Source organism: Zingiber officinale, chromosome 8A, assembly GCF_018446385.1.
Source record: "Zingiber officinale cultivar Zhangliang chromosome 8A, Zo_v1.1, whole genome shotgun sequence".
NCBI classification, from domain to species: Eukaryota; Viridiplantae; Streptophyta; class Magnoliopsida; order Zingiberales; family Zingiberaceae; genus Zingiber; species Zingiber officinale.
In genome coordinates this window covers 74,358,889-74,430,977 of record NC_056000.1, presented here as the reverse complement: position 1 = coordinate 74,430,977, position 72,089 = coordinate 74,358,889, and the positions used below count along the sequence as shown (strand labels likewise).

At 42.6% G+C, this 72,089-nt stretch overlaps 1 protein-coding gene and 3 long non-coding RNA genes across 4 annotated transcripts; all 4 read right to left on the bottom strand.

The window, feature by feature from the left end:
* Positions 1–39,410: 39,410 nt before the first annotated feature.
* On the bottom strand, positions 39,411–41,161 carry LOC122009558 (F-box/kelch-repeat protein At1g55270-like). Its single transcript, XM_042565759.1, has 2 exons — positions 40,964–41,161; positions 39,411–40,860 (listed from the first exon to the last, which is right to left on the bottom strand). Exons 1-2 carry the CDS (start codon positions 41,027–41,029, stop codon positions 39,598–39,600), a joined length of 1,329 nt encoding a protein of 442 aa, XP_042421693.1. The 5' UTR covers positions 41,030–41,161; the 3' UTR covers positions 39,411–39,597.
* Positions 41,162–47,823: 6,662 nt separating this feature from the next.
* Positions 47,824–48,622, bottom strand: LOC122011690. The gene is made up of 3 exons (XR_006120010.1): positions 48,455–48,622; positions 48,280–48,351; positions 47,824–47,862 (listed from the first exon to the last, which is right to left on the bottom strand). It is a non-coding gene; the product is annotated as an uncharacterized LOC122011690 (long non-coding RNA).
* A 5,981-nt stretch (positions 48,623–54,603) lies between these two features.
* Positions 54,604–55,402, bottom strand: LOC122011756. Its single transcript, XR_006120026.1, has 3 exons — positions 55,235–55,402; positions 55,060–55,131; positions 54,604–54,642 (listed from the first exon to the last, which is right to left on the bottom strand). It is a non-coding gene; the product is annotated as an uncharacterized LOC122011756 (long non-coding RNA).
* A 4,187-nt stretch (positions 55,403–59,589) lies between these two features.
* On the bottom strand, positions 59,590–60,174 carry LOC122012227. Its single transcript, XR_006120164.1, has 3 exons — positions 60,128–60,174; positions 59,855–59,900; positions 59,590–59,762 (listed from the first exon to the last, which is right to left on the bottom strand). It is a non-coding gene; the product is annotated as an uncharacterized LOC122012227 (long non-coding RNA).
* Between the last annotated feature and the right edge of the window lie 11,915 nt (positions 60,175–72,089).

Genomic DNA, 72,089 nt, shown 5'->3' with positions numbered 1-72,089 from the left:
CCGAAGCGACAGGTGTTGATGTGACGTTTGGCGGTTTGAATTCTACGACTGGATCTGTGCTCCGGTTCCCGTGACCTAGATCGGACGGCTCCGGTCAGCCGAGCCCGAAGTTTATAAAGCCACAGCGCCGACTTCCTTTTCTCACTCTACTTTCTTCTGTGAAGGCTGCTGGCAACTTCTTGCGCAATTTGTGCTTCGCTGATCTTCTATATCTCATTGGACGACGAGGGAAACCGAGCTCCAGGGCCAACTCTTTGATAATGACGCAACACTGAAGCTGACCCAAGATGAGATAGAGAAGGTGAAGGCCGAGCTGGAAGGCTCCCGGGAGGCGATGAAGATTTATCAGGACGCCAAACCGAGCCGATTTACAACATTGAGACAGAACTACATCCGTTCGGACGCGTTTAATGATAAAGTCGTTGCTCGGTATCTTCGGCTCTGTAACCAGCTCAAGGCGGGTGGCCACCTTCCCGAGGCCTTCAAGGATAGCGTCATCAGTTGGGATAAGATGACTGAGTCACTGTTCGACGGCGCTCTTGATTATCTTGAGTGAGGTTGATCGTTGTATATTTTTTGGTGTCCTAATGCAGGCTCGCCCGTTCGACAAAGCTTTTGTTTTTATCTTGCAACTGTGATCTCGCAATGTAATCTTAAGTATTTCGGTTTTAATATACGCGTGCCCACTTGGCGAACCATTTCCTCTCACAACTTTTCTTCTTTGCCTATAAATGCCCTTGATCTCGTATCTGCGACTAGTCGCTTGACCGTAGGGGCAGACTCGGATTTAAGGTCGCCGCTCGACCGTCGATGGAGATATGGATTTAACGTCACCGCTCGACGATTTGACGAATTCATGTGTTTAAGGTCACCGCTCGACCGTTGATGGAGACATAGGTTTAACGTCACCGCTCGACGATTTGACGAAGTCATGGGTTTAAGGTCGCCGTTCGACTGTCGATAGAGACATAGATTTAACGTCGCCGCTCGACAATTTAACGAAGTCATGAGTTTAAGGTCGCCGCTCGACCGTGGATAGAGACACGGGTTTAACGTCGCCGCTCGACGATTTGATGAAGTCATGGGTTTAAAATCACCGCTCGACCGTCGATGGAGACATGGATTTAACGTCGTCGCTCGATGATTTGACGAAGTTATGGGTTTAAGGTCGCCGCTCAACCGTCGATGGACACACGGGTTTAACGTCGTCGCTCGACGATTTGACGAAGTCATGAGTTTAAGGTCGCCGCTCGACCGTCGATGGAGACATGAGTTTAACATCGCCGCTCGACGATTTGACAAAGTCATGGGTTTAAGGTCGCCGCTCGACCGTCGATGGAGACATGGGTTTAACGTCACTGCTCGACAATTTGACGAAGTCATGGGTTTAAGGTCGCCACTCGACCGTCGATGGAGACATGGGTTTAACATTGACGCTCAACGATTTGACGAAGTCATGAGTTTAAGGTCACCACTCGACCGTCCATGGAGACACGGGTTTAACATCGCCGCTTGACGATTTGACGAAGTCATGGGTTTAAGGTCGTCGCTTGACCGTCGGTGGAGACACGGGTTTAACGTCGTCGTTCGATGATTTGACGAAGTCATGGGTATAAGGTCGCCGCTCAACCGTCGGTGGAGACACGGGTTTAACGTCGTCGCTCGACGATTTGACGAAGTCTTGGGTTTAAGGTCGCCGCTCGACAGTCGATAAAGACATGAGTTTAACGTCGCCGCTCGACGATTTGACGAAGTCATGGATTTAAGGTCGCCGCTCGACCGTCGATGGAGACATGGGTTAACGTCGCCGCTCGACAATTTAGTGCGTCGTTCGACACATAACTTGGCAATCCTTGTTCTTATTTTTGTCCTGCATTCAAAAAGTACAAGGATGCAAAGACATTAATTATTACATCAGCGTACCTCTCATCTAGCTCGATAAGGCTGGAGATGGTTCGCGCTTCACGGCCTTTCCAGTTGTCGTACGCCCCCATCCTCCAAGTAGTAGGAGCCCAAGCGGAGCTTTTCTACGACCTTGAAGGGTCTCGACCACGGGGCCTCTAACTTGGTGACATCGCCGATCGACTTCACCTTCTTCCATACCAGGTCGCTGACCTGGAACAATCTTGGGATCACCCTTCGATTGTAGCTTTGCTTCATCCTCTGTCGGTATACCATCAACTGGACGACGACTTTTGCGTGCGCGCTTCGCCACTAAGTCTTGATCCAGAAGCCTCCGCTCGGTGTTATCCTCGTTGTAGTGTTGTATCCGATCGGATTCAACTCTGATTTTGACGGGGACGACTGCTTCACCACGATACACCAGGTTGAAAGGAGTGGCCCCGGTCCTTTCTTTAGGAGTTGTGTGGATCGCCCATAGCACGCTGAGGAGTTCATCTACCCAACTTCCTCTAACATGGTCGAGCCATGCGCGTAGGATTCGCAAGATCTCCCGATTGACGACTTCGGCTTGCTTGTTGCTCTAAGGATAAGCACAGAGGTGAAAGCTTGCTGGATGTCATATCTTCCACACAATTCTTTGAGTTTTTGATCGGCGAATTATCTTCCGTTATCTGAGACGAGCCAACACGGGATGCCGAACCAGCAGATGATGTGTTTCCAGATGAACTTCATGACCATCTGTTCGGTTATTCTTGCCTGCGGCTTGACTTCGACCCATTTGGAGAAGTAATCCACTATGACGAGCAGGAACCTCCGCTGACCTGTTGCCATGGGGAATGATCCAATAATGTCTATGCCCCACTAGTCGAACGGGCAAGAGTCTGTGGACGTCTTCATTTCTTCGGTCGATCAGTGCAAAAGGTTATGATATTTCTGGCAAGACAAACAGGTAGCCACCGTCCGAGCGGCATCCTCCTGGAGGGTTGGCCAGAAGTATCCGGCCAGTAGAATTTTCCTTGCTATGAGCGGTCGCCCGGGTGTCCTCCATAGGACCCTTGATGTACCTTCCGTAGTATGTAGTCGGCGTCCTCCGATCTGATGCATTTAAGTAGAGGCTTAGAGAAGGTCTTCTTGTAGAGTTGATCCCCAATCAGGGTAAATCATCCAACCCTTTTCCTTAGCAAGCGAGCCTCCTCCTGATCGAACGGGGTAGCTCCCGACTTCAAAAATTTCATCAAAGCAGTCCTCCAATCGTTTGGGAAGGTAAGCCCCTCCATCCAGTCAATATGAGCCACTAGAGATACCTGCTCGATCGGTTGTGATATGGAAATCGACGATAATAAGCTGGCTAATTTGGCCAACTCGTCTACAGCCTGGTTCTCTGACAAGGGGATCTTTTATATGTCGACCTCTAGAAAGTGGGCCTTCAGCTTCTCGAAGGCTTCGACGTAGAGCTTGAGTCGGGTGTTACTTATCTCGAACGTCCTAGTCAGCTGCTGAGCGGTCAATTGGGAGTCCGAGTGGATGAAGACTTTGATGGCTTCGACATGTCGGACGGCTTGTAAGTCAGCTATTAGCTCCTCGTACTCGGCTTCATTGTTTGTTGCCCTATAGTCCAGCCGAACGGACAGTTGAATCCACTCTTCTTGGGGGGAGATGAGTAATACGCCGATCCCGCTCCCCTGTCGAGTAGATGAATCATCCACATATATCCTCCAAACAGCTTCTGACTCAGGATTTTGTACCTCAGTGACGAAATCCGCTAAAGATTGTGCTTTGATGACCGTTCGGGGGCTGGTACTGGATGTCAAACTTGCTAAGCCCCGTCATCCATTTGATCAGCCATCCGGACGCCTTTGGATTGAGGAGCACTCTTCCCAAGGGACTATTGGTCATCACGATGATGGAGTGAGAGAGAAAGTACGGGCAAAGCCTCCAAGCGGCAAGTACCAACGCATAAGTCAACTTCTCGAGACCAATGTAGCAGGACTCAGCGTCTTTCAATATATGACTTAGGAAATACACCAACTATTCCTCGCTGTTTTGCTTAACTAGGGTCGAGCCGACCACATGCTTGGTCGACGACAGGTAAATTCGGAGGGGCTCGCCGACAAGTGGCTTAGCTAGTACAGGCAGAGAATTGAGATATGCCTTGAGTTCGTCGAATGCCCAGCCGCACTCCTTGTCCCATCGGAATTTGGTGGCTCGGCATAGTATCTTAAAGAATGGCGAGTTCCGGTCGGATGATTTGGAGATGAACCGAGACAGTGTTGTTATCCGACCGGTGAGACGCTGTGCTTCCTTCAAATTTCTAGGCGGCAGCATGTCTTGTAGTACTTTTACTTTGCCGGGGTTTGCCTCGATGCCCCGCTCAGTGATGATGTAGCCCAAGAATCGCCCGCTTTTTACGCGCGAATAGACACTTGTTTGGATTCAGCTCCTCAATCCCCCGTATGTTCTGAGTGTCTGGCACGTTTCCTTGATATCTGCACACAGGTCAACAGCTCGGTGGGATTTGATTAATATGTCGTCGACATATACCTCTATATTACGGCCGATCTGCCATCGAAACATTTTATTCATCAGCCTCTGATAAGTAACTTCGGCGTTCTTCAGTCTGAACGGCATAATATTGTAACAGTACGTTCCGTCGGCCGTAATGAAGCTAACCTTTTCTTGATCTGTCCGGGCAAGCGACACTTGGTGGTACCCTTGATATGCGTCCAACATGCATATCAGCTCGCACCCCGCAGTGGAGTCTACCATATGATCTATCTGAGGTAGCGGGTAGAAGTCCTTCGAGCATGCTTTATTGAGGTCTCGAAAGTCGATACAGACTCACCACTTGTTGCCCAGCTTGAAGACCAGCACGATATTTGCGAGCCAGCTTGGGAATTGAACTTCCCATATATGGCCGGCCTCCAGCAGCTTCTCTATTTCTACCAGGATGATTAGGTTTTGTTCGGTGCTGAAGTCTCTCTTTCTCTACTTTACTGATCGAGCATCCGGTCGGACGTGAAGTTCGTGTTGCACGATGCTCGGGGAAATCTCGGGAAGCTCGTGCGTTGACCACGCAAATACATCGTGGTTTTGCTATAGACAGACAATCAGCTCTGCCTTCTGCTCGACTTCCAGATCGGACGCTATGAAAGTTGTTACCTCCGCTTGATGGGGATGGATTTGGACTTCCTCCTTTTCTTTGTAGACTAGGTAGGCGGTTTTTCGATGATGGTGCTTACATCTAACCGGGGAGTTTTTTAAGCCAACTTGGCCTCGGTCTTGACGATCTCGACATAGCAGCGTCGGGCGGCCAACTGGTCACCTTTGACTTCCTCGATCCGGTCGTCTACCGAAAATTTGATCTTTTGACAGTAGGTTGAAATTACTGTCCGGAACTCATTAAGGACCAGTCAGCCCAGGATGACGTTGTAAGCTGAGGGGGCGTCCACAATGAAGTTTGTGGTCTTGGTCCTCCTGAGTGGCTCCTCTCCAAGCGATATGGCCAACTTGGTTTGGCCAATCGACAAAACCTCGTTACCCATGAACCCGTACAGTGGGGTCGTCATTGGCAGTAGCTCACCTTGGTTGATCTAAAATTGATCGAAAGCCTTATTGAAGATTATGTTTACCGAGCTCCCTGTGCCAACAAAAATTTGGTGAATGGTATAATTTGTGATTACCGCTCGGATGATGAGGGCGTCATCGTGAGGGACTTCTACTCCCTCTAGGTCCTGAGGTCCGAAGATGATTTCGGGTCTGCTCGCTTTCTCTCGGTTGCAGCATACTGCATGGATCTCCAGCTGTTGAGCGTATGACTTCCTGGTTCGATTAGAGTCACCGCTAGTCGGTCCGCCGGCGATGATGTTTATTTCTCCCCGAGCGGTATTACTTCTATTTTCCTCCTCCCGAGTGGATGACCTATTTTGCTCGCAAAAGGCTCGGGGATGATCAACACTTTCCATTCGCTGATGATGTTGTTGTCGTTCGGGTGATCTTCTTGCATCTTCCCGTCGCGCGGCGGGTTGATGCCCGTGTCGCCGGTCGGGAGAGGGCGATCAGCGACGATAGCCTCTTGGAGCTAGTCTGGTGATCGACATCAGACTGCGACAGTCGCGTGTGTTGTGCGACGTCGACTGGTGGAAGAAACAGAACATAGGTGTCCATACCTTGCCCTTTGACACCTTTTACTAGTCGGAAGCCACATGTTGCACTGCATGCACCCTCACCTCCTGGTGTGGCCGCACTCCTTCGGCTCTTGGTCCCCTTGGCGGCTGGTGGCTACTCGGCGATCGACGTTCGGCGTTCGATCGACGTCGAGGGTTCAGCTGGTGCCTCCTTCCTTCTCGCTGCCTGGGTTTCTTCCACATTTATGTACTCATTAGCTTTCTTGAGCATGTGGTCATAGTCCCGTGACGACTTCCTAATGAACGACCGGAAGAAGTCTCCCTCGACAAGCCCCTGGGTGAATGCATTCTGTTGGACCCCGTAGTTGTTTTGATGTGATCAACCAAGTTAGGTTAGGTCCTGTTTGTTATTGATCCCTGTGTCTAAGTGTGCAGGAGCTTAGGAGCGCAGGAAGTCAAGTAGAAGATGCAGCTAACAAGAAAGACGACACGGGAAGGGAGTCGACGGGCTTAGTGCGTCCAAAGGACGAAAGAGCTGCAGAAGAGTACACCAATGGACGAGAAGAATGTGCGTGACGTTCGAGGGATGAGAAACCGGGGCGGAAGCCTGCTAGAGGAAAAAGCCAGAAATTGGGTTAAGGTGAGCCCTATTTCGGTTGGCCAAAATCACCCAAGCGATCGGAACTTTGGGAAAAGAAAAGGAGTCAAAAGGAGCTGGAAAAGTAAGCTGGAGGCACCCCCAACGCAGTTGATACGGTGCATGTTTGTGGGGTCACTAAGATGATGTGGTTAGGAGTCAAGACCACAGGATAGTCAGAAGTCAAGCCTCCATGGCTGGTCAGAAGTCAAGCTTATGTGGAGGTCAGAAGTCAAGCTTACGTGGAGGTCAGAAGTCAAGCTTACGTGGAGGTCAGAAGGCCAGCCTCCGTGGCTGGTCAGAAGTTAGGTTTACGTGGAGGTTAGAAGTCCAGCCTCCGTGGCTGGTCAGAAGTCAAGCTTATATGGTCAGGGTCCAAGTCTCAGCTAATGAGCCGGTCAAAGGATGGAAGTATAAGTCAGACAAGGGCCAGCCCTGATAGCGGTCAAGGACAGGGCCCACGAGCCAGGTACAACTGAGGACTGAGCCCACAAGCCAAGTAAAGGTAAAGGAAAAAAGGCCCTTGCCGCAGAATAAACTGGGTGTACAGGCCGGAACGTACAGACCGTGGATAATAGCGGATAGATGTAGGTCGAGAAACAGACCTGGCGTACAGGTCGGGACGTACAAGCCATGGATAACAATAGGTAAGCGCAGGTCGGGAAACAAACCTGGCGTACAGGTCGGGACGTACAAGCTATGAATAACAGTAGGAGAACGCAGATCAGGATGCAGATCGGGATACAGATCGGTCATACAGGTCGGGACATACAAGCCATCGATAACAATAGGTGAGCGCAGGTCGGGAAACAGACATGGCGTACAGGTCGGGACGTACAAGCCATGGATAACAGTAGGCAGAAGCTGGTCGGGATATAGCTCTAGCATACAGGTCGGGACGTACAAGTCATGGATAACAGTAGGCAGAAGCAGGTCGGGACATAACTCTAGCGTACAGGTCGGGACGTACAAGCCATGGATAACAGTAAATAGAAGCAGGTCGGGACACAGCTCTAGCGTACAAGTCGGGACGTACAAGCCATGGATAACAGTAGGCAGAAGCAGGTCGGGACATAGCTCTAGCGTATATGTCGGGACGTACAAGCCATGTATAATAGTAAACAGAAGCAGGTCGGGACACAGCTCTAGCATACAGGTCAGGACGTACAAGCCATGGATAATGGTAAATAGCAGGTTGGGACACAGACCTAGCGTACAGGTCTGGACGTACAAGCCATGGATAACAGTAAACAGAAGCAGGTCTGGACACAGCTCTAGCGTACAAGTCGGGATGTACAAGCCATGGATAATAGTAAATAGAAGCAGGTCGGAACACAGACCTAGCGTATAGGTCGGGACGTATAAACCATGGATAACAGTAAACAGAAGTAGGTCGGGACACAGACTTAGCGTACAGGTCGGAACGTACAAACCATGGATAACAGTAAACAGAAGCAGGTCTGGACACAACTCTAGCATACATGTCGAGACGTCCAAGTCATGGATAACAGTAAACAGAAGCAGGTCTGGACACAACTCTACCGTACAGGTCGAGACGTACAAGTCATGGATAATAGTAGACAGAAGCAGGTCGGGACATACCTCTAACGTACAGGTCGGGACGTACAAGCCATGGATAACAGCTGACAAAGGTAGATCGGGATACAAGCCTAACGCACAGATCGGGACATACGAATTACGGATAACAGCATACAGAAGCAAGTCGGGGTACATATCTCGGAATACAGACCCAGCATCCAGGCACTACAGGACAAACAGGCCAAGGAATTGTAACCTCTTGTCAGAGAGGGTCAGAGAATAATCAATGTGTCAGGGAATATGCTAACAATCGAGGCTCACTACGCCTTTGGTTTTGCCGCCGGCCTATTAGGAAGAGCCACGTGTCAATCACTGCCAAACAAAGCCTGACAGCCGACATTTCCTGACACTCGCCAGATCCCAGAAACATCCGTTGCAGTATAAAAAGGGATGCTCTATCCCTTATGCAGGTACGCTCACTCGTCATTTCTCACCAGTCTTTACTTTTCGTCCTTTCTCTGTATTTTCTGAGGAAAAAGGACCTGACTTGAGCGTTGGAGGGCCTGGCCCGGGGACTTTTCCCCTAGTTTCTGGTCTCTAACGCCTCGTGGGCTCATCTAAGTGTGCACAGAGCAGCAGTGTCATCGTCCTGGTCATCTTCCTTTGTCAACCACCCGTGCGAACCTTTCAGAGGGGTGCCAGGTGTTGGGGTTGCAAGGTTGCAAACATAGTCCCATATTGGAAACACATGGGAAAGATCATGGGTTTATAAGAGAAAAGATATCTTCATTGGCATGAGGCATTTTGGGGAGAGCCCAAGAGCAAAACCATGAGGGCTTAGGCCCAAAGTGGACAATATTATGCTATTGTGGAGATATCTAAATTCTTTTCGATCCAACAATTGGTATCAGAGCTAGGGTTTTGCCTCTGTGTATTTGGTATTAGTTTAATTATGCACATGTCATACATAATTTAGGCAGTTAATAGTAGGATGTGCAAACTTTGTGGATGCAGGATTCAACTATTATGGCTTATAGTTATTATGTGTGTGATTGGACCCTTGGACATGTCAAGGGCATTTATTATGTGTCATGATTGTATTATAAAATACAGCAGGAGCTGTATTTAGTTTTATTAGGATTTTATTTTTTGATCTAGATACATGTACATTCCTTTTATGGAATATAGGATCGATGGATGTAAATTTTATTTTATGTTTGATCTAGTTTACATGTACATTCCTTCGAGGAATATAGGATCGAAAAATATAAAATTCTATTTATGTCGCGGATCGAATCTTGCAAGGCATGGAACCTTTTGAGGATCAGAGTGGCACAGCGGAACAAGGAGCAAGATGGATGCGACAACTAGACTCGGTGGCGGTGGCCAAAGATGGCAGCAGCTAGGGATGACGACACACGGAGGACAACAATAGATAAAAGCCATAATAGTTGAAAATTAGTTTTTCTATTTATTGTTTTTATATTGTGCTGTGTGTGAATGTTAGTGTACATATTTAGTAGGCTAGCATCATCAAAATTCCTCACTTTAAATAACTAAGTGGGAGAGGGATTTGTTTTAGTGAATTTCACGGTCTCCATTACTGGTTTGTAAGTGATGCAAACAAACTTGCGCGTTGGCTCTGAGTGCCTTCCTCCATATCGGATGAGTTTATTTGCGGATCACTAGACCAAACTTCCATTTTGGATGACTATAGGAAATTAATTAAGAGCGTGTGATCTTCCCCATCGAAAGGGGCACAATCTTATTAATGGACTTAGTGTCAAGTAATGATATACACTTAGGCACGTCTAATAGTATCCTCCCCATCGGAGTCACTGCTATTATTTGTGTGACCGAAGGAAACCAACTATTAATTTTATTTTTCAAAAAGTTAGGTTGACAAGATAATAAAATTAATGGGATATACTCTTCTTTTACAAATGTTAAATTTGTATACGTCCACACTATCGTGGCATACAAAATTCACGGTGTTTTAAGGTATTGGTTAATTTAAAATAGTATTGTTTGAGGAATCAATATTATTCTAAATTTAGAGTTCTGACCAAAATTTATTTTGTGATTCTTAGGAAGACTTTCAACCCACTGGCCATTATTCTAAAAGAAAACAGACTTACTGGTCCCAACTATATAGATTGGAAAAGAAACCTGGACATTATTTTAACTGCTGAGGGCTATAAGTTTGTACTGTCAGAGGAATACCCAGAAACACCTAGCAATGATTCTACCCCAGAGGAGATTCAGTATCATAGTAAATGGGTAAAAGCTGATGAGATGGCGCGGTGTTACATCTTGGCTTCGATGTCAAATGTATTGCAACATCAACATCAGGACTTACCAACAGCCTATGATATAATGAACAATCTCAAGGAACTCTTCGGACATCAGAAGCGGGCTGCTAGGCAAGAGGCAATGAGAAAACTGATGACAGCCACCATGACTGAGGGGACTCCCGTGAGGGATCATATTCTCAAGATGATGGCTTACTTAAACGAAATACAAGTTCTTGGAGGAGAAATTGATGGGGAAACCCAGGTCGATATCATCCTCCAAACGCTGCCCAGAAGTTTTGAGCATTTTCGCCTGAACTATAATATGAATAAAAGAATGTATTCATTGGCGGAACTTCTGACAGAACTTCAGGCAGCCGAAGGGTTGTTTCGTCAACATTCTCAAATTCACTATGCTGAAAATGGTTCTACTTCTAAGTCGAAAGGCAAGAAGAAGAAGAAACAAAATGGCTCAGCAAAAAAGGTGAATAAACCTCAAGGTGCAGGACAAAAAGCTGGAATAAAGAAGCCGAAGGGCAAGTACTTTATTTGCAAGCAGACTGGACATTGGAAGGCGGACTGTCCTCGTAGGAAACAGAACAATAAAGGTATATCTCATACTCTAGTAGTCGAAACATGTTTAGCGGTGTTATCTACTAGCACCTGGTGTGTAGATACGGGAGCCACTGATCATGTCTGCAATTCTTTGCAGGGGTTCCAGGAAACCCGGCGACTATTTGATAGAGAGATAACTGTCTACATGGGCAATGCTACTAAGGTGGTGGCTGTTGCAGTGGGAGACGTCTACTTATCATTTGATAGGAATAGGAAATTGGTTTTAAGGAATTGTCTTTATGTACCCAGTTTTAGAAAGAATTTAATTTCAATTTCTAAACTGTATTTGGATGGATATTCAGTTTCCTTTAGTAACAATGTGGTTATAAAGAGAAATAAAGTGATTATATGTTCTGGTGCATTGGTTGGCAATTTATATACGTTAAATCCAATTTCTCCTACAAAGTAAAATATGGAAATTAATAACACATCTTCTAACTTTAATAAGAGAAAAGAACCTTCGGAAATGAACTAAACACATCTTTGGCATCTAAGGCTTGGTCATATTAACTTAAATAGGATTCAAAGGCTTGTAGCCGATGGACTCTTGGGTCCATTAGAGTTGGAAAACTTTCCAACGTGTGAATCCTGCTTGGAAGGTAAGATGACCAAGAGACCTTTTAAGGCCAAGGGGTATAGAGCCAAAGAAGCGTTAGAATTGGTTCATTCTGATTTGTGTGGTCCTATGTCTATCCAGGCTAGAGGTGGCTTTAAATATTTTATCTCTTTTATAGACGATTATTCAAGATATGGATACATTTACCTAATGCACCGCAAGTCTGAGTGCTTTGATAAGTTCAAAGAGTACAAGGCTGATGTGGAGAAATGTCTAGGTAAAAGTATCAAGATACTACGGTCTGATCGTGGTGGCGAATACCTCTTAGGAGAGTTTAGGAATTACTTATCAGAGGCCGGGATTCAATCCCAATTGTCCGCACCTGGTACACCCCAACAGAATGGTGTGGCAGAACGAAGGAATAGGACTCTTATAGAGATGGTTAGATCGATGATGAGTTATTCAGAATTACCAAATTCGTTTTGGGGATACACTCTAGAAACAGCAGTGTACATTCTGAACTTAGTACCTTCTAAATCAGTTTCTTCTACTCTCACAGAATTATGGAATGGACGAAAGCTCAGTCTAAGACATATTCAGATTTGGGATAGTCCAGCACATGTGCTGAAACCAGATGCTGATAAGTTAGAATCTCGTACAGAAGTTCGCATATTTGTGGGGTATCCCAGAGGAACGAAAGGTGGTTTATTTTATAGTCCTAAAGACCAGAAGGTCATTGTTAGCACCAATGTCCAGTTTTTAGAAGAAGACTATATAATGGATCACAAGCCCAGTAGTAAAATTATTCTAGAAGAACTTAGAGAGGACACGTCTACTTCAGTACCAACAGTACAAGATGAAGTACCACAAGAGACTGCAACACGTGTCACACATGATACACAACCACAGACGGTGCCTCGTAGTAGTGGGAGGGTTGTAAGGTAGCCCAAGAGATTCATATTTTTGGGTGAGTCTTCGGACTTGATCCCAGGCAAACATGAACCAGATCCCCGGACATATGATGAAGCACTCCAAGATATAGATGCAGTATCTTGGCAAAAGGCAATGAATTCTGAATTAGAATCTATGTATTCTAATAAGGTCTGGGAGCTTGTAGAATCACTTGATGGTATAAAAGCCATTGGATGCAAGTGGATCTATAAAAGGAAAAGAGGGACAAATGGGAAGGTAGAAACCTTCAAAGCAAGGCTTGTTGCGAAGGAGTACACTCAGAAAGAGGGAATCGATTATGAGGAGACCTTTAAACCGGTAGTCATGCTTAAGTCTATCCGAATACTCTTATCCATTGCTGCTCATATGGATTATGAGATTTGGCAAATGGATGTCAAGACAGCTTTCCTTAATGGAAGTCTTGAAGAGAACATCCATATGAAACAACCAGAAGGGTTTATTGAAAAAGGCAAATAACATCTAGTGTGCAAGCTCGATCGGTCCATTTATGGACTGAAGTAAGCTTCTGTTGGTTGCTACTCGAAAAACCTAATGGTTCCACTGTACAAAAATTTTATACAAAGGTCTGAACCTTTTCCTAGCTACCATGTGTTCTTTTAAATTAAATTTTGGATCGCCTGCGGAACTTAACACGTTTGATCCAAAACTTAATCTATTTGTTCTTTTAGGTTTAGACTTGGATCTCCTGCGGAACTTAACAAGTTCGATCCAAATCACCTAAGTTATTAATTCCATTAAATATTAATTTCCATAATTGGTTCCCAGTACTGACGTGGCGAGGCACATGACCTTCTTGGATATGGGAACAACCACCACCGACTAGACAAAACCTTTTAAGGAAAGCTAATATTTAATTTCCTAAAATAACTTTAGGTTAACCAAAAGGAACAATCAAATCACAAGGAAAAGAAGAAAACATAAGAACACTACATCGAAAATAAATTCGAAATACTAGAATCGTAAGCCTCTTGTATTGGTATTATTTCCAAAAATAACTAGTATGATGCGGAAAGGAAAAATTACTAGTTATACCATTTAGAAAGACCTCTTGATCTTCTACCGTATTCCTCTTCTAACCTCGGACGTTGTGTGGGCAACGATCTTCTGAGATGAGAAACCACCAAAGCACCTTCTTCTCCTCCTTGCTAGGTTCGGCCAAAACAAAAGCTTCACCAAGGATGAAGAAAACCACCAACCAAGCTCCAAGGGATGCAAGTTTTCTCTTCTTCTTCTTCTTCTTCTTCTCCAAGTAGTATCCGGCCACCACAAGAGCTCCAAGCAAGAGAAAGGTTTCGGCCACCACAAAGAGGAAGAGAGGGAGAAAGGATGGCCGGCCACAACACCAAGGAAAAGAGGGAGAAAATAATAGAGGTTGTGTCTCATGAAGACACCCCAACCCCCTCTTTTATATTCCTTAGCCTTGGCAAATAAGGAAATTTAATTACAATAAAATTTCCTTAACTTTCCTTGACAACAATTAATTAAGAAAAATTAAATAAAATTTCCTAATAAATTGTATGTGGCCGGCCACCTCATGTAGAGCAAATAAGATAATTTTTAATCAACAATTAAAACTTCCTTATTTGTCTTTGGAAATTTTTTAAAAATAAAATTTTCCTTTAAAATCCCTTCATGGTTGATAAAAAGAAATTTCTATAATTTTAATTTTCAACATGTGAATAATTTTCAAAGAGAAAAAATAAAATATCTTTCCAATCTAAAAATAAGGAAAGAGATCTAATCTCTTTCTTTAATCTTTTGTAGATCCTTTAAAGAGAGATGTTTTAATTTTAATTCTCTTTAATAAATTATATCTTCCACATAATAAAAATTAAAAATTAAAATTCTTTTTAATTTCATTAGGGCCGGCCCCCTTTAGCTTGTGTTCAAGCTAGGGCCGGCCACCCATAAACCATGCTTAGGCCGGCCCTAGCTTGATCCCCAAGCTAGCTTGGCCGGCCCCCTTTAGGTGGGTATAGAAGGTGGGTATAGTACTCTATAATTAAGAGGCTACGATAGGGACCGAGAGGAGGAATTGGTTTTGGTCTCCCGATAAAATTAAGCATCCCGTGTTCGCCCTGAACACACAACTTAATTTTATCAATAATAATTCATTCCACTAGAGAACTATTATTGAACTACCGCACCAATCCCAAATTACATTTTTGGGCTCCTTCTTATTATGAGTGTGTTAGTCTCCCTGTGTTTAAGATGTCGAATGTCCACTAGTTAAGTGAGTTACTGACAACTCATTTAATTAATACCTTAATCCAAGAATAGTACCACTCGACCTTATCATCATGTCGGACTAAGTCCACCTGCAGGGTTTAACATGACAATCTTTATGAGCTCATCTTGGGGACATTATCAACCTAGATTACTAGGACACAGTTTCCTTCTATAATCAACAACACACACTATAAGTGATATCATTTCCCAACTTATCGGGCATATTGATTCATCGAACTAAATCTCACCCATTGATAAATTAAAGAAATAAATATCAAATATATGTGCTTGTTATTATATTAGGATTAAGAGCACACACTTCCATAATAACTGAGGTATTTGTTCCTTTATAAAGTCAGTATAAAAGAAACAACCTCAAATGGTCCTACTCAATACACTCTAAGTGTACTAGTGTAATTATATAGTTAAGATAAACTAATTCCTTATTACACTACGACCTTCCAATGGTTTGTTCCTTTCCATTTTGGTCGTGAGTTACTGTTTATAATTTATAAGGTATTGATAACATCATCTTCTGTATGTGGCACCACATACTATGTTATCTACAATATAAATTAATTGAACAACTACAACTAAATGTAGACAATTTGACCAAATGTGATTTTTTTATTCAAAATAAATGTTTACAAAAGCTTAGGCTTTCAGTATACACTCTAACAGCTTCAAGGTCTTGGAACATCCGGTTTAATGAAGTAATCCAGTCATATGGATTTATTCAGTGTCCGGATGAGTCTTGTGTATACAAGAAGTGTAACAGAAACGTGGTGGTATTTCTTGTACTATACGTAGATGATATTTTGTTAATTGACAACAATGTCAAGGTATTATCGGACGTAAGGGTATGGTTGTCCAAACAATTTGATATGAAGGACTTAGGAGATTGTGCACACATTCTTGGGATGAAAGTTATAAGGGATCGCAAGAAAAGAATGTTGTGTCTGTCCCAAGCTTCATATATAGATACAATCCTTGCTCGTTTTAGCTGCAGGATTCCAAGAAAGGTTTCTTACCTTTTAGGCATGGAGTAGCTCTATCTAAAGAGATGTCTCCGAAGACATCAAAGGAGATAGAGGACATGAAAGCAGTTCCTTATGCTTCGGCTGTAGGAAGCTTAATATATGCAATGCTATGTACGAGACCTGATATCTGTTTTGCCGTAGGCATGGTTAGCAGATATCGAAGTAACCCGACAATTGGACTATCGTAAAGCATATATTAAAGTACCTGAGAAGGACTAGAGATTATATGCTAGTTTACCAAGCAGACGATTTACTCCCTGTGGGTTACACGGATTCGGACTTCCAATCAGATAGGGACAACAGTAAGTCTACATCAGGCTATGTGTTTACTTTAGGAGGTGGAGCCATTGCATGGAGGAGTGTGTAAGCAGAAATGCGTCTCAGACTCAACCATGGAAGCTGAGTATGTGGCAGCCTCTGAGGCAGCTAAAGAAGCTGTATGACTCAGGAACTTTCTAATGGACTTAGATGTGATTCCTAGTTTGCCTAAGATCGTCACAATTTATTGTGATAATAGTGTAGCAGTTGCAAACTCGAAAGAACCACGAGCCCATAAGGCAAGTAAACATATAGAGCGCAAGTACCACCTGATACGAGACATCGTCAAGCGAGGAGAAGTTGTCGTCGCCAAGATAGCATCAACAGATAACCTGGCAGATCCTTTCATTAAGGTCCTTCCGGCGAAAGCTTTTGATCGGCATGTGAAGGGGATGGGAATCAGATGTATGGCAACAGATATGGCAGTTTAGACTTTTGGTATAAGTGGGAGATTGTTGGAGTGTATACTTAAAAGTTTAGCTTTTGTACACATTTATTTTGAAATAAAGAATCACATTGGTCAAATGTTTACATTTATTTGTTAAATGTAATTGTTCAATTAATTTATATAGTAGTTAACATGGAGTGTGGAGTCACACTTAGAAGATCATGTTGTCGGTTCTCTATAAATTATAAACAGTTGCTCACGACGAAGATGGAAAGGAACAAATCATCAGAATAGACGTAGTGTAATTAAGTATTAGTTTATCTTGACTAATAAATTATACTGATACACTTTAAGTGTATTGAGTAGGATCATTTAGGTAATTTCTTTTTGTACTGACTTAGTAAAAGTTCATGTTTTGGGAGAGTTTTTGGACTCGATCCCTGGAGGACATGAACCTGATCTCCGGTCATATGATGAAGCACTCCAAGATAAAGATGCAGCATCTTGGCAAAGAGTAATGAATAAAAGAATTAGAATATATGTATTCTAATAAAATCTGGAAGCTTGTAGAATCACCAAATGGTGTAAAAGCCGTTGGGTGTAAAAAGGTCTATAATAGGAAAAGAGGGATAGACAGGAAGGTAGTAACTTTCAAAGCAAGGCTTGATGAAAAAGGAAACTTTTTCACTGGTAGTCATGCTTAAGTCTATCCGGATTCTTTTATCTATTTGGCAAGTGGATGTCAAGACAACATTCCTTAATGGAAGTCTTGAAGAAAACATCCATATAAAGCAACCAGAAGGGTTCATTGCAAAGGGCTAAGAGCATCTTGTGTAAGCTCAATCGGTCTATGGAGAGGCAAAGCTTCAAGGTCTTGGAATATCCGGTTTATCAAAGTAATCCAGATCTATGGATTTAGTAACCGGATAAGTCTTGTGTATACAAAAGATGTGATGGAAACGTGGTGGTATTTTTTGTACTATACTTAGATAACATTTTTGGTAGTTGGAAACAATATCAAAATGTTGTCAGAAGTAAGGGTATGGTTGTCCAAACAATTCGATATAAAGGACTTGGGAGAATGTATATATTCTTGAGATCAAAGTAATAAGGGATCGCAAGAAAAGAATATTTTACTTATCCCAAGCTTCATACATCGAAAAATCCTTGTTCGTTTTAAGCATACAAAACTCCAAGAAAGGTTTCTTACCTTTTAGGATGGAGTAACTTTATCTAAAGATATGTCTCTGTAGACATCAAAGGAGATAAAGGAAATATAGGCGTTCTTTATGCTACGGTGTTGAAAGCCTAATGTATGCTATGCACGAGATCAGAAATCTGTTTTGCCAAAGGCATAGTTAGCAGATATCAAAGTAACCCTGGACAAGGACAGTGGACTGCAGTAAAGCATATATTGTAGTACCTTAGAGGCACTAGAGATTATATGCTAGCTTACAAGACAGTTAATTTGGTCCTTGTAGGTTGCATGGATTTTGACTTCCAATCGGATAGGGACAATAATAAGTCAACCTCAGGGTTTTGTGTTTACTTTAGGAGGTAAAGTCATAACTATGGAAGAGTGATAAGCATAGGTGTTTTTCTGGACTCCACCATAGAAGCTTAGTATATGGCAAGCCTCTGAGGTAGCTATAAAAGCTGAATGACTCAATAATCTCAAGATAGACTTAGATATGATTTCTGGTTTGTCCAAAGATTATTACAATTTATTGTAATAATATTGGTGCAGTAGCAAACTCGAAGAAACCATAAGTCTATAAAGGCAAGTAAACACAAAAGAGCGCAAGTACCACCCAATACGAGAAATCGTATAAACGAGAAGAAGTTGTTGCTGCCTAGATTGCATCAGGTGATGACCTATAGATTTTTCCACCGAGGTCCTTAAGGCAAGAGCTTTTGATGGACATGTTGAAGGGTTAGGAATCAGATGTATGGCAGCAGATATGGCAGCTTAGTCTTTTAGTATAAGTGGGAGATTGTTAGGGTGTATACTAAATGCCTAGCTTTTGGTATAAACATTTATTTAGTAATAAGAATCACATTGGTCAAATGTCTACATTTATGATAAATGTAGTTGTTCAATTAATTTATATTGTAGATAACATGGTGTGTGGTGTCACACACAGAGGATCATGTTATCAGTACCTTATAAATTATAAACAGTAGCTCACGACCAAAATGGAAAGGAACAAACCATTAGAAGGTCGTAGTGTAATTAGGTATCAGTTTATTTTGACTGTATAATTACACTAGTACACTTAGAGTGTATTGAGTAGGACCATTTGAGGTCGTTTCTTTTATACTGATTTTATAAAGAAACAAAGACCTCGGTTATTATGGAAGTGTGTGCTCTTAATCCTAATATAATAACAAGCACATATATTTGATATTTATTTCTTTAATTTATCAATGGGTGAGATTTAGTTCGATGAATCAATAAGCCCGATAAGTTGGGAAATGGTATCACTTATAGTGTGTTGTTGATTATAGAAGGAAATTGTGTCCTAGAGATACTAGGTTGATAATGTCCTCAAGAGGAGCTCATAAGGATTGTCATGTTAAACCCTGCAGGTGGACCTGACATGATGATAAGGTTGAGTGGTACTACTCTTGGACTAAGATATTAATTAAATGAGTTGTCAGTAACTCACTTAATTAGTGGACATTCGATATCTTAAACACAGGGAGACTAACACACTCATGATAAGAAGGAGCCCAAAATGTAATTTGGGATTGGTGCGGTAGTTCAATAATAGTTCTCTAGTGGAATGAATTATTATTGATAAAATTAAGTTGTGTGTTCGGGGCGAGCACGGGATGCTTAATTTTATCGGGAGACCAAGACCAATTCCTCCTCTCGGTCCCTATCGTAGCCTCTTGTATATAGATATTTATACCCACCACATACCCACCTTCTTACCCAACCAATAGGGGTCGGCCAAGCTAAGCTTGAAGCTCAAGCTGGCCAAGCCTAAAGGTTGGCCTTAAGGTGGCCGGCCAATAGCTTGGAGCCCAAGCTTAGGTGGCCGGCCACATCATATTAAAAAGGATTTTTTATTAAAATTATTTCTTATGTGGATATCATAGTTTTAAAAGAGAGTTTAAAAATTAAATCTTTCCTTTTAAAGCTTTCTACAAAAGATTAAGAAAAGATTTGAAATCTTTCCTTATTTGTAGATTGAAAGGAGATTTTATTTTTAAGAAAAACTTTCCTTTTTAACCATGATAATAATTTAAAAGAGAAGTTTAAAAATTAAATATTCTCTTTTATTAGTTTCTAAAGATTAAGAAAAGATTTGATATCTTTCCTTATTTGTAGATTAAGAGAGATTTTAATTTTTAAAGATAACTTTCTTTTATCCACATGTTTAAAAGAAAGATTTTAATTTATTAAATTTCCTTTTTATTAACCACCATGAAGGGAAAAATTATTTGAGAAATTTTTATAAATTTCGAAGCAAATAAGGAAGTGTTAGTTCTTGTGTGAATTAAAATTTCCTTGATTAAAGGGATTAAGGTGGCCGGCCATTACAAATAGAAAAGAAAATTTATTTTTAATTAAATAAAATTTCCTTTTTAATGGCAAAATAATTAAGGAAGTTTTTAATTAAATTTCCTTATTTGCCAAGACCAAGGATTATAAAAGAGGGGGTAGAGGTGCCTTCATGGGTGATCAACTCTATTTTATTCTTCCTCTCTTTTCCTCCTTGGTGGCCGGCCCTAGCTTCTTTCTCTTCTCTTCTTCTTGTGGCCGGTGGCAATCCCTCTTGGAGCTCTTGATGGTGGCCGGTTCTAGCTAGAAGAAGAAAGAGAGAAAGGAGGTTTTGTTTCTTGCATCCATTGGAGCTTGGTGGTGGTGGCCGGACCTCTACTTCTCTTGGAGAATTTTGGTGGCCGAAACCTAGAAGGAAGAAGAAGGTGCTTGGTGGTTCTCATCTTGGAAGATCGTTGCCCACACAATGTCCGAGGTTAGAAGAGGAATACGGTAGAAGATCAAGAGGTCTTTCTAGAAGGTATAACTAGTATTTTTTCTTTCCGCATCATACTAGTTATTTTTGGAAATAATACCAAATACAAGAGGCTTACGTTCTAGTATTTCGAATATGTTTTTCGAAGTTGTGTTCTTTTGTTTTCTTTCTTTTCCTTGTGATTTGATTGTTCTCTTTGGTTAACCTAAAGTTATTTTAGGAAATTAAATATTAGCTTTCTATTAAAGGTTTTATCTAGTCGGTGGTGGTTGCTCCCATATCCAAGAAGGCCATGTGCCTCGCCACGTCAGTACTGGGAACCTTTTATGGAAATTAATATTTAATGGAATTAATAACTTAAGGAGACTTGGGTCGAACGTGTTAAGTTCCGCAGGAGATCCAAGTCAAAACCTAAAAGAACAAATAGATTAAGTTTTGGATCAAACGTGTTAAGTTCCGCAGGCGATCCAAAATTTAATTTAAAAGAACACATGGTAGCTAGGAAAAGGTTCAGACCTTTGTACAAAATTTTTGTACAGTGGAACCTCTAGGTTTTCCGAGTAGCAACCAACAGGAAGGAGAGGCCTTGAAAAACATAACAATTGATATTGTGGTGTTGGAGATCATCAAGTGGCCGACCCCTCTCCCTCTCTTCCCTTTGCTCTCTTTTGCTCCTTTGTGGTGGTGGTGGCCGAATTCTAGAGAAGGAGGAGAAGCTCTCCGGGTGGTGTTCGTCTTGGAGGATCGTCGCCCACACGACGTCCAAGAGGAGGCGAGGGATACGGCAGAAGATCTCGAGGTTTTTAGCATACAAAGAAGAGGTACAACTAGTATTTAATTTCTGCATCATACTAGTTAATTTTTCTTTGTATAAATACCAAATACAAGAGGCATTCGATTCTTGTTTTTCGAATTTAATTTCGATGTTGTGTTCTTTTCTTTTTTCCTTGTGATTTGATTGTTCCTTTTGGTTAACCTAGAGTTATATAAGGAAATTAAATATTAACTTTCCTTAAAAGGCTTTGTCTAGTCGGTGGTGGTTGCTCCCATATCCAAGAAGGTCAAGTGCCTCGCCATGCAGTACTGAAAGCCAATTTTGGAAACTAATATTTTATTGAATTTATAACCTAGGTGATTTGGATCAAACATGTTAAGTTCCGCAGGAGATCCAAATCTAAACCTAAAGGAACATATAAGTTAAACTTGGAATCAAACGTGTTAGGTTCCGCAGGAGATACAAGTTTAACTTAAAAGAACACATGGTAGCTAGGAAAGGTTCAGATCACGTACAAAATTTTTGTACAGTGGAGCCATTGGGTTTTCCGAGTAGCAACCAACACCAGGTAGATCCGACGCTTCGGTGACTTTTACACCAAGGCCCGCCACCATCCGACTCAGCTTTCGGACAGGATCAAATTTGGCGCCGTCTGTGGGAACACAACAACCTGTTCCGGAATGTGAAGATGGAGGAGTCTGGCCGCATCAATGTCACTACGACCGCCGGAGAATACGAACTCTTCATGGAGGCCAAGAGGCGAGCAACCTCCGAGAAGCAAGTGACTGTCTCTCGACCACGCCAAGCTCCTGCTGAAGCTTCTAAGGAGCCCCTCCCTGTCTCGGATCGGGGCTCTAAGAGAAAACAGCCTGAGGCATTTCCTCAGGTTCCTTATCGTGAGCCCGGCGTGGGGTATTATCAGCTAGAGCCCCAAGGCCACAACCTTAAGAAAGAACAGCCGCAAGTCTCCATGGCCGAAAGTTCCTTGCCACGAGACTCGAAGAAAGGGAAGGCTCTCATAATACCAGAAGTATTCCCGGAAGATTCGGACGAGAGAGTACCTTTCTGGGCTAGGATCTTGAATGAAAGATTGCCTAAGGGCTACAGGGCTCCGTTGATCGGGGAGTATGATGGGAGTAAAGACCCGGAAGAGCATTTATGCAAGTTTAAAAATACAGCCCTGCTGCACCAATACAGTGATGCTGTCAAATGTCGAGTTTTCTTGAACACTTTAGCTGGCTCGGCATTAAAGTGGTTTGATGGGCTACCTCAAGGGTCCATCACCTGTTTCTTGGACTTCAAGACGGCCTTCCTGCATCGCTTTGCTAGCAGTAAGAAATATCAGAAGACGGATCACTGTCTTTTCGCTCTTAAGCAAGGGTCGACCGAGCCCCTAAGAAATTATATCAACCGCTTCAATCAAGTGGCCCAGGATGTCTCCACTGCCACTTTGGAGATTCTGATGAGCGCCTTCTCTCATAGATTAGGAGAAGGAGAATTCTTCAGAGATCTCATCAAAAATCCCGCTCGGAATTTTGATGAAATGGTAGAAAAAGCTGCCTGCTACATCAAAGTAGAAGAAGCACAGGCAGCTCGGAGGAAAGCCGAAAGACCACCTCCCTCTACCAACAATCCGGAAAGAAGGGTGCCTCAACCACCTCCTCAACCTCTGCCGCGCGCTCGGGAAGCTAGACCTACTTTCCATCCCGGGTCGGAGATTAGACCAGTTCCCTGAGTCACAGTCGTGCATGCTCCCCGACCTGGACCATGGAACACTCGGTATTGCACTTATCATCGGTCTCGCACTCATGATAAGCTTACCACCGCGTTTTCAGTTTGCTCGAGATTCCAAGCGAGTTGCTGAGTTAGGCTTACCACCGCTCGAGCTAGCCCCTCAAGTGCTCAAGATGATGGAAGAGCAACGAACCACGGCTGGACAGGCCGGGCAACCTCGCCCTGACCTAGCAGGACCCAGTGCTCATCAACTTGGCCAGGGGAAAGAGCCAGAAGGAGCGCGGGAAGCTGAAAATAGAGGCAATGCCGCTGTCCGAGAAATTGGCATGATCTCTAGAGGTCCAACTGATGGAGATTCGGGAAGAGCACGCAAGTCACATGTGCGCCGCTTGGAGGTTCACACTGTAGGATGCAGCCAGGAGCAGGCTTCTGGCCTTGTTATCAACTTCGGGCCTGCAGACCTGGAGGGTCTGCAGCTGCCTCATGATGATGCCCTTATCAGCAAAGCTATCATTGCCAATAGCCGAGTAGCTCGGGTTTTCGTTAACACCGGGAGCTCGGTCAATATTTTGTTCAGAACGACATTCGAAGAGATGCAGATCGATGCCACTGAACTTCAGCCTGTGGCCACGTCTCTATATGGATTTACAGGCAATGAGGTGAAGCCGATGGGTCAGATTAAACTAGCCATATCCCTGGGCACTGAGCCATTGGTGCGCACACGGAGGAGTACTTTTATAGTAGTTGACTCCCCCTCCTCTTATAATGTCATTTTGGGAAGGCACGTTCTGCATGAATTTAGGGCTGTTGTTTCAACCTTCCATCAGAAAATCAAATTTCCCGTGGACGAGCAGGTCGGGGAAGTTAAAGGAGAGCAGAGGGTTTCTCGCCGATGCTATATTGATATGGTTCAGGTGGAGGCTCGGAAAAATCAAAGGATGCAAGATGGGGGTGTCCACGCTGTTCAAGAAGAGCCTTTGCCTATGGCTGAAGAACCCAACCCCTGGGAGGAGGTGCAACTATACGCTGAGCGTCCTGAGAGTCTAACTCGCTTGGCAAGCGACCTTCCTTCTCCCCTCAAGGAAGAGTTAGTTCAATACTTGATTCGTAACCGGGACGTCTTCGCTTGGTCTACAGAAGAGTTACCCGGGGTCAGGCCGGAAGTAGCCGAGCATAAGTTACATTTACTACCAGATTCTCGACCTGTCAAGCAAAAGAAAAGAAACTTCTCAGCCGACCAGAACAAAATAATCAGAGCTGAGGTGGATCAACTCAGAAAGGCAGGTCATGTTCGAGAAGTGCAGTTCCCATCCTGGCTTTCTAATGTGGTCCTAGTGAAAAAGCCCAACAATAAGTGGAGAGTATGTATAGACTTCAGAGACCTCAACCGAGCTAGTCCTAAGGACTGCTATCCTCTGCCCCAGATCGATCAGATGGTGGATTCCACTGCCGGCTGCGAGAGGATCTACATGCTGGATGCATACCAGGGGTATCATCAGATACCTTTAGCAGTGGAGGACCAAGAAAAGGTTAACTTCATTATGACTGATGGTACCTTCTGTTATACCGTCATGCCCTACGGTCTTAGGAACGCAGGAGCCACATACCAAAGAATGATGGACGAAATCTTCCGGGAGCAGATCGGGCGCAATGTGGAGGTTAATGTGGATGACATACTCATCAAGTCCCCGCTAGCCGTGAACCTGATCAAGGATGTAGAAGAAACCTGCAAGACTCTCCGGCAATATGGGTTGAAGTTGAACCCCTTGAAATGCCTGTTTGGGGCTAAAGGAAGAAAATTCTTGGGCTACTTGGTGACCGAGCGGGGAATAGAAGCTAATCCAGAAAAAGTTCGGGCGCTACATGATATGCAGCCTCCCCAGAATTTGAAGGAAATTCAGAAGCTGGTCGGCAGAATAACAACCCTGTCAAGATTCATTTCCAGATATGCAGACCGGGTCGCTCCTTTCTTTAAAGTGCTCAGGAAGGCCTCCAAATTCCAATGGGATGAAGACTGTACCCGAGCTTTTGAGGAGCTGAAGAGGTATTTGGAAGCTTTGCCATCTTTATTCAAGCCAGTTGTTGGGGAAACCTTATGAGTCTATTTATCTGCCACCCCCGAGGTCATAGGGGCTATGCTTGTTAAGGAATATGACAATGTACAACGGCCAGTGTATTTCTTCAGTCATCTATTAAAAGGGGCCGAGACTTGATACACGACCCTCGAGAAGTTGGTTTATGGATTGGTCCTTATGGCTCGGCGGTTAAGACCTTACTTCTTAGCACATCCTATCACAGTTTTGACCAATAGCACCATGGGGAGAGCTCTGACTAATGTAAAAGTGGCAGGTCGGCTTATCAAGTGGGCTACGAAGTTGGGGGAATACAATATACAATATCAGCCGCGCACAACCATTAAGGCGCAGGTCTTAGCAGATTTCTAACAGAAATTCATCAGACCAACTCTGAAGAAACTTGGAAGGTCTATGTGGATGGATCGGCAAATCACCAAGGAAGCGGGGTCGGGGTCTTATTGATATCTCCCCAAGGGGATATACTCCAATTGGCTGTTCGATTGAATTTTCGAGTCACCAACAATGAGGCAGAATACGAGGCTTTGTTGGCAGGACTGCAAGCAACCCGGCACGTAGGGGCAGCCTGGGTAATCATTTATTCAGATTCCCAGCCAGTAACTAAGCAAATAGCCGGCAACTTTATGATAAATTGTGATAAATTACAAGTATACTGGGAAGCTTATGAGAAGATGAAAGAGGAATTTGCAGAGATCACAGTAACCAAGATCCCCAGGTCGGAAAATGAGAAGGCAGATGAGCTAGCAAAGATGGCCAGTTCCTTAACCACTTGGGTGTTGGACCGGTCAATGACACAAACTTTCCTTATAGCTCAAATAGATCTGCAAAACAATAGGGAAGCAACTATTGATTGGTGGACGCCCATGATCAACTATCTTAGGCAGGGTATCTTACCAACCGACCTAGAGGAATCACGGCTGGTCAGGAAGCAATCCCATGCTTATGTCATGATCGGGGATCAGCTTTACAAGAGGTCCTTCTCTAAACCCTTACTCAAATGCTTGGGTATGGAGGAGGCCGACCAAACCTTGCGAGAAATACATCTGGGATGCTGTGGCAGTCATGTAGGTGGTTGGACATTGTCTTGCAAGGTACTCCTGGCCGGGTATTTCTGGCCTACTTTACAAAGGGATGCTCACAAGTTGGTAAGTACTTGCCTGTCCTGCTAAAGACATCAAAATTTAACACATCGATCAACGGCTCTACTGAGAACATCTATAGTCTCATGTTCTTTTGATCAATGGGGCATGGATATTGTGGGACCATTTCCGATGGCTCCGGGTCAAAGACGTTTCTTGTTGGTGGCGATAGATTATTTCTCTATATGGGTGGAAGCAGAGGTCCTGGCCAAGATCACAGAAGATGCCGTCATCCAATTTCTATGGAAGAACATTCTTTGCAGATTCGGTATTCCTCACAAACTGGTGTCAGACAATGGAAGGCAATTTCAAGGGCAAAAAATCCAGGCCTGGTGCAAGGGGTTTGACATCACGCAAGCCTTCACTTCAGTGGCATACCCGCAACACAATGGTCAGACCGAGGTGGTTAATCGAGGAATTGTGCGAGGTTTGAAGGTTAAGTTGGATCATGTGGGAGGTAACTGGGTGGAAGAGCTGTTAAGCATTCTATGGGCTTATCGTACAACACCTTGAGAAAGTACAGGTCTGACACCATTCCATCTGGTTTATGGCAATGAAATGGTTGTACCCATAGAAATCGGAGTGCCATCAGTCAGGAGGACATTATACGATGAAGGAAACGCAGAGCGACGGTTGGCTGAACTGGACCTCATTAGTGAAACCCGTGACAGGGCGGCAGCTCGGCTGGAGGCCTATCGACAAAGAATGAGACAAAATTATAACAGAAGAGTGATTCCTCGATTCTTTGGGGAAGGAGATCTGGTCTGGAAGTAAATTAAGCCCGTGGGGTCTTACCTAACGGAGCCCCTATCTCCGCCTGAACTGGGCTGAGCCCGAAAGAATACAAAAAGCCTTCCAAAAGTATTATAGACAAGCGAACGCTGACGCCTTGAAGTTTTTCTGAAACGACGTCGCAAGAAGACTGATGCTGATGTACAGGGAGGTTGGAAGGGAGGTCATAACGCCATTGGGTCGGCTCGACCAAGGGTTCAGGTGATCTAACAAAAAAGAAGCGAGATTTCCACCCCTTGTTGGAAGAGGGCATGTCAGAAAAGAACTTGTTGTTAGGACCAAAAGTAGCTAGAGGGGGGGTGAATAGCTCGTCGCGTTCGCTCGTTGCTCGGCGTTGCTTGTTCCTTCAAAGATGTGCAGCGGAAAATACCGAAACAATCACACAACGCTAACACGGTTGGTTTACTTGGTATCCACCTCACAAGAGGTGACTAATCCAAGGATCCACACCAACACACACACCCTCCACTAAATAAAACTCTCCTTTATGGTAACTACCAAGGGCGGAGAAGAGACTCAATACAAGAGGAGAGGGAAAGGATACAAGAAATACAAGCTTACAAGCTTACAATGAGTATAAACCCTAACCCTAGCTTCTCTTCTTGACTTTGATCCGCCTCTTGACTTGGAAACCTTCCAAGATCCTTCAAGAACTGGCGATCTGAGCTTTGTGAGTGCTGTGGAGGAGCTGGCGAGAAATCTGGAGTGAATCGGAGAAGAGATGCGAAGATGAACGCTCGCCTTTATCGATGCCAACGGTCGGATCCGATCGATTCGAATGTTCCCAATCGATCGGGAGGCTTTGGATCGATCACGGATCGATCCAGAGCGCCTGTGCTCGAAAGCGCTGGATCGATCCACGGATCGATCCGGCGCTTATCGAGCGACGCGTCCCAATCGATCCAGCGATCGATTGGAACATCTGGATCGATCCACGGATCGATCCGAGGCTCTGCTCGCATAGGAAAGCTCGGATCGATCCACCGATCGATCCATCTCTGAATGATCTCGATCGATCCAACACTAATTTTGCCCAAAACCAAGTTCCAAGCCTCTCAAACCAACATCCGGTCAACCTTGACTGTTGGTACATCATGCCTAGCATCTGGTCACTCCTTTGACTGCTAGGACTTCCACCAAGTGTCTGGTCAATCCCTTTGACCCACTTAGACTTTTCTATTCATGCCAAGTATCTGGTCACTCCCTTGACCTACTTGGACTTCCCAACACCAGATGTCCGATCATCCTTGATCCATCTGGATTTTCCCTTGCTTGGCTTCACTCACCAGGACTTTCACCTAGCTTCACTCACTAGGGTTTTCCATCTGCCTAGCTTCACTCACTAGGGCTTTCACCTGGCTTCACTCACCAGGACTTTCACCTAGCTTCACTCACTAGGATTTTCCTTCTGCCTGGCTTCACTCACCAGGACTTTCACCTAGCTTCACTCACTAGGGTTTTCACCTGGTTTCACTCACCAGGACTTTCACCTAGCTTCACTCACTAGGATTTTCACCTAGCTTCACTCACTAGGGTTTTCCTTCTGCCTGGCTTCACTCACCAGGACTTCCCTGTCAAGTATCCGGTCAACCTTGACCTACTTGACTCTTCTTCAATCAATTTCTTATTGTCAAACATCTAAACTCAAACCAAGACTCAGCTTGGTCACCCAGGTCAACCTTGACCTGAGGGATGTTGCACCAACACTTGTAACTAGGCCTAGCCTGTACCATGAATACTCCCGGTTCCGAGCGTTTGAAAGAATAAAAATGATGGAAGAGTTGAACGGTCAAGGGAATTTGGTATATGCAACATGGAATGACAGTGTCGCATACAGCTCTAAAAAAGTTAGGAGCAAATTGAGAGGTGCAGATACCAAAGTAGAGGCTTAGTGAGGAGATGAATGGATGTATAGGAAAGCGAAGGCCTCCTAAAAGCTAGTCTCTAAAAATAGTCATGAAGCCTTCAGGAGGGTTCGCGGTATGTTCATGGGGTATAGGAACTCAAAGTTTATAAGCATCACTAATTCGCAAGTCAGACCGAATCACAGACAGGTCATGATCATCTATGTCAGAAATGAAACACGAATACCAAAGAGAGGCCTTACCGTCAGCCATTATCAAGGTGAGAAAGGTTGAAGAAGAGGTCGGTCGAAAGGAAGGAGAGCACCAGGTGTAAGGAGTTGAGAGGGGGAAGGCCTGAGACACCAAGAACGACGAAGGAACAAGAAAACAAAGGCAGTCGAAATGCTCAAGGCAATGATGGCAGACTGCCTTTGGGGCTTATAAAGGGGGTTTTCCTAGGGAATATTGAAAAGATGTGTCGAGTATATTTTTGGGTAAAGCGCCCAAAGCCGTCCGATCACTGAATGACATGCTCTTCTGGGAGGCCGTGTACAAAAAGGAGTGGAGTCGGCGGTGTCGTACGACGTAAGAAATAAAGGCGTGGGATAGGTGTCACCCCCTAGGAAACGTATTAATGATGGATGTGATAAGGAAATTATGAAATGTAGCGGGTGTACGAAAACGTTTGCCACACAATTCTCTTGGGAAGCGGCGAAGAAAAAAGGCGGGAAAGAAATTTGAATGTGGCGAGGCCACAAGACATCCTTTCCACAGGCTGAGTAAGATTTTAATATTTCTATCTTCGCAATACATCTGATACTATGTATCTTTTGCCCGCAGACGAAGTAGAAGCAGTCCCTTCAAACAATCCCTGGTCGGGAAATCACCCCCAGGTCGGCAACATCTATCCTGGTCGGGAAATCACCCCTAGGTCGGCAGCATCTATCTCCAAACGGGTTTTCATAAGAATTCCCGGTCGACTGTCCCAGACTCTCGCCCCAGTGTGAGTTATAAGTGAGCAAGGTTCTCACGCCCAACGACCGTCGAGGTCGGGTCTCAGACTCTCGCCCCAGTGCGAGTTATAAGTGAGCAAGGCTCTCACGCCCAACGACCTTCTCGGTCGGCTATCCCAGACTCTCGCCCAGTGCAAGTTATAAGTGAGCAAGACTCTCACGCTCAACGACCTTCCCGGTCGGCTGTCCCAAACTCTCGCCCCAGTGCGAGTTATAAGTGAGCAAGACTCTCACGCCCAACGACCGTTCAGGTCGGGTCCCAGACTCTCGCCCCAGTGCGAGTTATAAGTGAGCAAGGCTCTCACGCCCAACGACCTTCCCGGTCGGCTGTCCCAGACTCTCGCCCCAGTGCGAGTTATAAGTGAGCAAGGCTCTCATGCCCAACGACCGTTCAGGTCGGGTCCCAGACTCTCGCCCGAGTGCGAGTTATAAGTGAGCAAGACTCTCACGCCCAACGACCTTCCCGGTCGACTGTCCCAGACTCTCGCCCTAGTGCGAGTTATAAGTGAGCAAGGCTCTCACGCCCAACGACCGTTCAGGTCGGGTCCCAGACTCTCGCCCCAGTGCGAGTTATAAGTGAGCAAGACTCTCACGCCCAACGACCTTCTCGGTCGGTTGTCCTAGACTCTCGCCCCAGTGCGAGTTATAAGTGAGCAAGACTCTCACGCCCAATGACCATTCAGGTCGGGTCCCAGACTCTCGCCCAGTGCGAGTTATAAGTGAGCAAGGCTATCACGCCCAACGACCTTCCTGGTCGGCTGTCCCAGACTCTCGCCCCAGTGAGAGTTATAAGTGAGCAAGGCTCTCACGCCCAACGACCGTTTAGGTCGGGTCCTAGACTCTCACCCCAGTGCGAGTTATAAATGAGCAAGGCTCTCATGCCCAACGACCTTCCCAGTCGGCTGTCCCAGAATCTCGCCCCAGTGCGAGTTATAAGTGAGCAAGGCTCTCATGCCCAACGACCATTCAGGTCGGGTCACAGACTCTAGCCCCAGCGCGAGTTATAAGTGAGCAAGGCTCTCACGCCCAACGACCTTCCCGGTCAGCTGTCCCAGACTCTCGCCCCAGTGCGAGTTATAAGTGAGCAAGACTCTCACGCCCAACGACCTTTCCGGTCGGCTGTCCGAGACTCTCGTCCCAGTGCGAGTTATAAGTGAGCAAGGCTCTCACGCCCAACGACCTTCCCGGTTGGCTATCCCAGACTCTCGCCCCAATGCGAGTTATAAGTGAGCAAGGCTCTCACGCCCAACGACCTTCCCTGTCGGTTGTCCCAGACTCTCGCCCCAGTGCGAGTTATAAGTGAGCAAGGCTCTCACACCCAACGACCTTCTCGGTCGGTGCAATGATTTTCTCAGTCGGTACTCCTTATATTCACCGACACAAAATGCGGCAAGTCAAGTTATCATGCTGGATTGGTCAGTAAGTCATATTTCAAGGGTTCTTGCCAAATATGAAATTTTGCAGGCACATTCTCAAGTCACAGGCACACTCGCAAGCGTCTCATTTGCTTCTGCCAAAGGCTCATGTGTTAGGAGGTAAAAGGAAGATGGGGTAAGCAAGTTATCTTTATTATTTTTGCTATTTCTACTAGAAATATCAGAGAAACGCAGGTGTTCTATAAAAACATAATGATACCCGAGCAATAGGGTGTGGAGTTATACCATGAGTGGAACGCAGAAAATAGGGTTTATTTTGTTAAATCAGAGGTGCATTTTTTAAGGGTTTACATGGCTACCAGAGTTAGAGGCTTGATCCTTTCTAGCCAGATGAGCTTGGGCTTTAGTTAAATCTGTTTTAATAAGATCGATGACGCACTTCAGTTGCCCAATAGTCTCATCTTTGATCCGTCCTTCCTCTCTCAGAAGAGCCACCTCATCATCATACTTCATCTTCAGATAAATAATATAGTGCACCTGGCTCTGGAAATCCGATTGCGCTTTAAGCTTGAGGGTGATTTCGGCTCGGGTTCTGGATTTAGCGGCCAGCTAGAGGCTTTCTATTTCATGAGTAAGGGACGCTTGAAGATCTCTGCTCATAGTCATCTCCAACAGGATTTCTTCTTTTTGAGCCAGTAACTCCGTCAGAGCGGCAATTTGCTGAAGCGAGGCTTCCTCTTTCTGAGCCGATAACTCCAGCAGATGGGAAGTTTGTCGAAGTAAAGAAGCAAGTTCGCTAGGTTCTGTAATAGGTTCCATGAAGACAAGATACTGTATTAGCAAGAGGATAGCTTGAGGCATTAGATGCTCGGACCTTTTATATGGAAGGAGAAGGTGAAGGGATTTTCTCGGAATTTGAGTTGTTGCTTGGAGAACCGTGCGACATTCATGGAAAAGGAGTACGCTCGGAAGTTGAGGAATCAGCATACGCGAAGAAGGAGCCTGTTCGTCTCCCAGGACGGAGGGAAACTTTGTAGAATACAGATGGAAGATAGGTCGGCGGAGAACGTGGGAGTCAGGTCAGGTAACTCAAGGACATGGGTCTAGTCAGTTGGACTAGAGCCTCCTTCGACTAGACTTGAGGGGGAGACTTGTGATACGGTGCATGTTCGTGGGGCCAGTAAGATGATGTGGTTAGGAGTCAAGACCACAGGATGGTCAGAAGTCAAGCCTCCATGGCTGGTCAGAAGTCAAGCCTCCATGGCTGGTCAGAAGTCAAGCTTACGTGGAGGTCAGAAGTCAGGCTTACGTGGAGGTCAGAAGGCCAGCCTCCGTGGCTAGTCAGAAGTCAGGCTTACGTGGAGGTCAGAAGTCCAGCCTCCATGGCTGGTCAGAAGTCAAGCTTATATGTCAAGCTTACATGGCCAGGTTCCAAGTCTCAGCTGATGGGGCGGTCAAAGGATGGGAGTATAAGTCGGATAAGGGCCAGCCCTGATAGCGGTCAAGGACAGGGCCCACGGGCCAGGTACAGCTGAGGACTGAGCTCACAAGCCAAGTAAAGGTAAAGGAAAGAAGGCCCTTGGCGCAGAATAAACTGGGTGTATATGCCAGAACGTACAGGCCGTGGATAATAGCGGATAGATGCAGGTCGAGAAACAGACCTGGCGTACAGGTCGGGACGTACAAGTCATGGATAACAATAGGTGAGTGTAGGTCGGGACGTACAAGTCATGGATAACAGTAGGAGAATGCAGGTCGGGATACAGATCGGGCATACAGGTCGAGACGTACAAGCCATGGATAACAATAGGTGAGCGCAGGTCGGGAAACAGACCTGGCGTACAAGTCGGGACGTACAAGCCATGGATAATAGTAGGCAAAAGCAGGTCGGGACATAGCTCTAGTGTACAGGTCGGGACGTACAAGCCATGAATAACAGTAGGCAGAAGCAGGTTGGGACATAGCTCTAGCGTACAGGTCGGGACGTACAAGCCATTGATAACAGTAAACAGAAGCAGGTCGGGACACAACTCTAGCATACAGGTCGGGACGTACAAGCCATGGATAACAGTAGGCAGAAGCAGGTCAGGACATAGCTCTAGCGTACAGGTCGGGACGTACAAGCCATGGATAACAGTAAACAGAAGCAAGTCAGGACACAGTTTTAGCGTACAGGTCGGGACGTACAAGCCATGGATAATAGTAAACAGTAGGTTAGGGCACATACCTAGCGTACAGGTCGGGACGTACAAGCCATGGATAACAGTAAACAGAAGCAGGTCTGGACACAGCTCTAGTGTACAGGTCGGGATGTACAAGCCATGGATAACAGTAAACAGAAGCAGGTCGGAACACAGACCTAGCGTACAGGTCAGGACGTACAAGCCATGGATAACAGTAAACAGAAGCAGGTCGGGACACAAACCTAGCGTACAGGTCGGGACGTACAAGCCATGGATAACAGTAAACAGAAGCAAGTCTGGACGCAGCTCTAGCGTACATGTCGAGACGTACAAGTCATGGATAACAGTAAACAGAAGCAGGTCTGGACACAGCTCTAGCATACAGGTCGAGACGTACAAGCCATGGATAATAGTAGACAGAAGCAGGTCGGGACATAGATCTAACGTACAGGTCGGGACGTACAAGCCATGGATAATAGCGGACAAAGGCAGGTCGGGATACAAGCCTAATGCACAGATCGGTGTTGGAGTGTATACTGAAAGCCTAAGCTTTGTAAACATTCATTATGAATAAAGAATCACATTTGGTCAAATTTTCTACATTTAGTTGTAGTTGTTCAATTAATTTATATTGTAGATAATATAGTATGCGGTGTCACATACAGAAGATGATATTATCAGTACCTTATAAATTATAAACAGTAGCTCACGACCAAAATGGAAAGGAACAAACCATTAGAAGGTCGTAGTGTAATTAGGTATCAGTTTATCTTGACTGTATAATTACACTAGTACACTCAGAGTGTATTGAGTAGGACCATTTGAGGTCGTTTCTTTTATACTGACTTTATAAAGAAACAAAGACATCGGTTATTATGGAAGTGTGTGCTCTTAATCCTAATATAATAACAAGCACATATATTTGATATTTATTTCTTTAATTTATCAATGGGTGAGATTTAGTTCGATAAATCAATAAGCGATAAATTGGAAATGATATCACTTATAGTGTGTGTTGTTGATTATAGAAGAAGCGTGTCCTAGAGATACTAGGTTGATAATGTCCTCGAGAGGAGCTCATAAGGATTGTCATGTTAAACCACTGCAGGTGGACTTAGTCCGACATGGCGATAAGGTTGAGTGGTACTACTCTTGGACTAAGATATTAATTAAATGAGTTGTCAGTAACTCACTTAATTAGTGGACATTCGATATCTTAAACACGGAGACTAACACACTCATAATAAGAAGGAGCCCAAAATGTAATTTGGGATTGGTGCGGTAGTTCAATAATAGTTCTCTAGTGGAATGAATTATTATTGATAAAATTAAGTTGTGTGTTCGGGGCGAACACGGGATGCTTAATTTTATCGGGAGACCAAAACCAATTCCTCCTCTCGGTCCCTATCGTAGCCTCTTATTTATAGAGTTCTATACCCACCTATACCCACCCAATAGGGGCTGGCCAAGCTAGCTTGGGAACAAGCTAGGGCCGGCCTAGGTATAAGATTGGGTGGCCAGCCCTAGCTTGAACCCAAGCTAGTAGGGCCGGCCAAAATAAATTAAAAAGAATTTTTATTTTTATTTTTATTATGTGGAAGAAATAATTTATTAAAGAGAATTTAAATTAAAATATCTCTCTTATAAAAGATCTACAAAAGATTAAAGAAAGAGATTAGATCTCTTTCCTTATTTGTAGATTGGTGAGATATTTTATTTTCTCTTTAAAATTATTCACATGTTGATAAAATTAAAATTATAGAAATTTCCTTTTATCAACCATGAAGAGATTTTTAAAGAGAAATTTTATTTTTTAAAATTTCTGGAAACAAATTAGGAAGTTTTAATTGTTGATTAAAACTTGTCCAATTTGTTCTCCAATGATGTGGCCGGCCAATGTAGAATTAATTGGGAAATTTTATTTTATTTTTCTCAATTAAATCATGTCAAGGAAATTGAGGAAATTTTATTGTAATTAAATTTCCTAATTTGCCTAGGCCAAGGAATATAAAAGAAGGGGTGAGGGTGCCTTCATGAGACACAACCTCTATTATTTTCTCTCCCTCTTTTCCTTGGTGTTGTGGCCGGCCATCATCTATTCTCCTCTTCCTCTTTGTGGTGGCCGAAACTCTCTATTGCTTGGAGCTCTTGTGGAGGCCGGATACTACTTGGAGAAGAAGAAGAAGAAGAAGGAGAGGAAGCTTGCATCTCTTGGAGCTTGGTTGGTGTTTTTCTTCTTCCTTGGTGAAGCTTTCTTGTTTTGGCCGAACCTAGCTAGGAGGAGAAGAAAGGTGCTTGGTGGTTTCTCATCTCGGAAGATCGTTGCCCACACAACGTCCGAGGTTAGAAGAGGAATACGGTAGAAGATCAAGAGGTTTTTCTACAAGGTATAACTAGTAATTTTTCTTTCCGCATCATGCTAGTTATTTATGGAAATAATACCAAATACAAGAGGCTTACGTTCTAGAATTTCGAATATGTTTTTCGATGTTGTGTTCTTTTGTTTTTTTTCTTTTCCTTGTGATTTGATTATTCTTTTCGGTTAACCTAAAGTTATTTTAGGAAATTAAATATTAGCTTTCTATAAAAGGTTTTGTCTAGTCGGTGGTGGTTGCTCCCCTATCCAAGAAGGCCATGTGCCTCGCCACGTCAGTACTGGGAACCGATTATGGAAACTAATATTTAATGGAATTAATAACTTAAGTCGATTTGGGTCGAACGTGTTAAGTTCCGCAGGAGACCCAAGTCTAAACCTAAAAGAACGAATAGATTAAGTTTTGGATCAAACGTGTTAAGTTCCGCAGGCGATCCAAAATTTAATTTAAAAGAACATATGGTAGCTAGGAAAAGGTTCAGACCTTTGTACAAAATTTTTGTACAGTGGAACCTCTAGGTTTTTCGAGTAGCAACCAACAATCGGGACATACGAATCACGGATAACAGCATACAGAAGCAAGTCGGGGTACATATCTCGGAATACAGACCCAGCGTCCAGGCACTACAGGACAAACAGGCCAAGGAATCGTAATCGCTTGTCAGAAAGGGTCAGTGAATATTCAATGTGTCAGGGAATATGCTAATAATTGGGGCTCACTACGCCTTTGGTTTTGCCGCCGGCCTATTAGGAAGAGCCACGTGTCAATCACTGCCAGACAAAGCCTGACAACCGACATTCCCTGACACTCGCCAAATCCCAGAAACATCCGTTGCAGTATAAAAAGGGATGCTCTGTCCCTTATGCAGGTACGCTCACTCGTCATTTCTCACCAGTCTTTACTTTTTGTCCTTTCTCTGTGTTTTCTGAGGAAAAAGGACCTGACTTGAGCGTTGGAGGGCCTGACCCGAGGACTTTTCCCCTGGTTTCTGGTCTCTAACGCCTCGTGGGCTCGTCTAAGTGTGCACAGAGCAGCAGTGTCATCGTCCTGGTCATCTTCCTTTGTTAGCCGCCCGTGCAAACCTTTCAGAGGGGTACCAGGTAGATCCGACGCTTCGGAGACTTTCCGTCAACTTCCAATACACCAAGGCTCGCCTCCATCCGACTCAGCTTCCAGACGGAATCAACAGTGTTGAAGGTGCCTCCACCTCTTCAAGTGGGAGTGCGCCCTCCATGCCTTGAGGGTGCCCTCCATAGCATCCGAAGCACCCTTAAGGCCATTGAGGGCGCCCTCAAAGCAGTCAACATGACCGTTTCACATTTGGATAAAGATTTATCCAAATGCTTCGGTAGAGGTGCCCTCCACCCCTTGGGAGGCGCCCTCAACGTCGTAGATAGAGTTTCCATGAACTATAAAAAGGCCCCTGGAGCTAGGAAATAAAGTATCAACTCTTTTATTCAATTCCTAGCAACGTTTGAGCTTTCTTAGTGTATAAAAGGCTTCTCCGCCTTCAGAGAAGGAGATTGTTTCTGAGCTTTTCATCCGCCTTGGATTAACAACCACCTAAGTTGTAACCAAGTTAATTTCTTAAGTCTTTTCTCTATTTTCTGTCATTTTATTATTTTACTATTACATTTTTAGAGTTGAAAGAATGAGGAGGATATTTCTTATTTTTTAGGCAATTCACCCCTCTCCTATTGTCGGCCCGTTGCGCTAATAAATTCATCATGGTCTTAGATGAGACCGAAAGGATATCCATAGCTACCTGGTTAAAGCGCTGGATATATGCCCGGAGAGACTCTCTTGGTCTTTGCTTCAAAGAAAACAAATTGACGCTCATTTTTTGGTAGCGTCTATTGCTCGTGAAATGGTGTAGGAAGGTCATTCAGAAATCCTTGAAGCTTTGTATCGATCCGTCCGGCAGTCTCCTGAACTAGCGTTGTGCCGAGTGGGAGAGTGTGGTGAGGAAGACTCAGCACTTCACCCCATCTGTGTATTGGTGGAGGGTAGCCGCCTTGTCGAACTTACCCAGATGATCGTCCAGATCATCAATTGACCCGTTGTACTCTCCGATTGCCAGTGGAGCATAGTGCCTCGGCAATGGGTGCTACAGTATCGCTTTAGAGAACTGGCGGTTAATCCGTTCAGGAGACGCATCGCCTCGGGGCGCCTTCCCTTTCCGTGCGTCCCAAACGGGTGCTTCGTGCGAAGAGGATCTCCGCTCTTGATTCGCCTGAGCGATTTCCGAGGGCGTTTGGAACAGAACCCGGTGGAAAGGTATCGGTGCTAGTGGCGCCTCCCCATGCATACCGGTCGACCCTCTATTCTATCCCCAGATAGAAATTTGTTCTGGGCGGTCCTCTTGTGCCGCTCGGCCTCCTGCCGTTGAGATTGCTTGCTGCGCTTGCCGATCGGCTAGTGCCTTTTGTTGCTACTGCTCAACGATCTTTTATGCTCAAGCTTGTATGAGCATGTCTAGTTCCTCTTGGATGAGCGTCACTGTATGAAGTCATCCAGCATTTTCCATCTTCTCGGCTCGGATGCAGGTTGTGTTCCCACAGACGTCGCTAAATTTGATCATGTCCGAAAGTCGAGTCGACGGATGCTGGGGATGTGGCGCTCTTGTTGACTGTGCGAAGATTCCGAACGAAGCAGACCTGCAACCACAACTACGTCAGTGCCGAGGCCAGGGAAGGGTTCCCCGGCGTTGGCCCTCCGATGCTCAAGTCAGTCACCGGCGATGTGGAAGCAGTAGAACGAAGAAGTAGAACAACAGTAGCAACAGTAATATGCGCGTACCTCCAATGAAGCTTAGATCTCTTTATATAGGGCTCCTGTAACGCGCGTGCACATTTCCTAGAGTGTGCACGCTTCTCGAGACTTTTCTTGAGAAGATGTATCAGTAAAGTGTCTCTAACCCAATACCTCAATGAGTTGAGCACATCTCTGACCCGACAGTGGAAGCTTCCGTCATACGATCCTCTACCTGACCATGCCGCCAACCATGCCGTCTGTCGGGGGCACGGGCTCCCAGAAGGATATCGCCAGATCCTCCTTTTGTCCGTTCCTGGGCCGAGCGGGTAAGTCGTTTAACCAACCATCAGCCGTCCGGACGCTATCGTTCTCGGGTCGAGCGGGGTGGCCGCTCGGCCAACCTTCCACTGTCCGAGCTCCGCTGTTGTGCCGAGTGGAGCTGTGTCTGTATGTAGTCTACTCGGTCACGACCCCGCTTTGTTGGTTCTGAGGTTTGATGTAAGTCCGAGCGGACTAGCCGCTCGGCGTGTGCCTCACAAATATATGCTTCTATGAGCGTCAGAAGTTCGGTACGTGGTCAAGCTATAATGATGTTGGACTGGACATTCTTTATCCCGGTCGGGGAAAGGGGTTGCCCAACCTGCCGATGATGTAGGAGAGTTGACCATGCCTTGATTTTAACTTCCACCGTGACCTTACCCCTCCTTGAGATGGATCCCTTATCCCCGCATCAGATACCTTTAATCTTCTCATTATCATTGACCTCTTAAACATCCAATAATTCTATCTACCTCCAGAATATTTGTTTATTTTTTTATTTGTACCCTAATTGTTTTACCACACCGACATTGTATTACTAAAGAAGAGAAAAAGCATATGGCAACGCTTAGGAGAGGGCTTTCTTTACTAAGCTGAGCAACAGCTAAGCCTGAAGAACTTGACAGTGAAGAACGTGAGTGTGATCGCCGCCACTGCCACCTGCGATGCTCGACAAGAACTTGGTAATGAAAGTTTTGATCTGCCCTTTTCCGGCAATCGTCACCCGTCTCTCCTCCTCCCCGCTTCCATCTTCCACGTCCACCAGAGTGATGCTCATGTTGTTCCTCACGATGCACAGCTTCCCCATGAGAGGGACCAGAGCCGCCGCCTCCACAGCTCGGGAACTCCCCGCGTGCGCCTTACTGTCCCTCCCTCTCCTCCACGAGTCCGTCGCCGGATCGTACATCCTCAGCCTGCACCCGTCCTTGCAATCCGAAGCGAAGAGCTTGCCGTCGATGCAGACCGAGGGGTTCCTCCAGCCGCTCACCATGCCGTCGAGCACGCTCTCCCAGGTGTCGCTTTCCGGCACGTAGACTTCGCTGAGAACCTGCCGCTGCGCTCCGAGCCCTTTCAGGAACCATTTCCCTTGGTAGACGGCGCCGGCGAAGGGCACCATTGGGCTGCTCAGCTCGGCGACGAACGACCACCGGTTCTTGCTCGGGTCGTACACCTCCGACGACCGGAGGGACCGGCGGACGCCTTCGCTCTCCCCGCCGGAGACGTAAAGGCGGTTGTCGATGACGCAGGAGCCGAAGAACTGCCGGCGCCGGAGCAAGTCCGGAGCGCGGTGCCACTTGTTGGTCCTGGCATTGTAATAGATCACCCTCCTCATCGAGCCCTTGCGGGGGTCTCTGCCGCCGAAGAGGTAGAGATGGCAGCCACTCAGAGCCTCACAGCCGAACCCGACGGCCAGCGAGTAATCGTCGGGGATGGGAGGGAGAGGGTGCCATGACCGGCGGACGGGATCGAAGGCCTCCCAAGAAATCCGGCCGTCTCGGCCGTCTCTCTTGATGACGTAGAGCCATTCCTCGGCGAGGCCGAGGCTCCTGCGCAGCCAGTAGAAGTAGTTGCCGACGAGGAGGCGTTGCCACCGCCTACACACCAGCCTTAGCTTCCAATGATCAGCGCGGGGCACGCGGACGAGGCAGGCGACGGCGAGGTCGTCGGGAAGGCCAGGCAGCAAAGGAGATCCGCCTCGGCTTCTCTCGACTAATTCTGGCTTGATGTTGGCGCCGGTTCTCACAGGATGGATGGAGGTTCTGATGCTCGGATGAACACAGAGCTTCAAGGTCGGCACGTACTTTTTGGCTCCGGTCACCGTCTTGAATCCCGCATCTACTCTGCAGAGGCACGCTGAGCTATCAACCTGCGGAGACCAAACCGCGATCTCGTAAACAAAAATTGCATCGTGATTAATCATCAAGAAAATTAAAAAGAAGATTTAGCAGAAGAAGGCAGGAAGAAGTCACAAGAGGAGGGTGGTTCCTTCTCTCCCCGCCCCTTCTCAATTCAGCCTCTCCGTCCGAACTCATCATTTCATAAGCAAGAAGAAAAATAAGAAGGAGGCGGTGGCCTTCTCTGTTTTCCTCTGTGTTGGAAGTGCAGTGGCTTCCACTTGCAGTCGCTCAACCTGGGAATTGAAGTCGCGCGGTGGCCCGGCGAAGAAGACGCGCAATGGAGGAGGCCCTCTTTATTATTAATTTTATAAAAAACACCATTTTTTAAAAAAAAAGTTAAAATAATCCTGTCATCGTATTTCTAATTCCAAAGTTTAGAATAACTGACATAAGATATTAAAATAAATTAATTCAAGTGAATCAAAACTATGCATAATTATTTCTTTTATCAGGTGAATTAGAAAAATAATTTACTTTAACACATTTTAATAGTTATGACCTAGTTGTTATAGGTTGTTCTACAACAATTGATAACAAGAGTATTTTCAGGATAAAAAGGGGTGCTTTTAATAAAATTAATAATTAGTTTTTTTTTCTCATTTTTGATTAAATGGGGGTAGGAGATGGATGTTGATTCCATGTCACCATCGTGCAGTCAACTAGAGTGCTTTAATTCAATCATTTAGGGGGTTTTTCATTGGTAGATTGGGCTAAGATATGTGAGTTATCCATTGATGCCTCGCTCTCACCAGCTTAATTTCTAGGCCATGGATTGGCCATGCACAACAACCAGCACTAAGGAGAGATGGTGGAGCAATAAATGATGAGACAAGAATAGAGAGATGGATGTGGATGTCCCCTTGTGAGAATGAGGAATAAGTTGGAATACAAACTTACAACAAAACAATACATGGCCAAAATTCCTACATCTATGGCTCCCATATTTTGTTTGTTTTGTTTTCTTTGAGTATCCCACACCTACTCGATTGCGAAAAGCTCTAAATGCCCTTTAAACTTACCTAGACCACTCACCCTTTAAATTACAAATGTCATTTTGTCTCCCTTTCAAGCACTCATTTATCTTTCTTAAATGTCATTTTATCTCTTGATCATCGATGGGTTTGACTCTTCTTTTCTTCTCTGATCAAAAGTGTCATTCTTATATGAGTATGTATGTTTTTGTATCTGGATAGTTTCAACGTTTTTGTGTTTGTTGTCTACTGTTGATGCAGAAGAATTTTGAACCCACTAATTGCCCTTCGAAATCTTAAAATGAGAAGCAATTTGGACTCTCCTAACACATACTGAGATCAATTTTTCAGTTTTATAGGCTTATCTAGCCTATCTTGATTAACATAAATTACCTCTACGATTTAAGAAATTTTTTATAAAACGACGATTAAATTTACTATATTATATCAAGTTGAATATTAGCCTGTGATGGCACGAACATCTTTTAGGAGATACAGTAAAGATGATATAGATATGTATGTATTTAGATGATTAATAAATATTTTGATTAGACAATGTGAAATGATGACAAATATGTACATCAAACGAGCAAAAAGAAGAAGACGATTAAAAAACTTGGTTAATAATAAAAAAATAAGATATAATTTATTTAAATATAGATGATGATATAGTAGTGATAGAGCTTAATAAAATAGAAGAATTCATATATGACCTACTTCATAGGATAAGTTTTGATTATTGTATAAGCTTATCTAATAGACTGAATTTCACAAATAAAGATTTATTATGGTCTTAAGAACGTCTTAGAATGGTCCATATCACCCTAAGAGATCAATAAGATAAAATGACTAAATATTGTAAAAGATAATATCCTTCATCAAGTGGTTTAGATCATTGTCTCATAATTAAATATAGATAAATAAATTAGGAATCAAATAGACCCTCGTGTAGGACATTTTTCATGATTTCATCGTGATTCGATCCTTACCTCATGCTATAAATTTGTCATATAATTACTAACTCGATTATATCATGGGACGAGGCAAAGAGACTAACAGAACGTACAAACTAAAGTATCCAAATAATTCAAAAAGAAGATGTGTTTTATATGAAAGGGACTGCGATGTGGCTTTGCTTTTTTACTTGGAAGTTTGTGAATTTAATGTCTTCTTAGAAGCTTTATCATGAGAAAATCATTATATTGGCCATCATGATTAGATCCAATTGTTAGGACATGTAGAGAGGTAGAGAGTAATGAATAGTCTCGTTCACTTTTTCGATAATGATTTGTAGTTGTTGTGTTTCAAAGGATGTCCACATATTTCCATAATGACATGATATTATCCGCTTTGGGTCTAGACCCTAATGACTTTGCTCTTGGACGCTATCCAAAAGGCCTCATGCCAATGAAAATATCATACATCCTTTTAAACCCATGATTTTTACCAAATCTTTCCAATATGAGACTTTGATTGGATCCCAACAATTCTCTCCTTAAACGAAGGACCACAATTACTCTCATGGTCCGGGCCTTCCCGCAAACATCTGGTCACCCTGACCTACTCTGGGCCTCCCCACAAGCATCCGCACCTAGTGATCTTAACCTACTCCAGGTCTCCCCACGAACATTCGATCACCTTGACCTGCTTCGGACTTCCCTACGAGCATCTGGTCACTTTAACCTGCTCCAGGCCTCTCCGCAAGCATCCAGTCATCCTGATCTGCTTCGGGTCTCTCCGCGAGTATCCAGTCATCATAACATGCTTCGGGGCCTTTCCCACAAACATTCGGTTATCCTCATCTGCTCCAAGTCTCCTTGCGAGCATCTAGTCACTCTGACCTACTTGTCTCCCCGCAAGTATCCGATCATCCCGATTTACTTCGGGCTTACCCTAACTTCGTTCAAGGCCAACCACATTGCATTTGGTCTGGACCATGACTCTGATACCATTTGTTGTGCCCTAAAAGATGTCTACATATATCCACAATGACAAGATATTGTCCACTTTCGGCCTAGGCCCTCATGGCTGTTGGAACCCTAGGGTTGTTTTGATGTGATCAAACAACTTAACTTAGGTCCTGTGGTGTTTTAACCCTATGTCTAAGTATACAGAAACTTAGGAGTACAGAAAGTCGAGCGGAAGACGCAGTTAGCGAGAAGGACGGCACAGACGGGCTCGGTGCGTCTGAGGGACGAGGCGCTACGGAAGAGTACACCGGTGGACGAGAAGGAAGCGTGCGGTGTTTCTGAGGGATGAGAAGCCGGAGCGGAAGATTGCTCGAGGAGAAAGAGACGTAGCTAGTGAGAAGGTCAGCATGAGAGAGAGCCAACGGGCGAGGTGCATCCGAGGGACGAAGAGCTGCGGGTGAATATGCTGGCGGACAAGAAGGAAGCATACGACGATTCCGAGGGATGAGAAGTCAGAACAGAAGTCTGATTGAGAAGACTAGAAGTTGGGTTCGATTGAGTTCTATTCCGAATGGCCGAGGTCACCAAGCAAGCGGAGCCGAAGCGGAAGACCCGGACCGAGGCGAGCTGAACCGAGGCAAAGGGCCCAGACCGAAAAAGTCAACACTATTGACTTTCTTGGTCCGAGCGCCCGGACCCAGTCCGGGCACCTTGGACTGGTCCGAGGCGCTCAAAACCCTTCCGGGTGCTCGGACCTGGATTTTATCCAGATTGTGGTCAAACGTGATCTATGCTAAAGGGATAAAGTTTTATTCCCTTCTAGGCATCTGGAACACTTTCAGGCGCTCCGACCAAGACTATAAATATAGTCTTGATCCAAGAAACTAAACAGAACAAGCAATTGCAAATTCTACAATTGTGCGGTTCTCTTGTCTAGAAAGCTTCTCATTTCTTGTACATCATTGCTGTAAGAGACTCCTCCGCCTGAAGGAGATACTAGTGCGATTCATTCCTTGGATTAACAACCTCCCCACCAAGTAAAAATTCATGTGTCTCTACCTTTTAGTTCTTTATTTAATTTTATGCAAGTGTTATTTAAAAGTCCGAGAAGGGTTTTGCTTTTAATTTGTGTAAGGCTATTCAACCCCCCTTTTAGCCGGCTAACGCGGTCCAACAATAACTTTGCTCTTGGGCTCTACCCAAAAAGCCTCATGTCAATGAAAATATCCTACATTCTTTTTAAATCCATGATCTTTACCAAATATTTTCAATGTGGGACTTTGATTGAACACCAACAGTAACGAATACTCAAAGTGAAGATCTTTACAATGCTAACACTCTTGATTTTACTTAGTATCCACCTTTTGAGGTGATTAATCCAAGGGGTTACTCCTGACTCAGATATAATATGAAAACCTCTTTTTAGGAGGCGGAGAAGGCTTATACAAGTTCAAACACAAAAAATACAAACAAGAAACGTAAACTAGGTTATAAAAGAAATTGAAAATGACTTTACAACATGAACATTACTTTGCTTGCTCTTTTCTTTCTTTGGATTGTCTCTTGGCGGTGAAAATTACACTAGCACTTATTCTCCAAACACCCAAGAATCGACGACAAAAATCCTAGACAAACTCCCCTTTATATGGATCTCATTTGAACTGATTTTCGCCTCCTAATCAATTAGGATTTTCCCTAATCGATTGTCATGTTAGCCAACCATCCAACAACCTAAAGAACAACTCTTTTTTAAATCCATAATTTATTGGTGAGCTATAGCAATCGATTCGGCAACTTCTACTCGATTCAGAGCTTTCTATTTGCAAGAGAAAGTAGCTTAATCGATTGCCCAATTAATTCTCAAGCTCTTTTTTCTCTTAGGATAAAGGCCCCAATTGATTAGCACAGTCAATTGGGAAAGGTTGAATTGATTGTCTCAATTGATTCACTAAGCCTTTGATCTCTCTCATGAATCTCAGCTCAGTTCACAAGAAACCCGGTTTAATCAATTGTAAGCCCAATCGAATGCCCAATTGATTTCGACTCTCATTGTGTTTTCAGAAAATACTCTCAATCGATTAGGCACTCTACCTAATCGATTGGAGCATGTCACGCCCCCAAAGGAGTCTCTGCCAGACAAAAATCCGGCAGCACCTCCCCAGTACCGGTGACAATCTGAAGCATCACTACAAGCAAAATACATCAGCCACATGCGGCTGGAATATTTATATACACAACCACGCAGTTATAATAACAGCCCACACGGCTGGAATGAAACAATCACAACCACGCAGTTATATATAAAACAGCCCACACGGCTGTACCAAAACACAGCGGAAAAACGAAGGAAAGCCCACACAACACAAATAAATACAATGCATGCCGGCACGGCTTAAACACAAATACAACACCAAAACCATAGGATAGCCACATGGCTATACGCAAATACAATGCCAAAAATAATAAAAGAATATACAAAAGAAAATAAGCACGGTCTTCGGATGTGACGTAGGACCCGGCAGACAGGATACTCCGAGCGACACCAACCATCTACAAGCTACCTGAAAACATAAATGTATACATGCGGTGGTGAGTATAGGTAACTCAGCGGGTAATAGAAATGATAGTGCATGGTCCATAAACAAAACATGGAGATCAAAAGTATACAGTCTCAGTAGGGAAACAAATAACATGATCATACTATCATAATCAACGCATCTGAACATACCTGACGTGGTAACCCGACATAATCATAACTGACATACAAACTGCACAAACCACTACGGACATAATGGTAAATACATACCCAATCTGAAATCAGCGTAAGGTACCAAGATCAGTAACCTCACTGGATCTGCAACAGACATACCCGTGACACCTGTGCAATATAAATACGACTGCAAATACATGTAAAATAAATGACATGTATGCAGCATGACAACCATATGCAACAATCATATCGCAAACAAATGCAACATACCACAAACACATGCAACTAGTATCTACTAGGCATGTATGCAAATATATCTCCAAAGATGCACTGCGCATCAAATGCCAATGTGCATGCATGCTCCATGGTCACCCCCGCCACCTCTCTAGACACCATGACCCCTGTATGGCCGAGAGGCTTGGGTCCGTGACAAACCGTACTAGCCTCCAGTACAAGCACCGCAATAGGCGGCTGAAGCGGACAGTCAGCTAAGTAGTTATATAACTACATAGCTAAGGGTCCTGACCACTCACATCTCTAGCCCTCTGACAACTGTACCCTCAAGACTCACTACTCCAGAGTGGTCGAGGCTGACAGAACACTGAGCGGTGAGTAAGCTGACAGGACTAGCTCCACTCCAAACTACCACTCTCCATCAGTGGCCGAATGGACGGCTATAAAAGACCGACAACCCTCTCAACTACAAGGGAGACGATAGTCGTCAGTATGACATGAATGATGAACATGATGATATATATATATAATCATGATACGGACACCGTCATCATCCATGCCACTCTAAATCCACCTAAGTGTCCCACAACATGAGTATAATCATCATGATACCTCCATATATCCCACCAAACATACGTATATAACTACACATGCATAGTCCACCAAAAATCTCCAATAACCTCAACAGACACACCTACACAACCCCACGTGTACAATCAACATGTATCCTCCAGTAAAAACACATCAAACACGGGTATAAACCACAGACATACAATCAACACAACTCCAATCATCACACCGGACAGAAGTATACACGACATACGGATGGACAAGCCTCATATGAATACCACCAACGAAGTAATCCCTACCATACATACTCTACATGTACACAAATACCACAGAGTATAGATAATCCAAAGTGTAGACTGTATAAGAATCAAATAGATCATCACAAGGGTCAAGCATCGGTATCAAGCAGGAAAGCAACAAACGAACACGATATAAGATAAAGCATCCTAAACCATCTCAGAAAACCATGCACTAAGCTCAATAAAATCTACATAGAGGCAAGGAAGAAATACCCGCCTTAAAGTGTAGATCGTGCCAAGTAATCCCGTGTCGAGACGCTCGTCCCGAATCCAAGTCCTGCGATCAATATATATTTTATTTAGCTAATTTCATACGATTCAAATAGCTAAATAAAATTCCTAACCCACTAGGATCACTCTAATCAAACCTGATCTCTGATAAATCCTCCAAATAATCCTTAATCCAACTCCTTCTAAACCAAACATAATCCACAACCATCAATTAATCCAATCAAAACTCCTCATGAATTAATCCAATTCAATTAGTTAACTCTTCTTGTTAACATGCTTCAATTATCCAACCCATAACTCATCCAATCCAAAAATCCATAATCTAATATCAATATGAGTTAAATCAATACATCTACTCACCACTTATAATCTAAGCAAGCATAAAACCCTAGATTCCTTAGAAAACCTAATTTAGCATCATACTAATGAGAATACCATAGGTACATCACTAGAAAACACTCACCTTGAGGTATGGCAACAAACCCAGTAGCTCAACAGCCCTCTACCAATCTCTGCACACAACCACCAAGAATTCCTACATCAATTCTTTCCAAGGTCAGTCCAGGAAACAATTACACAACACTGAATTTGCTGGAACCCTAACAAACAAGATCTTTCTCACCACAACAACCCCTTACCTTCACACCCGTGACCTCCACAGCTTCAAGAGTTGGAGTGGCAGTGATCGGCAACAGTGCAATCCTCCAATATTTCGATCTGATGCCTTCATCCAATCCAGAACAGGAAGAACAGCTAAATGGAGACAATTGAGCAAGATTCGGAGTTAAAACAAATCCAGATGAAACTTACCTAGACTAATCGTTCCCTGGTGGTGGCACTCGATCGAGACTCCAGTACACGGCGAGGCAGCGAGGCCGTGGTAGTGCGACCAACGATCAGAAGAGGTTGCGAGAGAAACACATCGGGTGGGGGAAAGAGTGGTTGTCGGCGACGAATCTGAGCTAGGGCACAGCTTCAAGAACGGCTACGGCATCCCGTGGGTCGATGGATTCCAGCATCACGAACGGGAGAGGGAGGAGGGAGACGGGGCATCAGCAATCGGGATGGAGAAGGAAGGTCCGGTGGCGATGGGCTGGACATCACTGGCGCGATCAAGAATCGCCGGCATCACGACTGAGATGCGATGGGAATCGAGAATGGGAGGAAGGAGAGAAACGCCCGTAGCTTGTCTTCCCTCCTAAGCACTCCACCATCAGCCACGCCGGCGACACCGAGATAAGGAGGAGGAGGAGAATCGCCGGTGAGGATCGGGACGAAGTGGACAGGGGAGGAAGAAGAATCGGGGGAAAAGAGGGGTCCTCGGCGCTTATAAGGTAGGTTACTGTAGCATTAATCCCCAAACCTAATTTAGCTTAATCAAAGCCTAAGTCCACTCCTCAATCAATTCCCACCTTTGGGTATTCCAAACAGACCTCCTCTGTACCCAGAATCTATCCCCCTAAAATGGGTCATACAGACTCCGTTTAAATCCCGAAAAATTTCTAGAAATTCCTGAAAAATCCAATAAGATTTTCCGTCCAATAACATTTATTATTTAATTTTGTGGTATTTTACATTCTCCCCCACTAATAAAAAATTTGGTCCCCAAATTTACTGGTCAACTCAGGGACCCTCCTCCAAGGTATCCACCAATCAACATACTCATATGCCACTCATCCAAGTATCATAAACAAATCTCCAACCCTAGTATCATAAACATATCTCTAAGCATGACAATCCACCTCCAAGTGAATAGTGATGACTTTGTGAGCTATGAGCTCACTCTGCTCCTGTTACTCCCACTCTGCAATCTAGCCAACTGTGGATAAATCAAACACCTCTAAAATCCAAAATCCACTATCAATAAATCCTCCAACACATGATAGAGCGCTCAAACTATCCATCACTCTAAGATGAAAATCTATACTAAAGTAAAGCTCCTAACCCAAAGTCTGCTATAACCTCAGTCAAAACATGATGTGAAATCGCTGATCTCCATCCAATATAACCCTCAGAGATATACCATAAGGTCCGGTAATCTCTCCACAGTATAATCCTAATACTCAATCCAAAAGAATCTGTCCCACAAATCGATGGCTAGGGAGCAAAGTCGTCACCCAGTAATGAATACCCATACCATCATATCCTCTCCATGTCCTGGATAATCCCACAACAAGATCCGTCAAAACATGCTCCCAACTCCACTCCAGTATCCAAATCAACGGAGATAATCCTACTAATCTCTGATGTTCAACCTCCACTGGCTGACATAATAGACATCAAGCTACCAAGTCCGTGATGTCTTTCTTTATATCGTTCCACTAATAAGAGTGCTCCAATGTCTCCACACATCAGATGTCACCCGAATGTATCGCAAACCCATATCAAGGTGTTTCCTGCAGTAACTCCTCCCGGATAAGAAGTGACTCGAAAACACACACAATCGCCCATAGAAAACAATGAATCTCATTCTCATTACACGAGAATTCTAACTACTGACGCAAGACTGTTTCGCTCATGCTATATCGAAACTGCACCAAATTCCAGGTACAATACCTCTGTGTAGAGTGCAAATCTGTCTACACTAGAAAGTACTACTAAGATAGGTGCAGCTATCAAAACTGATCTCACAGACATCTATCCAGGAAAATTCCATACCCTTCCGAACAATCCAATCAACGGCATAAATGCTGGAGAAAACCCTCAGCTAATCTCTGATAATATCCAGCCAGACCACGAAAGGAACAGTGGACCTCCAGTATAAACTACGCCTACTCCCAACTGATAACAGCCTCCATCTCCTGTGGATCCACCGATATCCTCTACTAAACACAACGTGTCCCAAAAACTCGTAAAAGACAATCGCAATACGTACTACTAAATTCACATATAAATGTTCTCGTCGAAACATCTCTAGAACTATGTGAAGCTAGTGTACATGATCTACCTCGGATCGGGAATAGATCACAACATCGCCAATAAAGACAATGAAAACTGATCCAAACCCTATGAATACCAAGTACACTGAGTCCATGTAAACATCTAAGCATGGCATGCCTAAACGGTAACCCCAAGGACTCATAATGTACGTACCACAGGCTTACTCCACCATAAGATCATCAACAACAAGTCTGTAAACTAATGACCAACTACAATCACTAAATCCCTAAATATCACAGACACATCACTCCTCATGTCTCTATCAACCTCAAACACCAAATAGTAGACCATCAAACTAAATATCCACCAATAGATCATCAACAAATAACATATCATCACACCTGATCTCTTAATATCTATCAATCAAAATCATCCTCAACATCAATCAATCATACCGGATAGTCTCCTACACAAAGATAGAGAAAAACGAAAGCATCCAACCCTCAACACCTATTGCCAACAAACTAAATGTATCCATATAGTCTGCCAAATCTCATCATCTCATCCTTTCTGATAATCAAATATCCACAGTAAAAGAATGTCAATCCAAAGTCATAGGGTCACACAACTCGCTGACTAAGTGTCTACCTAACAAAGAGATATATCCACCACCCTCATCATCATCCTATATATGTCCCTCAACAAATACCGATAAAAGGTCAAACCCTCTAATATGAGATATAGACTACAAGATCTGGTAAAATGATCACGTGGTCAAGGTCTTGAGCCACCTGATAGAGACAATGTTAGCTGAGTCGTCTAACCATTGTCTTGTACCCCATCAAACTGCGATTGCTCCATCCTGAGGCTCAGCAACCTCCAGTATCGAGCAATGAACACAAAGATAGAGGAACGCTACAACTAAACAACTGATCAAAATATCTGTCAATCAACGCTCTACCCCTCGAAGATCATCATATCTGAATGTACTCTCTAAGTTATACCCTTGTAACGGTTGTATCTCAAAGTGTTAAGCACGTAGCTTTACACTTTTCCACACCGTGCGGTATCCTATCTGAATGTACCTTCTAAGCCCCCCAACCAGGTACAGACAATCCATAGTCAAAGTCCCCATGGAATCGGATACGACAATCCTCTACAAACTGACTAAGCCGATAATGGTATACGGCCAATTCAGTCCTTTCTACCCATGACGGTACAAGTCACGTACTCAAGTGAGTCTCCCAAATATCTAACCCAACACAAGTAACCCCAAAGATCAAAATCTCTAAAAATAGAGTATGACGATACCCTAATGATCGAACTGCTAAATAAATCGATCGTCAACTAACTGATCTAATAAGGATAAATCAATCCTCGTCAAAAGCAACTAAGGTAAAATCGATCCACCCCTACCCAAGTCAAGGAGGGTAATCTACTAACCTAACCAACAGGAGTAAATCAATACTCTACCAACAGGGTCAATATGAGTATATAAATACCAACCACTATCCAGCTAATAATAACCTAGACTGGTATGTGACCCTAACTCTCAACCAACTAGTCGTAGTAGACACTAAAACAACTAGTAGTATGATATGACGAATCCCCTGAGACTGTAAAACGTTAAAACGTTGATCTCCAGTAGGTCAACCGTGATCAATGATTGACCCAACACATGAAATGCATGGTACAAGCAAATAAGCAGGTACTAACAGAAGAGTACTAACACATGTCATAAAAAAACTATCATGGACAACAGTACATATACCAACAGAAATGTATGATAACCATATGCATACATACCTCCTATAGCTTGGAGAAGTCCTGCTGCTGCCTGGTCCCAAAACTCGAAAAGTCACATCAAGAAAATCGAATCACGAAATCCAAAACACGAATAATAGGCATCGTACCTACTCTGATACCAAAAATTGGTATCAGATAAATCTCGAAAATCCAAAACAAAACAAAGCAGGCATCGAACCGGCTCTGATACCACTAAATTGTCACGCCCCCAAAGGAGTCTCTGCCAGACAAAAATCCGGCAGCACCTCCCCAGTACCGGTGACAATCTGAAGCATCACTACAAGCAAAATACATCAGCCACATGCGGCTGGAATATTTATATACACAACCACGCAGTTATAATAACAGCCCACACGGCTGGAATGAAACAATCACAACCACGCAGTTATATATAAAACAGCCCACACGGCTGTACCAAAACACAGCGGAAAAACGAAGGAAAGCCCACACAACACAAATAAATACAATGCATGCCGGCACGGCTTAAACACAAATACAACACCAAAACCATAGGATAGCCACATGGCTATACGCAAATACAATGCCAAAAATAATAAAAGAATATACAAAAGAAAATAAGCACGGTCTTCGGATGTGACGTAGGACCCGGCAGACAGGATACTCCGAGCGACACCAACCATCTACAAGCTACCCGAAAACATAAATGTATACATGCGGTGGTGAGTATAGGTAACTCAATGGGTAATAGAAATGATAGTGCATGGTCCATAAACAAAACATGGAGATCAAAAGTATACAGTCTCAGTAGGGAAACAAATAACATGATCATACTATCATAATCAACGATCTGAACATACCGACGTGGTAACCGACATAATCATAACCGACATACAAACCGCACAAACCACTACGGACATAATGGTAAATACATACCCAATCTGAAATCGGCAGAAGGTACCAAGATCAGTAACCTCACTGGATCCGCAATAGACATACCCGTGACACTTGTACAATATAAATACGATTGCAAATACATGTAAAATAAATGACATGTATGCAGCATGACAACCATATGCAACAATCATATCGCAAACAAATGCAACATACCACAAACACATGCAACTAGTATCTACTAGGCATGTATGCAAATATATCTCCAAAGATGCATCGCGCATCAAATGCCAATGTGCATGCATGCTCCATGGTCACCCCCGCCACCTCTCTAGACACCACGACCCCTGTATGGCCGAGAGGCTTGGGTCCGTGACAAACCGTACTAGCCTCCAGTACAAATACCGCTATAGGCGGCCGAAGCGGACGGTCAGCTAAGTAGTTATATAACTACATAGCTAAGCCCTCAAGACTCACTACTCCAGAGTGGTCGAGGCTGACAGAACACTGAGCAGCTGAGTAAGCGCGACAGGACTAGCTCCACTCCAAACTACCACTCTCCATCAGTGGCCGAATGGACGGCTATAAAAGACTGACAACCCTCTCAACTACAAGGGAGACGATAGTCGTCAGTATGACATGAATGATGAACATGATGATATATATATATAATCATGATACGGACACCGTCATCATCCATGCCACTCTAAATCCACCTAAGTGTCCCACAACATGAGTATAATCATCATGATACCTCCATATATCCCACCAAACATACGTATATAACTACACATGCATAGTCCACCAAAAATCTCCAATAACCTCAACAGACACACCTACACAACCCCACGTGTACAATCAACATGTATCCTCCAGTAAAAACACATCAAACACGGGTATAAACCACAGACATACAATCAACACAACTCCAATCATCACACCGGACAGAAGTATACACGACATACGGATGGACAAGCCTCATATGAATACCACCAACGAAGTAATCCCTACCATACATACTCTACATGTACACAAATACCACAGAGTATAGATAATCCAAAGTGTAGACTGTATAAGAATCAAATAGATCATCACAAGGGTCAAGCATCGGTATCAAGCAGGAAAGCAACAAACGAACACGATATAAGATAAAGCATCCTAAACCATCTCAGAAAACCATGCACTAAGCTCAATAAAATCTACATAGAGGCAAGGAAGAAATACCCGCCTTAAAGTGTAGATCGTGCCAAGTAATCCCGTGTCGAGACGCTCGTCCCGAATCCAAGTCCTGCGATCAATATATATTTTATTTAGCTAATTTCATACGATTCAAATAGCTAAATAAAATTCCTAACCCACTAGGATCACTCTAATCAAACCTGATCTCTGATAAATCCTCCAAATAATCCTTAATCCAACTCCTTCTAAACCAAACATAATCCACAACCATCAATTAATCCAATCAAAACTCCTCATGAATTAATCCAATTCAATTAGTTAACTCTTCTTGTTAACATGCTTCAATTATCCAACCCATAACTCATCCAATCCAAAAATCCATAATCTAATATCAATATGAGTTAAATCAATACATCTACTCACCACTTATAATCTAAGCAAGCATAAAACCCTAGATTCCTTAGAAAACCTAATTTAGCATCATACTAATGAGAATACCATAGGTACATCACTAGAAAACACTCACCTTGAGGTATGGCAACAAACCCAGTAGCTCAACAGCCCTCTACCAATCTCTGCACACAACCACCAAGAATTCCTACATCAATTCTTTCCAAGGTCAGTCCAGGAAACAATTACACAACACTGAATTTGCTGGAACCCTAACAAACAAGATCTTTCTCACCACAACAACCCCTTACCTTCACACCCGTGACCTCCACAGCTTCAAGAGTTGGAGTGGCAGTGATCGGCAACAGTGCAATCCTCCAATATTTCGATCTGATGCCTTCATCCAATCCAGAACAGGAAGAACAGCTAAATGGAGACAATTGAGCAAGATTCGGAGTTAAAACAAATCCAGATGAAACTTACCTAGACTAATCGTTCCCTGGTGGTGGCACTCGATCGAGACTCCAGTACACGGCGAGGCAGCGAGGCCGTGGTAGTGCGACCAACGATCAGAAGAGGTTGCGAGAGAAACACATCGGGTGGGGGAAAGAGTGGTTGTCGGCGACGAATCTGAGCTAGGGCACGGCTTCAAGAACGGCTACGGCATCCCGTGGGTCGATGGATTCCAGCATCACGAACGGGAGAGGGAGGAGGGAGACGGGGCATCAGCAATCGGGATGGAGAAGGAAGGTCCGGTGGCGATGGGCTGGACATCACTGGCGCGATCAAGAATCGCCGGCATCACGACTGAGATGCGATGGGAATCGAGAATGGGAGGAAGGAGAGAAACGCCCGTAGCTTGTCTTCCCTCCTAAGCACTCCACCATCAGCCACGCCGGCGACACCGAGATAAGGAGGAGGAGGAGAATCGCCGGTGAGGATCGGGACGAAGTGGACAGGGGAGGAAGAAGAATCGGGGGAAAAGAGGGGTCCTCGGCGCTTATAAGGTAGGTTACTGTAGCATTAATCCCCAAACCTAATTTAGCTTAATCAAAGCCTAAATTCTCAAGCTCTTTTTTCTCTTAGGATAAAGGCCCCAATTGATTAGCACAGTCAATTGGGAAAGGTTGAATTGATTGTCTCAATTGATTCACTAAGCCTTTGATCTCTCTCATGAATCTCAGCTCAGTTCACAAGAAACCCGGTTTAATCAATTGTAAGCCCAATCGAATGCCCAATTGATTTCGACTCTCATTGTGTTTTCAGAAAATACTCTCAATCGATTAGGCACTCTACCTAATCGATTGGAGCAGGTCCCAATCGATCAAGCACTCTGCCTAATTGATTGACTTTAGACTAATCGATTGAGTTAATCAATTACCCAACCCTAAATCACTTGATCTGAGTCTAGGGTTTCACTGCCTAATATCATGTTAACCGTGAGCTATTGAGATTTTTCATTGCCTAGCATTCAGTCAACCTTGACCTGCCAGGACTTCTTCTTCAAGTGTCTGAACCTTCGTGATCCGCTTGGACTTTCCCTTGCCAACTCCTATTGGGCTTCTAATTACAAAGTGTCCGATCAACCTTTGACCCATTTAGACTTTCTCTTGCCAACTTTCCATTGAACTTTCAATCACTAAGTGTTTGATCAACTTTTGACCCATTTGGATTTTTCTCTTGCCTAACCTCTAGTTAGGACTAGTCACTCGGTAGACTTCAATCCTGCCTAAACTTAGCTAAGACTTTCCCTTGTCTAACCATAGTTAGAACTTTTCTTTGTCAACGTGTCATCCTCGTTGATGCACTTGGACTTTCCTTTACTTAACCTCAGTTAAGACTAGTCGCTCTATAGACTTTCACCTTGTCTAACCTCAGTTAGGACTTTCTCCTGCCTAATCGCAGTTAGAGATTTCTTTTGCCAACTTGTGATCCTCCTTGACCCACTTAGACTTTCTTTTGCCTACCCCAGTTAGGACTTCTATTGCCTAGTTCCCAACTAGATCTTTACTGTCACCTAACTTTTAGTTAGGACTTTTCGTTTCATAACCTTCAGCTAGAACTTTCCCAGACAACTATCCAGTCACCCCTTGACCAACTTGACTTCTCTCTCATATATTGTCAAACATTAAAACTCAAGCTCGAGCCGACTCGAGCTTAGTCAAATTGGTCAATCTTGACCTAAGAATGATTGCACCAGCATTGATCATGGTTCAAAATCATTGATTTGATAATTTAGAACCATCAATTTGATGGTTTGAAACTATTAGTTCAATGATTTCTGGAACATTGACCCTTAACTTCAACCATCCAAAACAATAATAGTTTACGATTCAGAATCGCTGATTCACGATTCAATTTATGGTTTACGACGGTTCAAGATTAGTATATATTTTATAAAAATATATTTAAAATTATATATTTAATTGAAAAATTAATGATCAAAACCAGTCCATTTACCCAATTATAAATCTGAATCGAATATATATATATATATATATATATATATATATATATATATATATCATATAAATTATAACTTTTAATTAATTTTATATGATAATAAAAAAATATATTATCAAGTTAAATACTTTTTTATCAAATAAGTTATTGATTTTTTTAAATAAATTTAATATTAAATAAATAAAATCATTTATTAATAAGTTAAAATAGAATAATTTCACATAAAATAATTCAAAACAAATAGGTCATAAATTAGCTTCTTAATAGAAGGAAGAATAATCTCACATTATTTATTTAAAAAAAATCATTGAATGAATGATTAATTGAGCCCTTAAATCGTAATCGACCCAACCCCACATTATTTATTAAAAAAATCATCGAATTAATAATTATTTTAGCTCTTGAATCATAACCACCCCAGCCCGAGGAGACTATTTATGGTTCAAGCCCAACTAACTGGATCAATAGGTAACCAGTTTGTTGACACAGTTACGGGCCCAAGTTGGGTTCCTGAATTATAACCGGTCTAACTCATCCCAATTCTAGTCAGCCAGTATGATTTAAGCTCGGCTAATCGGGTCAATGGGTAACCGACTTGTTGACCTAGTTGTTAGGATCGTGAGAGCTAGAGAGGGTGAATAGTTCACTTCGCTTATAAGAATTGGAATTTGTAGTATAAACTTGAAGCAAAACACTCTAAAATGCTAACCCTTCAATTATTTGGTATCCTCCTCCGTGAGACGAGTAATCCAAGGGTCCACTCCTAGCTCTCTTCTTCCATTATGAATTTCTCTTCCCGGACCAAACTGAAGGTGGAGAAACCTTCTACAACAATCTTACAATATAATGCAAGAATGAGATTCAGCAAGAAGAGATTACAATGATTTCTTCTTCAAATCTTGCACCAAAGATGAAGGTTAAGCTCAAACACTTCTGAGAAATTAGATAGCATGAAAAACCTTGGTTTGGAATGAAAGCTTTTCCCCTTTAAACGTTCTCTTTTCCTTTTATATGGATGCTTAAGTTAAAACCTTTATTTTAAACATTAGTCGACTGTTACACAACATCAGTTGACTAATATGGTCTCTCACAACTATTTATGCTATTGAACGACCACTAACACTTCTAAAATCTATCTAATTCTGTCTCTAATTTGAATATCAGTCAACTAATGTGAACCATCAATTCGACTGGTATTATAAATTGAATAGAGCACACAAGTCTCACTAGCTTCTATACTCTTCAATTCAACATTAGTCAATTGATGTCCAACATCAATCGACTGATCACATCAGTTGAATAGAGCATGTGAGTCCCACTTGCACTGTGCTCTTCATTTCAAAATCTGACTGAACACATCAATCCAATATAGCACGTGAGTCCTACTCACTTCTCTGCTCTTTAATTCAACATCAGTTGACTGATGTCCAATATCAATAGACTGATCACATCGATTGAATAGAACACGTGAGTCCCACTCACTTCTGTGCTCTTCAATTCGACATTACACTACAAGAAAACATGGTTTCAGAGATGAAAAAAACAGTTTCTGAAAGTCACTTTTCTGTTTCTAAAAAAAGTTTGAGACGGAATATTCCGTATCTAAAATCCGTTATTGAAAGCCCCGCTGCTAATTTAAGAGACGGAAATATTCCGTCTCTAATTTAGAAACAGATTAAAAAGTCATTTATAAATCTGTTTTTAAATTAACCAAATAGAATAAATTTCAAATACAAAATCTGTCTCTAAATTTTGTTTTAAATCCATCATTAATCTGTTTTAAATAACATATAAAAAATAATTTTAATCTGTTTATAATTATATTTATAAATCTATATATAATTTTATTTATAATTTTATTTCTATTTTTTATTATATTATATTTCTATATTCTTATCTACTAAGAGAAACACACACACATTTCAAATAAATATTTAAAATAACTAATTTCTAATCCAAAAGTATCATAAAATTAACATTGGAATAAATAAATATTTACATCATCTAATCAAATGTATAAATTTTTAAATCTCACCTTAAGTAATCTAATCTTTACATTCTATCACGACGCTCATGATCACAAGGATCATATTCTCCTAGACATAAATGATTTGAATATTTCACCTCTTAAATCATTTTACAAACCTTCTCCTTTTCTTTGCTTTGCCTACCTTAGTTGATAAACTTTTCTTCCCTCTATCTATTTTTTGTGATAAGAAGTTCAACACTTTTTTACTTTCAATAATGTCTTCATCTATCCTCTTGCTAGTAGCATGCATGTATATGATTTTTTCCCTTTGCCCTCCCGTGTCTCGAACTCCATGAGATGAATTACTTCATACGGATTAATGAACCAACCAAGTTTGTTGAGACAATCTAGCAAAATCAAAACATGAAATGAGTAAGTTTAATAAATATAAAAAACAAGCATGCAATGAAATAACCAATATAAAAAAATGACTACTTACCAACAGTACAAATTTATATTATCTCCATTGAGATTTGGACCACAACCTAGGGGAGAAATGAGATAATCAAACTTAGGACAATTAACATATTAAGAATGTTAATGACAGTCTAGATATAGAATGTTATAAGAAGCAATGCTGGTATATGATGTATGATATTTATTTTTTATTACTGTAGTATGAAGTTCAGTAAATGGAGATGAACAAGTTAAATAGAAGACATAATAATAATAAAACTAGCTTAACACGCTTTAAAGCGTGCCTTTTGTTGACCTTTTGTTGACTGTTGGCTGAAGAATATGAAGCATATGTTATCACAACCACATGACTATTGAGGAGCAAAATGGTAATCAAGTATCTCCCATGAGCAGCGCTTTCCCATCTTCACTAAAACTTTAAACTATCAGCAATAGCTAACAGTCCCAGATTATTTATAATTAATTTTCAAGTAATTAATTAAGTATCAAACTCATCTCTGTGGGAGTTGATAAAGCAAATGATAGAGACGAGATCAGTGTTTGTGGTGAAATGTTTCAATCCCAACATCCCTTTGAGTTGTTGCATGATGAAGATGACCGTTGTACCTCCCATGAAACCAGTGATCATCGAATGTGAGAAGAACTCCACCACTCAACCTACATATGCATGTATTCATCCATCGAGATATATATATATAATTAGTGAAAACATTATCGACTTTTTTTGCAGCTTACGTACACTAGAAATTAACGCACTTTAATTCTCATCAAGCGAGGAAAAACTATTAATAAATAGAAACTATGCATGGTCAATTATAATTTATTACCTGAAGATGTCGAGCGCCGCTTGAAAGAGTCCAGTGAAGAAGGCGGCGGTGAAGAGCAAATGCGTGTCCAACTCCGGGTGGTCAACCAGCGATACTTTTGCTCCGATGGCCGAAGCAAGAAACAGCTAGACGGCGGTGGTGCCCCCCATAGCCACGTTTGTGGAGCTACCAAATATCGCATAGATTAACGGTGGGATAAAACTCGAATCTGAAACAGGGACAAATAGTGATTAATTACTTAATTAATTAATCACGCATGTAATGGATTCCGAATTAATTAAGTAGATCATAGTACAGAGGCCGATGAAGGGGTGAAGGTAGGCGAGGCAAGCGTAGCTGATGCCTTTGCAGGACAGTGAGGATGGCGACGGTGAAGCCGACGAGGAGATCGCATTGGAACTTAGCAAGGTTATATTTTGGCCCCCATTCCAGAATGGTTACCAAGTACGTAAGCATTAGCGTAGATCTCGAGGACTGGTGACACTCTACCTCAGCCAGACAGTACCGAAATGGATCCTTTGGCAAGAACGTCTCCCTCAGATCCTCTCTCAAAGACGTGAAGGACCATTTCCTTCTTCGGTTCACCTCCATGCGATCAATCTCATATCTACCTACAACTAAAAATAGATCATGTTCGGTGGATCATGGAAAGAACGCCGGAGAAGAAGATCGCATTCGCCTTAAGCAAGAGCCTTGCGTACCTTGGAGTCGTGCGTGATTTGGGATCGGGGAAGAAGATCATGTGCGCCTTAAGTTGGAGTCGCGCCTACCTTCGAGCCATGGCGATTTGGGACAGGAGAAGAAGATCGCGTGCGCCTTAACTTGGAGTCGTGCCTACCTTGGAGTCCTGCGCGATTTGGGATTGGAGAAGAAGATCGCGTGCGCGATTTGGGATTGGAGAAGAAGATCGCATCGCGTGCGTGATTTGGGAACAGAGACGCGTCGGGTGGAATTTGGGAGAAATTGCAAAGGGTTAGGGTTTTTAATGAATTAAAATAAAGTATTTTTCTAATTACTTAATATATTTTTTTCAAATTATATAAATTATAAACAGATTGTTTTCTGTTTAAAATATTTTTAAACAGATTTATAAACGAATAAAATTTTGTATCAAATTTCGTTGTTATTCCGTATTTATTTTTGTTTATAAAAATTTATTTATAAATTCTATTTCTAATTTATTTTAAATTTTGTTTTAAATTTTTTTCTATATTATTTTTATTAAAAAAATGAAATAGATAATAATTCCGTAGCAAATCCGTTTATAATTTACTAAAATTTAAAACGGATCTTATTTCCGTTTTAAAAATCTGTTTCTGAAACCCTGTTTTCTTGTAGTGTTAGTCGACTAATATTTAACATCAATCGACTGATCATATCAGTTGAATAGAACAAGCGAGTCTCACTCGCTTATATTCTTCTTCAAATCGACATCAGTTGATTAATGAAACTAATTAATCAATTGGTAGTCCGATCTGAATGGGTTTTCAGAGTATCAATCGATAGATTCTCATATCAATCGATTGATTCTCTTATCTCAACCTTCCAAAGGATTGTTACCTGATGTCAGATGAACCTCTCATTCATTGGACTTTCATGCCTAGAGCCTCCTCATTGTTGGTGCAACTTGAACAAATGATCTAACTTAGGTTTTGATGTATGATAATGGGTTAAAGTTAGACTTATGATTTAATCTCTTGAGCTAATGTGTAGACTAACAGACTTAATGAATCTAGATGAACAAATACCATACTGAAGTCTAGTTAGGTTTGGAGGACTTGGTAACTAGCAGGAAGCCCAAATAAGTCAAAAGAGGATCTGATATCTTGTAGAAAATTTAGTTGAGTTTGCAGGACTTGACAACTAGCTAAAGTCCAGATGGGGCATCTTGCAGGAAGACCTGATGGCTCAAGAGATCAGAGTCAAGTAAGTCTATAGATTGTATGTGGAGGTAAGCACTGGAGGAGAGAGATCCAGTGACGATGAGTTCTAGTGGGACTATAGACACTGGTCTAACTTAGATCCATTTTAAAATTCTAATTTGAGACCAAGTGTCACGCCCTGGGGGAGTCCCTACCGAGGAAATTTCGGCAGCATCTCCCCTGTATCGGTGACAATCTGAAACTTTACTACAAGCCCTCAGGGCCACACAAACCTCAGCCAAATGGCCAGAACAATAACAATAAAATACAACAATAATCCACGCAGTTTATATCATCTCAGCCTCCGGCTGACACAACCATGCAGTTTATATCATCTCAGCCTCTGGCTGACACAACCACGCAGTTTATTTGAAAACAACCTACTCCACTACTACGACGGAAAATGCATAACACAACAGAGAAACCATCGTAGCGGAAAAATAAGTAGTAGACCAAAACCCGCTAAAAATCCTCGAGTACAAGTCATACATCACGCATATATATAAAATGCATAACAAGGAAACCAAAAACCCAAAATATATGAATCTTTCGCGACATGTAGTGGGAGACTATCGACTAGAACCTCCTGATAGCATCAACATGAAAATAGTAATAATCAACAGGGTGAGTCCAAAAACTCAGTGGGTATTGGGTTGACATGCATAATAAGAAATAACCTAATAATAATAAATATGTGTATAGTCTCCTGGAGTAATGGAAAATGGAAAATGTAAAACTATAAGAAAAGGAGAAGCTGTACTCACCAGGACCTCCTATCAGAATAATAAGGTCGTCAGATCAAAAGTAACATGTCCCTGTATGCATGTCAAACATATGCATCCATCCAATATGCAACAAATAAAGTATAGCAAACACAAGCAATAAATGCAATCATGCATATGATGCATATGACATGGTCACCTCTGACGTCAGTCAGCCATCTCACACACGATGGTGAGACCGAGTGGATAGGGCTATGACAACTGTGCACTCTGTCATCATTGCTCCTGATGAGCGACCGAGTGAATAGGATGCTATCGGAGTACACTTATCCTCTTACCCCAAATCATAAGTGGGGGAGCCCAATGCTCTCATCTCCCTGAGACAGTTTAGAGGAAGGATCCCTGCTGGTTACCACGCTGCGTCACTACTACCCATGAGCAGACCAGCGGAGCCTAACAGAGCAACATGCTGCAACACACCTTGCCTGAATAAAAATCACTAATCCATGAGTGGTTGTGTATGCAGTTCCATGTAATTGGCGATGTGCTCAACAATAATAGAGCCGACAATCGCTCAACATGCAATCATGCGAGATAGTGCATGACACTAAGCATGAAAATCCTGACCATATCTGCCTCTATAAAACATATACCAAAAATAAATGGATTAAATAAACAGATCTAGGTACACGGGTCAGATATGGTAAATGTCTAGTCCAGTGTATCATAAGGTATGATATATCACTACCTCTATGAGCATAAATAATCATGACAATAAACAAGAGGGTATAAAACATAAATACAGAACAGATAAAAGCATGCAACAGGTATCATGTAGTGATATACCAAAGCAAATATCAACATAATTATTACTAGAGGTTGTAACCTACTACGCATATCAACATGATATTATCAAAAGAGATAAGTCAAGGTACCCCGCCTCCAATAAGTAGAGATCATCTCTGAAATAGACCTCATGTCGAGACGCTCGTCTCGAATCAAAGCCCTGTAACAACATACATATAATTAAGCCATGCTCGCAGATATCCAATAGCTTAATCAAAATTCCTATTAACCAGGAAATCCTAATTTTATTCGTTGATCTCGGTTAATTAAATAAATCGAATATAACCCAAAACTTAGATTAGATCCAACATTTTAACCCTAATTAAATATAATTCAACAGTCAACTAGGGTTAGTTTCCTTAACCCTAATTATTCCATCATTCAGTTTAAACCTAAACCAATTCTACACATGAACAACTAACCTTATCAACCTCCTCCTTTTAACTCCTCAGCCAAAACAAAATTGCCACAGCAGTTTCAAAAAGCCCTGAATCAAAATCAACATATCCGCATCAAGGCATTCAACCCTAATTATCACGAAATATCCACTAGAATCTATCATCCTAAAACTTTCTAGCAAGTCAACATAAATTACCTTAAAAACTTACCTAATCTAAGGTGCCCACTTGTGGAACTCAGCCAGAAGGGTTTCCTATTGGAAAGATGGTCTACTGTTGGATATTATAGTTGAAACCAACTGGTGTGACTCTCCTCCAACCTAAGACACCTCAGATCAACACCATATAGAGATCAGGAACCAAATCACAATTAGGGCGGAACACCTACCTCCAAGATCGCCGACAACTAGAGAGGAAGGAAAGAATCGACACAATGAAGAGAGGCTGGGCTCAGAGGAATCGGCGTTGGGCGTTGCTCCCTGCTAGTCGAGCTCGTCAGCGTCGTTGCCGACGACTAGTGATCGACAGATCTAAGCGGAAGGGAGAGATCTAGGGCACGATGACACATCACTTGTTGCGGCTTCAACCATCAATGGTAGTGGCGTAGGAGCTACACCGGTAATGACCGGCTCGTCACGATAATCGACGTCAATGGCCAGTGGTCGACAGAGTGTGGTTCGACTTCAAATAGCGGCGGCACCAAGAAACTAGGGCACGACTTGGAGGGGAAAGAAGAAGAGGATCGGGCAGAGGCAAGGAAGAGAAGGCTCGGGAGAAGAAGTGCCCTACTTCTCCTTGGCTACTGCTTTTGTTCGCGTGGGAGAGGAAGCACGAAGCGGCCCCGGTTGAGGAAGATGAAGAGGAGAAGAAGACGGCGAGAGAAGGGAAGAAGAGGAAGAAATGGGGGTGGCGTCGGGTGAGAAACGGAGGAAAAGAAAAAGAAAAAGAAAAAGAAAAAGAAAAGAAAAAGAAAAAGAAAACATTTCCTCGTTCAATGGGGTAGCCTAAACAGGCCTCCCCTAGTCCCAATATTTCTCTCCATAACCTACTCCATACGGCCTCCGAAAAATTCTCAAAAAATTTCTAAAAATTTTGAAAAATTCCATTAAGGTTATTCCTCTATTTAACCTTATTATTTAATTAATATTTGTTGTTGTATTTTACACCAAGACTAGATCTTGGTCTTGGTAAGGCAGAATCCAACTCATAATTATTACCCTTGAGTTTGGGTATATCACAATGCATATTAGAGAAATTTGAAGATTGTGCTACATAAATTAAATACATACTTATTAAAAAATTGAAAAAAAATTTCATGTTTACCTATATAAATCATGTTTAGAGAAAAAAATCTAGTGACATAAAACTTGCATGTGAGCTAAAGTTTAATTCAATTAGATTTTACTATAACTTTATAATAAAACTATCTAATTATATTTTCTTTGACTCCTCGTGGGTAAATAAAAAAATATAATTTAATATTTTATTTTAGTTAATCATATAAATAAAACAAAGATCCCTATAGGGTAAAATTTGTTATGTTTATATAATTAATTATAATTTATGTTCGTTATATGATCCTAATCCACTTAAAGTATTCTTTCAATCTCACTGTCTTGATTTTTTCCCCTTGATCGTTTCCCTCATTAAATGTTAATTTTTCCAATTCAAATTTCATTTTAACATCGATTGTCTTTGTTGAATTTGAAGATGAATTTTCTTCAAAAATAACATTTATGAATTCTTCGACTATTTTAGACCTTTTATTATAAATTCTATAAGCTTTGCTATGATTAGAGTACCCTACAATGATACCCTCATCTACCTTAGTAGATAATTTTCTAAAGTGATATTTGGTGTTTAGAATCTACATCCAAATGCTCTAAGATGTTTAATAGTATGTGATTTTCCAAACCACAACTCATATGATGTTTTATTCAATAATATATGTATTAGAGTTCAATTTTTCATGTAACATGTCATATTTATTGCTTCGGCCCATAGATAACTATGAAGTGAATATTCATTCAACATGCTCCTATCGACCTTTTGTAAAACTCTATTCTTTCTATCAAGAACTCCATTTTATTGAGATGTCCTAGGAGTGGAAAACTCATGTTTGTATCCCTTTTTCATGCAAAAACTAGTGAATCTATCATTTTCAAATTCATCTCCATGATCACTTCTTATTTTATTTATCTTGTGATTCTTTTCATTTTCTACCCTTTTACAAAAATTAATTAAGGTATTTAAAGTTTGATGCTTATATTTCAAGAAGAATACCCAAGTATATTTAGTGTAATCATCTATTATTACAAAACAATATCTACTACTATCAAACAAGTTCACCTGAATAAGCTCTAATGCATTTGAAATATTTATGGCATTTTTATCTTTATGGGTAGCTTTGGTTTGTTTACCCATTTGATGTGCATCAGACAATTTATCTTTTTGAAACTTCAACTTTGGCAATCCTGATACTAACTCTTTCTTTGATAGCCTTTTGATATTTCTCATATTGGTGTGAGCAAGTCTCCGATGCCAAAGCCAAGTATCTTCTTCTTTAGACATGAAATACTTAGCAAACATATTAGTAGCACTAAAAAATTTAACTTGATAAATATTCTCCTTTCTATGACCTATGAGCATGATAGTGTTTAGTTCATTATGCTTAATTAGATATTGAGATGAGTTAAATTCAACTCTATACATCGAATCACATAGTTGACTAACATTTAGAAGATTAAAGGGCATTCCTTTTACTAGTAAAACATTTTTAATCACAAATTGTTCAAAAATTTTGATATCTCCTATTCCTATAACCTTAAATTCACCACTATTGCCAAAAGAAATGATACTTTTATTTTTATTTTTAAGTGATGAGAATTTCGATGAGTTTCCCGTCATATACCTAGACCATCCGCTATTTATAAATCATGCTCTTGGATGCTCTCCCTTGGTGCATGTCTACTCAAACATGATAAACTAAATATTTTGGTACCAGATTTTGGGTTTAGTAGCATTAATAATATATTGCTTAGGTACCTAAGATAGTTTTAATTTTAGAGAAACTATTTCTACTAATTAAAGACACAAACTTAACTTCCTTTTATTTTGGTTTATATCCTAATCTTGCTTTGTTATATAGAACTCGTTCAGCTCCTAAAATCATGTCTAAATTTTAGAACTTGAAGTAAAATTTTCCAATGCATTCTTAAGATCATCTACTTGCAATTTTGAGGATGCATTCTCATTCTTGAGATCATCAAATTGATTAGTAGTATTTTCATAATGCACGCAAGTCTCATGTGACACATTTTTATTTCTAAATGACTTCAATTCATTTTCAATTTCCTAACCTTACCTTTTGATTTTTGACAAAGATGTTAAGCATGCAATAGTAGCATACATTTATCAAGCTTAGGAGAGGTTATCTTGTCATCACTTGATGATGATTCACTTAAGAATTCCATAACCTCACTTTGGTTATCCTCACCTTCATTACTCTCCGCATTGCATAATGCCATGAGTGACACATGTCTTGAACTCTTACCTTTATCTCCTTTCGATGAGCTTAAAGAGGATTCATCCCATGTGGCTTTCAAAACCTTTTTCTTTTAAGTTTCTCCTCTTGTTTTTTCGACTTTAGGCATTCGTAGTTGTAGTGTCCCTTCCTATTGCACTCAAAACAAACAACATTAGTTTTATACTTTAAATCTACCAGAAATTTAGTTTTTCTTTTATTTTCATTAAAGATCTTCTTGACATCCTTTTTGTTGACATCTTCTCATCATTTTTCTTACAAAATTGGCCATCTTTCTAGATGGCATCTCTTCCTCACTATCGCTTTCTTGATCGAATTTGGATGAAGTCTCTTCCTTTCTTTCCTTTTTCTTCTATTTGTTTTTTTCCTTGCTCTTTTCACCTACCACCAAAGATATACCCTTCTCCTTATGACTTGGCTTGCTCATGCAATTCAAGTTTACAAAATAATTCATCTAGTTTGACGATTGACAAATCCCTTGAAACTTTATAGTCATCCACCATGGATGACCGCAAGGAAGACTTTCAAAGCATACCTGATGATATCTCTGTTCTCTACCTTTTCTCCAATGGTGTGAAGTTCATTCAACAACTCTTTGAACCTTCCGTGAAGTTTACTTACGATTTCACTTTCTCTCATCATAAAATTCTACATTTGGTTGATAAGAAGATCTCTCTTTGCAATTCTTGAGTCTTTGGTGCCTTTATTTGAAATCAATTAATTTATCCCAGAACTCCTTGCACTATTGAATAGACTAACCTTGATTAATTGCTCAAAACTCAGTCCTCATTGCAGTGTGACAACCTATCACGCCCCGGGGGAGTCACTGTCCGAAGAAATTTGGCAGCATCTCCCCTGTACGGCTGACAATCTGAAACTGTCTACAATGCCCTCTAGGCCACATATACATCGGCCAACACGACCGAAACAATAACAATAATATAAGGCAATCACCCACGCAGTTAATAGTTAATAAACTAGAACAGTGATAAGAGGACTCAAAAATAACCCTATTCAACTACACCCATAAAGCATAAAACCGATGTCCTACTCCACTACACCCATAAAGCTCAAATCCGACGATAAAATCAACTCACCTCTTATGCCGTCTAACCAGGCATGTAGTAAAACAAATCCAAATAAAACTCATAGACAATATCCATAAAGTAAACTAATACAAGTCCAGATGTCAAAAGCAGAATAAGTCTAAACACAGTCTAATAAAGAAGAACCAAAAGACCAACAAACGCCCTCGTGGACTGTAGGGGACTAGCGACTGGAACTCTCCGGACAACATCAACCTGAAAATAGCAACGGAGGAGGGTGTGAGTCCAACACTCAGCAGGTAACAATTGATATGCATAATAAAGAAAATAACAACCAGCACTAATCATGTGTACAGTCTCCTGATGTAAGAAAGATAAATGCAACTGAGGTAAGCAGGAGAAAATTGTACTAACCAGGACCAGAGTATAAGTATAACAAGGTCGTCAGACCGAGAAGTATCAAAATCCTGTATGCATGTCAATCATATGCATCCATATAAATGCAGCAAGTAAATGCAGCAAGCACAAGCAATAAATGCATCATGCATATGATGCTAATGTCATAGTCACCCCTGACGTCAGTTAGCCATCTTACACACAATGGTGAGACCGAGTGGGTAGGGTTGTGACAACCGTGCACTCTGCCATCACTGCTCCTGATGAGTGACCGAGTGGACGTGATGTTGTCGGAGTACACCTATCCTCCTACCCCAAATCATAAATGGGGGAGCTCAATGCTCTCATCTCCCGGTACACGATGACGGGGAGGAATCTCTGTCGGCTACCACGCTGCATCACACTACCCATGAGCGGACCAACGGAACCAAACAAAGTCCAACCACCTGCCGGCTACCACGCTGCTACACTAAACCAGCGGAGCCAAACAGAGCAGAACTGTCTGCCGGCTACCACGCTGAGTCATCAGACCAACGGAGCCAAACAGCAGAACTGTCACACACCTGTCTGATATACCACTAACCCATGAGTAGTGGTGTGTGCAGATACATATAACTGACGATGTGCTCGACAATAATGGAGCAGACTATCGCACAGCATGCAATCATGCGAGATGATGCATGACACTAAACATGACAATATCCTGAACAACATAGCAATATCCATATATAAATATAAAATGTGTACCATAGGACAATGAAATCAAATCAAAGGTACACAGATCAGATAAGGTATAAAAAACCCTAGGTGCTAAACATAATAAATAACATGGTTATGTCACTACCTCTATAAACATGTATAATCAGGTAAATACTAACATGATGTGCATAACAAATAAACAAACAAGCATGTAATAGATCGGGTAGTGATCAACCGAAGCAAATAAGAAACACAATCATTGCTATTTGTTAAAAACATTACTATGCATATCAAATGACATAAAGTCAAAGTACCCGCCTCCAATAGAAAGGATCGTATCCAGTCCAAATCTGACATCGAGATACTCGTCTCGCGTCAAAGTCCTGTATTACCAACATAAATATATTTTATTTAGCTACAATTCTTATAAATAGCTAAATAAAACCTCTAACCCTAAATTAGGGTAAAACCCTAATCATACCATTAGATTAATTCCAAACCTAATCCATTTACACATAAACCTAAACAAACAAATCCAAGCACAACTTACCCAATTTAGCCTTCCTTTGTTGAATCGCAACCAAAGAAGTTGCTGCCGGAAATGCTGGTCGGAGCTAGATGGAGCCGCTAACCTCCACACGAGTACCCCAATCAGCAATTCCCCTTACAACCTAAGTATCCGAACCAAACATGTCACCCACCAATCTGAATTAAATTGATATATGAACCAAACCACAACTTACCTAAAACTAAGTATCTTCCTGCCAACTCACAACCACAGATCTTGCTGTTGGACGAAGTAACTGCTGCTGGAAACCAGAAACAGTTAGCACATACCAATTCCAAATCCATCTAGTTAGGGATTCTAGCACTAATTGACCTAAATCCACATCTATGGTGGAAGTGAACAAGAGTCTTTACCTACTTCCTCTTCACCGATGATGGCAGCAAGTAAATCAGAGGTTGTGAGGGCACTAGGTCAAAGTGGGAGGCTCGGCAGAACCTGGTGGCCGGCGACAGTGAAGATGCAGAGGTGCGGCGGCAGCTGTGAACCCAAAACTAGGGCACGACACAATAAAGGAAAAGAAAATAGATGGCCGGCGATGGTCGGAGGGCGCACTGTGGGTTGTGGTCGGCTGTCGTCGCTAGAGCAGAGGGAAACAGTAGCGCTAGGGCACAGGGGAGGTTGGCGGCACCACTAGGATCTCCACGGCGAAGGGCGACGGGCGTCGGTGGCTAGCTAGGGCACGAGCATAGAGGAGGCGGTCGTCGATCGGCTGGCGTCGCTGGACTGGTTTCGTGCGGGAATAAGGCTCGGCCAGCTGCAAAAATCTAGGGCACGCGATGAAGAACGGATCAGGTCTGCGTCGGGCATTGGATAAGAGAAGGGAATGCCAAGAACCCTCGGCCACGCTTAAATCGTGAGGGAGAAGGGAAAACCGTCACCGGTTAGGGCACGGAGGAGACGACGTCGGGCACGCGGGAGAGGAAAAGGAAACGGCGGAGAAAATAAAAGAAATAAAAAAGAAAAGAAAAAGAAAATAGGAAAAGAAAAATAAAACTTTTCCTCGTTCGGTGGGGTAGCCTAAACAGGTTTTTCCGGGACTCAAATTTTATCCCCCGCAAACTCGTCCATACGGTCTCCGAAAAATTCCTAAAAAACTTCTAAAAATTCTGAAAAATTCCCTTATTGTTATTCATCATTTTTTCAGTATTTTACACAACTACTTTAGCATTTGCTTGTGACTTCCACTTTTGATCTACAAATCATTTTGTAGATTCTAATACCTTGTCGTCTTCCTCTATTGGCTCAGAGAAACCTCAATTATGGAGAACCACATATCTACTTCAATTTTA

Excerpts from the sequence above, each read along its gene's own strand:
- LOC122009558 (XM_042565759.1), bottom strand. The coding sequence starts at position 41,029 with ATGATGAGTTCGGACGGAGAGGCTGAATTGAGAAGGGGCGGGGAGAGA. Across the intron at positions 40,861-40,963 it reads GAAGGAACCACCCTCCTCTT|GTTGATAGCTCAGCGTGCCT; the intron begins GTGACTTCTTCC and ends TGGTCTCCGCAG.